The sequence below is a fragment of the Triticum aestivum genome, chromosome 4B (genome assembly GCF_018294505.1).
Source record: "Triticum aestivum cultivar Chinese Spring chromosome 4B, IWGSC CS RefSeq v2.1, whole genome shotgun sequence".
Classification (NCBI taxonomy): domain Eukaryota; kingdom Viridiplantae; phylum Streptophyta; class Magnoliopsida; order Poales; family Poaceae; genus Triticum; species Triticum aestivum.
In genome coordinates, this window is record NC_057804.1 from 348,884,114 (window position 1) to 348,951,349 (window position 67,236).

A 67,236-nucleotide genomic window follows, 5' to 3' on the forward strand; every position below is an offset into this window, starting at 1 on the left:
CGGTGGGACCGATGTGCAAGGGTTAGGGTAAAACCTCAACTCAGTCTGACCGGTTACACAAACTCAGTGAGACCGATTTTGATAAAGAGAAAACAAAGGATTGGTCAAGTAAACTCGGTTGGGCCGATTGCACAAACTCGGTGGGACCGAAATTGTTGCAACAGGCAACAGGGAATTTGCAAGACCATCTCGGTGAGACCGAGATACCATCGGTGAGACCGAACTAATTAGGGTTTGGCAATGGCTATGTCAAATGAACTCGGTGGCGCCGGATAGATCAAATCGGTGGGGCCGAATTTGACTTTTAGGTTTAGGACATATGTGGATATGAGAAAGTGGTTGAGGGATTTGGAGCATATCACTAAGCACTTTGAGCAAGCACGCCATTAAGCAACACCTCATCCCCTTTTAATAGTATTGGCTTTCCTATGGACTCAATGTGATCTTGGATCACTAAAATGAAAAATGTAGAGTCTTGAGCTTTTGCCAATGTTTGTCCTTAGCATCTTGAAGGGGTTCCACATCCTCTTGTCCATGTCCATGCCACTCCAATGTTGAACTCATCTGAAATACACTAGGTAGAGATATTAGTCCAGCAAGAGATATGTTGACATTAATTACCAAAATCACCCCGGGAACACTTGTGCTTTCAATCTCCCCCTTTTTTGTAATTGATGACAACATACACCAAAGTTTTAGATAAAGATATGAAGAAAGTAGCAAGTAAAGCTTTGGAAGGACATGCAACATGCATTAGCTCCCCCTACATGTATGCAATCATGTGATGATAGATCATAAGAGTATGAGAATGCATAAGCATGATAGAGCAAGCAATGAGTTACATGTGTCTTGACTATATGCATCAGAGTAAATGGTGTAGATACTGGAAATATACCTTTATGTTCATGAATCTCTCTTGCAAACAATATATACCACAGCAAGAGATCTTCATGCACATGAGTGTGATGCATATACTTACCTTGTGGTCTTGAACTAGCTTTGGAAGAGATGTACCTAGGTAAACAAGGTTAGATAACACACGAACATCTACTAGACAGAGCAAGAACAGGAGATCACAAGAATGCCAAGATTGGGATGACGTGTAGAGAGTGAATACTAGGTACTCTAGTTGGTGATAGACATGTCCCCAAAAATATGCAATGAAGTCGAAAGATTTTCTTCCCTTAGGACTGAGCTCTCTCCCCCTGAATCTGACATTGGATAGTGGGAGAAGATAGGGAAAGAAAATCAGAGAAAACAAGAGAATCAGAGCAAAATAAAATCATAACATATACTATCATGTCTTTCCCCTCTTGAAGACATGAGACATCTCTCCTCTTAAGAATAAGAAGCATCAGGAGAAGCTAGGTGTGCATTCTTTCTTATGTGATAAGCTTTGATGTGCTCTCTCTTCCCCTTTGACATCAATTTTCAAGAAGGGACTTCTAGAGCATGAGTGAAGTAGGTTTGGTCCTTGAGTCACATTTACAAATCAACATGTACTAGGATGCTGGTAGAGGACAAGTATCATTGAGTGGAGCTGGGACAGATATGCAGGATGCAAATGACACAGTTTTTTATCCCAGTATTGAAATCGGTGACACCGAGTTGTTATTTTCAGTGGCACTGAGATGGTTCGATTTGGCCGAAGTAAACGAACCGATGAGGCCGAGTTAAATCCAGAGAGAAAAACACCTGTCACCTCAGCTCACTTAGCAAATAAGATCTCACAAGGATATGCAAGGAATTAGCTAAAGGATTTGCAATGAATTGGATGCAGGGAAATGCAGAAAATAATAGAGAAAAGAAAAGAAAGAAATCTAGATGATGTTTTTTTGAAAGGGGAACAAGCATGCAAGAGACAAATGCAAGAGCACAAAGAAACAACAGAGAACTTCATCTAGAATTGGTCGGCGACAAAGTCACCTATGTTAGAGTATATTGACTTAGGAGTCAAGTGAAGACACTTGATCATAGTTCATACACATTGTTTAAGCTCAAAAATGGGGTTGTCATTTTTTGTTTAAGCATTTTGATGTATTCTCATCTTGTTGAGTTGCTTTGACCCATGTCTTGGGGTAAAGCTTCTCTAACATGGAATGACATACCTTGGTTGGTGGTGTTGATTTTGGTCATGTAGTTGAACTTGTGTAGGGTGCTCACAGTTGATGTAGTTCATCAAGAGTTGGGAGCACCACTTGTAGTTGAAGTTCATCTTCCTACATGGGTTAGTCTTGCAAGGAAGAGCACTTGTGTATCCAAAATGACAATCATGAAATTTGATATAAATAAATTGTCAAGGGATATATTTGTCTTCATCCACCATTTTGTAGAGACTTGGAGATGTAGAGATTGCTTAGAATGTGATTGAGTTGCAATCTCATAGAGTTGGGCTTATCCAAGTACCTACAAGAGTTAGATAGCATGCAAGTGTACAAGTATATCCAAGACATATGATCATCATCATAACAGAAATATCAAGGATTAGTCATAGTAAGGCTCATGCCTTGCATGCATCCACATGGAGATTCTGCTCCAAGTTTGAGCCATCAATGATGCTCAATTCACCTCTCAAACGGCAAAACACTTTCTCATCGAGTGGTTTGGTGAATATATCCGCCAATTGCTTATCGGTACGAACATGCTTAAGTTTGATATCTCCCTTTGCAACATGATCTTGAATGAAATGATGACGAACTTCAATATGCTTAGCTCGAGAATGTTGCATGGGATTATGAGCAATCTTAATAGCACTCTCATTGTCACAAAGCAATGGAACATCTTTCACATATATCCCATAATCTTTAAGAGTTTGGGTCATCCAAAGTAATTGAGCACAACATAAAATGGCGGCAATGTATTCCGCTTCGGCGGTGGATAGGGATACCGAGTTTTGTTTCTTAGAGGGCCAAGACACAAGGGATCTACTAAGAAATTGACAAGTACCCTAAGTGGACTTTCTATCAACCTTGTGAGCGGCATAGTCCGAGTCGGAGTAGCCAACAAGATTAAAAGAAGACCTCTTAGGATACGAAATGCCAAAATTTGGTGTATGAATTAAGTATCTCACTATCCTTTTCACAGCCTTAAGATGACATTCTTTGGGGGGCGCTTGATATCGTGCACACATGCACACACTTAGCATGATATCGGGATGGGGGGCGCATAGACATAACAATAAACCAATCATAGAGTTGTAAACCTTTTGGTCAACCAGTTCGACATCCTTTCTCAAGTCAAGATGTCCACTAGTAGGCATGGGGGTATTCATACCTTTGCATTCTTGCATGTTGAACTTCTTTAATAAGTCCTTGGTGCACTTTGTTTGAGAGATAAAGGTTCCCTCCTTAGTTTGCTTGAGTTGCAAACCAAGAAAGAACTTGAGTTCACTCATCATAGACATCTCAAACTTCTCTGACATAAGCTTTCCAAACCTTTCACTAAGATGAGGGTTAGTTGATCAAAATATGATATCACCAACATAAATTTGGCACACAAATAATTCTCCATTAACCCTTTTAGTAAAGAGTGTAGAATCAATTTTACCAATTTCAAACCCTTTTTCAAGAAGAAACTTAGTCAAGCATTTATACCAAGCTCGAGGAGCTTGCTTAAGACCATAAAGAGCTTTGTGGAGTTTGTAAACATGGTCGGGTTCCTTAAGATTAACAAAGCCGGGAGGGTGTTTAACATAAACTTCCTCCTCAATTTCACCATTTAGAAAAGCACTTTTTATGTCCATTTGATATAAGGTAATGCCATGATGTTTGGCATAAGCAAGTAAGATGCGAATGGACTCAAGTCTAGAAACGGGGGCATATGTCTCACCATAGTCCATACCTTCGACTTGAGTGTAGCCTTGAGCAACGAGATGAGCCTTGTTGCATACAACTTGTCCATCTTCATCTTGCTTGTTACGAAACACCCATTTGGTTCCAATGACATTGTGCTTCTAATCGGGCTTTTCAACCAACGTCCACACTTGGTTCCTCTCAAAGTTGTGTAGCTCTTCGTGCATGGCATTTATCCAATCCGGATCTTCCATTGCTTCTTCAACCTTCATAGGTTCAATGATAGAAATGAATGAGTAATGTTCACAAAAATTAGCCAAACGAGTTTTAGAGCGAGTAATTCTCCCGGTTTGAATGTCATCAAAGATTTGTTCGACGGGGTAATCTTTTGAGACTCTTGCTCGAACTCGTGAGAGCTTTTGTTTGGGTCGGGGTGGAACATCCTATTCATTGTCTTGTTCTTCCTCTTGTCTTTCTTCGTTGTTGTTGGCGTTTTTGTTCTCCCGTGGAGGTGGGGAAGGAGGTCGTCGAGGTTCATCTTGTTGTACATCCTCATTCTCATCGTCTTGATGTGTCCCACTCGTGGATGCCTCCAAGTCAACTTATGGTTCACCTTGGCGTGAAGTTGAGGCTTCCACTTGAACGGACGAGGTACTCTCCTTCACCTCCGTTGGGCAAATCTTGCCAATAGACAAGTCTTGGATTGCTTTTGAAGGATCTTTGTCACCTACATCAATTGGAAACTGCTCTACTTGCGAGTTGTTAGATTCATCAAACTTCACATCTACCGTCTCTTCAACCTTTTGGGTGAAATTGTTGTAGAAACGGTAAGTGTGAGAGTCTGAGCCATAACCGATTAGGAAACCTTCATGAGATTTAGAAGCAAATTTCGAATGACGATGCTTATCAAGAATGTAGAACTTTGAGCCGAATACCTGAAAGTATCCAACTTGGGGTTTGTTACCGGTGAGAAGCTCGTATGCCGTCTTGCCGAGTAGCTTGTGAAGATATAGACGATTCATTGCATGACAAGCTGTCTCAACCGCTTCCACCCAAAAGTGTTTTGGCATCTTGTACTCATCAAGCATCGTTCTCGCCATTTTGATGAGTGTCCGGTTCTTCCTCTCAACAACTCCATTTTGTTAAGGTGTGTACGTAGCCGAGAACTCATGTGAAATCCCTTCTTCGTCAAGAAAGGTGTCCACATTGGCATTCTTGAACTCCATTCCATTGTCGCTGTGAACCTTCTTGATCTTCGCTTCAAATTGGTTTTGGGCCTTCCTAGTGAAGTTTTGAAGATCTTTTGGACCTGCGATTTATCACCAAGAAAAAACACTCATGTAAATCTTGAAAAATCATCAACAATGACTAATCCAAACGATTTACCACCAAGACTCTTGTAGGCATTGGGACCGAAAAGATCCATGTGAAGTAGCTTGAGCGATCTCCTCGTGGTCATGATGTTCTTCATGGGGTGGCTTCCTCCAACCTGTTTTCCCACTTGGAAAGCACTACAAAGTCTATCGTTGTCAAATATGACATCTTTAACTCCAAGGATATGATCACCTTTAATAAGCTTGTCAAGGTTTCGCATGCCCACATGACCTAACCGTCTATGCCATAACCAGCCTTTAGAGGATTTAGCGATTAAGCAAGTTCTAGGTTGAGCCTTTTTAGTGAAATCAACAATATATAGATCACCTCTACGTATGTCGGTAAAGACCATTTTATGATTATCTCTTTGAAACACTTGGCAATCTACTTCAGTAAATAGGACATTGAATCCAAAGTCAGCTAGTCTAGATACAGAAAGTAGATTATAGCCAAGAGATTCAACGAGCATAACATTTTGTATGGAGCTGTCATGTGAGATGGCCACCTTATCGAGGCCAACCACCTTACCCTTTGAGTTATCACCAAAAGTGACATACTTTCGAGGGCCGTCGTTTTCAGCAAGCTCACGAAACATATCCTTGTCTCCGGTCATGTGATCGGTACATCCACTATCAATGACCCATTCCTTTCCTCTAGCCATGTAGCCGCGAAGGTTAGCCATAAGACCAAAGTGTCTCATAGACTCTTCAAGATCAAGATCACTATCATCATCCTCATCATAGTATCCATGTTCAACATCGTCTTGCAAATGATCATTTCCTCTAGAGAGTGATTCATTAGATATATGATTTTTACAATGTTCATCTCTATGAATTCTAATAGCTTCGGAAATGATATTGCTAATAATTCCAACATCTCCTTTGGCACGCATAAGGTCATGAAGCTCAAATAAACAATCTCCAAACTTAGGATCATTGGGATTCATCTTATTCAAAGAAATATACTTATTAATAATCTCATCTAAGTTTTTCAAGAAATGGTCCAAAAATCGTTCCTCAAGAAATCTCCATATAGTATAAGCACAACCAAGAGTTGGCAAGTGACCAATCAAATTTCTAGGCAAACCTCTAGTGATAAGATTGATAGTTCTAAGATTGCAAATCATGTCAAGAGACTCATCATGGGTAGGATGCAAGGGGTCAACAAGGGGTTCACAAGCAGTAGTAATGTACTTGTTCAAGCGATATTCATGAAAAATTCCAAGTATCTCATTTTCCCACTCATTAAAGAACTCTCCACCAAGCATAGGCACTCTACGTCTAAGACTCCCCAACATAGACTCATCCATCTTCCTCCAATAGTGATTAAATTAAAGCAATGGAGACCAAAGCTCTAATACCAATTGAAAGGATCGAGAAGAGGTGTCTAGAGGGGGGGGTGATTAGACCCTCAACAAGTAAAGATAGCAGTTTTTAAGTTTTTCAAGTTGAGGTTGGAAATTAGCACAATTTCAAGCATTCACAATAAAATTCAAACAAGCATGCAAGGAGTATATGATTAGTGGAAAGTAAAGCATGCAACTTGCAAGAAAGTAAAGGGATGGGATTGGAGTGTGCAAACACAATTGGAGACACTGAGATTTTTGGCGTGGTTCCGGTAGGTGGCGCTATCGTACATCCACGTTGGTGGAGACTTCAACCCATGAAGGGTAACGGTTGCGCAAGTACACAGAGGGCTCCACCCACGAAGGGTCCATGAAGAAGCAACCTTGTCTATCCCACCATGGCCATCGCCCATGAAGGACTTGCCTCACTTGGGTAGATCTTCATGAAGTAGGCGATCTCCTTGCCCTTACAAACTCCTTGGTTCAACTCCACAATCTTGACAGAGGCTCCCAAGTGACACCTAACCAATCTAGGAGACACCACTCTCCAAAAGGTAATAGATGGTGTGTTGATGATGAACTCCTTGCTCTTGTGCTTCACATGATAGTCTCCGCAACACTCAACTCTCTCTCACAGATTTGGCTATGGTGGAAAGACGATTTGAGTGGAAAGCAACTTGGGAAAGGCTAGAGAAGATTCTTGTGGTTGGAATGGAATGTCTTGGTCTCAACACATGAGTAGATAGTTCTCTCTTAGAAAATGAATGCTGGAAGTGTAGGCACGTTCTGATGGCTCTCTTCACGAATGAAGAATGGGTGGAGGGGTATATATAGCCTCCACACAAAATCTAGCCGTTACACACAAATCCCCAAACTCGATGAGACCGAATGGTAAAGCTCGGTCAGACGGATTCAGGTCAAAATGCGAACGTTAGAATTTTCGATGGGACCGACAAGGTCAACTCGGTGGGACCGATGTGCAAGGGTTATGGTAAAACCTCAACTCGGTTTGACCGATTACACAAACTCGGTGAGACCGATTTTGGTTATGAGTAAATAGAGGATTAGTCAAGCAAACTCGGTGGGGCCAATTGCACAAACTCGGTGGGACTGAAATTGTTGCAACAGGCAATAGGGAATTTTCAAGCCCATCTCGGTAAGACTGAACTGATTAGGGTTTGGCAGTGGCTATGTCAAATGAACTCGGTGGCGCCGGATAGATCAAATCGGTGGGACCGAGTTTGACTTTTAGGTTTAGGACATATGTGGATATGAGAAAGTGGTTGAGGGATTTGAGCATATCACTAAGCACTTTGAGCAAGCAAGCCATTAAGCAACACCTCATCCCCTTTTAATAGTATTGGCTTTCCTATGGACTCAATGTGATCTTGGATTACTAAAAAGAAAAATGTATCGTCTTGAGCTTTTGCCAATGTTTGTCCTTAGCATCTTGAAGGGGTTCCACATCCTCTTGTCCATGTACATGCCACTCAAATGTTGAACTCATCTAAAATATACTAGCTAGAGATATTAGTCCAACAAGAGATATGTTGACATTAATTAACAAAATCATCCAGGGAGCACTTGTGCTTTCATCCGTAGTTGCCTCAAGGGCGAGCAACCATATATATGCATATAGCAGTTGAACACACAAGGAAAAGATGTCCACAAGCCGAGAGCGTCACGGTGCCTAACGGCGAGCACAGCGTGCTGCGGCGCCTAACGGCAAGCAGAGCTTGCCGAGGGATGCGAGCAGAGGCTGGCACAGTGATAGATGGAAAATAAGACAAACTATGCGAGCGATGTCGAAGACATGAAGCATGAATCAGATTAGAGTTACGTGTGCGATACGTGGCATATAGTTGATCCATCTGAGTTGTTTGTGATGGAATAAGCCGTGTGTGTTGTGGGCAAACGCTTGCTGGTATATAACCTTAAATTTAACCAACAAAAGGTTAATGCATGTTACAAAAATTATATAACTGGAAACTATGTCCAAATACGAATCTAGTGATATAATCTTTGGCGACATGCATTCGTATTTTATTAGTTAAATCCTACTTTTAAACCAGGACAGGGGTATAGTAGGTAATTAAATCGCAAACATTTTTTATTAACCGTGTACGTGTCTTTTCATCCTCCTCTCGCACGTCTTGTCACCCCACTGTCGCAGACGGCTTTGAGTGCAAGCTTGTGCAGCGCGCGGGGGCATTCTTTTGGCCAAACGGTGGTGAGCCCGTTCCCATGAAGCCGTGCAGGTTCCCGCGCAAGCTTCCCTCCCGACTCGGTGAAACCACCCAAAATACCAATGCTTACCAACCTACTATATAAACCCTCACGGTCGGCGAGTCCTGCTCACATTTCCCCTCCCTCCCTGTAGCTTATCTCGTTTGTTTCTCCCACAATCGCCAATGGCACTGGTCCGTCATCATCGCTCAGCCAGTCCGCCATCATCAGAGGGAAGCTCCAGGTGGGAGGCTACACCGCGTCGGTGGTGCAGTCCCCGGCGTACTGTAGTGCGCGTGGCGTCCCTATTGGGTGTGCGCGGAACACCCACCACACGCTCTGCCGCCGCTGCCGTTTGGCAGATGTTGCCGGCCGCCGTTACCGCCACACAACCGTCAAAAGAAAGGGCCATCACCCGCTCCGCCACCGCGACCCAAAGGCGGGAGGTGGCCATCGTGGCAGACACCCTACTACCGGCCACCATGGCCATCACCCGCTCCGCCACCACGGCCCGAAGGCGGGAGGTGGTGGTTGTGGCCGCCACCCCATCGTCGACCGCCGGGATCATCACCCGCTCCGCCACCGCTGCCCGAAGGAGGGAAGCGGAGGTGGAGTCCCGTACATGCATCAGCGACCTTGAGCGCTACATTGAGTTCATGCGGAAGGAGGAGGAGCGCCTTGTCGAGCATGCAAAGAGCCTTACTACAGCCATGGCCGCAGCACACATCGGCGCAGTGGCAAGGAATCATTAGATCTACGAGCAGTCCGGCCGCTTCGAGAGGGGTCATCTGGAATGGCAGAGGGCGTTCGCGGTGAGCATCGTTGAAGGTGCAGCAGCGGCAGGCACCGTAATGCAGTTTTCCAGCTCGTCGGTAGGCTCCTCCTCCTCTTCCTATTATTGAGCACGCTCGGCAGAGGAGAGGCTGTCGGAAGTAGTACAAAGCCCCTCTGTAGTAGTAGTAGTATTTAGGGGCTATTTTGTTCAGTTCATCTGACTATAGATGTGGTGGAACTGTACAACATACTTAAAATTAGCTAGTATATATAGTTGAACTAGTTATTTTAGTACGTGGTTGGCAACAATTGGGGAACATTTTGGCCGGTTCAGCTGTCGAGTTGAACTGTTTGTATAAATTAAGAACGACTGCTTAATGTATGAATGAAATCTATGCTTAATTATTGAATTTTAGTTGCAAAAATTAGATAGTGCTAGTGATTTTTAGCTGCATATTTTGACAAATCGCAGTGTTACAAGGATTAACAAATGACAATGTTACTAGATCAACAAATGTCAATCTTTCTAGTTTGACAAATGGCAATATACCAAATATGACATATGCAAATCTTACCAAATTGTATGTACGTGGTTGCACATGGGTCATCCGAAAAAACCGTCTGCGTTGAAGGGAGGTACAAATCCTGCTTGCCAAATTTTCTCTTGCTTAGCACCGAAGTCTCGTTTTGCATACCTTATTCAATCTGAACCGTTTGCATTGAAGAGATGCACAAATCCTATGCGACGAATTTTTCCTTGGCTTACTGCGGAAGACCATAGCTCACTTTGCATACAGGTGTTCTCTCTAAAACGTTTGCGATGAAGAGCTGCACAAATCCTGCTCGGCACATTTTCCCTTGGCTTACTGGGGAAGTTGTCGGTTTAGATACGGGTGTTCTATCTAAAATGTTTGCGATGTTACAGTGGCAGCTATTTGTTTCAAATGCCTTTGTTGGCTATTATTCGAGTGCGTCTTCTCTCAAAATGGACAAGAAAAATACCATAGCATGTCGGGTGCCATTCCATGATAGCATGCCAAGTTTCATGAATTTCAGATGACTTTTGGATTTACTAGAATTTAAAAACAAGGTATCTCAATGTTTTGTCATCAATCAACAGTGCCCTGGTGTTTGGAATTCATTCCCATTTCTTGCATGGGACCTAAGCATGCACCCAAGGACACAGATTTGATTTTTCAACCAATTTATATGCACTAGAGCATTTGCATGTAGTTCAAATTTGAATTATGCACATAAAATGCCTAAAAACCCAGTTAATGTATAAAAAATGTTCAAACGAACCTCAAAAAACTCCAAAATTTAACACAGCACTCCTGTTGTTCTATGTTGACACTAGAAAAAATTTGAAAGCAATAAGAGGCAACAGATATTGTTTCGTCCTCAAAGGTGGCACGTTCCCTACCGAAACCATCAGACTTGTTGTGAGAAGCTCTGGTTTGTGAGAAGCTTATACCCAAACCTGCCCCAAAATGAGACAAAAAATTTATCATGGCATGTTGATGCCGCTCCATGATAGCATGCCAAGTTTCATGAATTCCAGACGATTTTTAGATTTACTAGAATTTAAAAACCAGGTATCTGAATGTTTGCGGTCGAGTGACGGTGGCAGGGTGTTTGACATTAATTCCCATTTCTTGCATGTGACCTAAGCATGCAACCAAGGACACATATTTGAATTTTCAACCAATTTATATGCATTAGAGCATGTGCATATACTTCAAATTTGAATTATGCACATAAGTGCATTGAAAACTCAATTAATGTATAAAAAGGTCCAAATGAACCCCGAAAAATTCCAAAATTTAACACAACACTCTTGTTGTTCTATGTTGACACTATAGGAAAAATTGTAATCAAGAAGAGGCAACAGATATTGTTTCGTCCAGAAAGGTGAAATGTTACCTATCGTAACCATGAGGCTTGTTGCGAGAAGCTCTGGTTTGTGAGAAGCTTATACCTCAACCTGCCCCAAATGGGACAATATTTTTACCACCGCATGTTGATGTCATTCCATGATAGCATGTCAAGTTTCATGAATTTTAGACGAGTTTTCAATTTACTAGAATTTCAAAACCATGTATCTCAATGTTAGCAGGCGAGTGACGGTGGCAAAGGTGTTTGTCAGTCATTCCCATTTCTTGCATGCGACCTAAGGTTGCAACCAAGGACACACATTTGATTTTTCAACCCGTTTATATGCAATGGAGCATGTACATGTAGTTCAAATTTGAATTATGCACGTGAATGCATAGAAAACTCAGCTAATGTATAAAAATGTCCAAGTGAACCCCGAAAAATCCCAAAAATTGACACAATACTCCTATTATTCTATGTTGACACGAGAAAAAAATTTGAAAATAAGAAGAGGCAACAAATATCATTTGGTCCCCCAAGGTGGCACATTCCCTACCGAAACCATCAGGCTTGTTGTGAGAGAAGCTCTGTTGGGCGAGAAGCTTATACGCAAACCTGCCACAAATGGGGCAATATTTTTACCACGGCATGTCGATGCCGTTCCATGATATCATGTCAAGTTTCATGAATTTCAGATGAGTTTTTGATTTACTAGAATTTTAAAACCATGTATCTCAATGTTAGCGGTCGAGCGACGGTGTCAAGGTGTTTGACATTAATTCTCATTTCTTGCATGTGACCTAAGCTTGCAACCAAGGACAAACATTTGATTTTGCAACCCGTTTTTATGGACCGGAGCATGTGCATGTAGTTCAATTTTGAATTATGCACATAAATGCCTAGAAAACTCAGTTAACGTATAAAAATGTCCAAACAATCCCCAAAAAATCCAAATTTAACATCACACTTTGTTGTTCTATGTTGACACCAGAAAAAAATTTAAAAGGAAGAAGAGGCGACGAATATCATTTTGTCCACAAAGGTGACTCGTTTCCCTAACGGAACCATGAGGCTTCTTGTGAGAAGCTCTGGTTTGTGAGAAGCTTATACCATAACCTGCCCCAAATGGGACAACATTTTTACCCTAGCATGTTGATGCCATTCCATGATAGCATGCCAGGGTTCATGAATTTCAGACGAGTTTTGTATTTACTATATTTACAAAAGCAAGCACCTCAATGCTTGCCGGAGAGCCACGGTGTTGTAGTGTTTGAAATTCATCCCCATCTATTGAATAGGACATAAGCATCAACCCATGGATACATATAACATTTTACAACCCATTTTGGTGCACCGGAGCATGCATGTAGTTTAATTTTTATTGTGCACCTGAAATGCCTAGACAACCAAGTTAATGTATAAAAATGTCCAAACGAACCCTGAATAATTCCAATTTTTTGACGACACGCCAATAGTTGCATGTTCACTGTAGATAAAAGTTCTAGCAATTCAAACACCATCCTTTGCAGCTGTGACCCCATTATGTAATTCAAATCAAGACGAAAAATCAAGTAGATCGCACACAGTTTATTATTACCAACCGTCTGAGATGTAGTACAAAATATCCTGGAGCACCGTCGTTGTATAGTACGCATATGGCTTACGCAAGAAGGTGTGTCTGCTACAGTCCATAGTCAGCGTGTCAAGCATACTAACTCGCTCCCCAAATATTATTTCACTGTTCAATCATCACCGTTGAAAGATGAGGATGTGGGCCCGCTTCGTGAGGGCAACTTTAGCGGCCCACTCCGGCAAGAGCGCGGCCACAGCTGCCACGCGCGTGCTAACAAGCTTCGTGAGTGCGGCCGCAATCAGCGATCGGGCGGCCAAGGCATCCCAAACGATCGGTGTTGCTTCTCAGGTGGCGGCAGCAACATCTGCCTCGGGGATAGCAACCGGCGAGAGCGGCACAACAACTGTCTGTTCCGCAGCGGCGGCCTTAGCCCTGTTGGAGGCCGCCCACGACCATGTCAAGGCCACCCACGCCTAGCTCATGGCGGTCACCACACAAATCAAACAAAGCTTCTCCGACAACGGTCGGCAACCCACGGCCGAAGACTTAGCAATCGCCGAGAGCGTTCGAGCAACCGTCCGTTCCTGCGCAGCATATCTTGCCACGACGGAGCCCGCCCAAGCCAAGATTGCGGCCGCCCATGCCAAGCTCATGGCGGCCTATTCCAAAGATATGGCGGATGCGGATGGCGAGATGCTTGTCGAGTATGGTGCGATGGATGCCATGGAGCCCCATCCCCAAGAGATCGTCGGGCGCGAGCTGGATATGGAGGTGGCGGCGGAGATCGACGAGCACCAGCCATAGTAGTACTCTTTGTTTTGTTTAATTAAGATCTTCGGTCTTTAATTTGTTAGAGTAATGTTTAGGTTAGCTAGCTCTATTTAATTGCTAAAATAGATCGATTAAGAAGTGTGGGTGTGCTGTAGTCTCCTTTGTGTACGCAAATTATGCAATGACATGGATGACCACTGTAACCAGGGAAATTCAAACCAAAAAATTTCATGTTCAAACTCATCACACACGGGTTAAGCTATATGAATCGTTTGTGATGTTCACATATCATACACAATGCTGAATAAGGGACCATGTCTGATGGCACTTTGCGCACCAGTTTTTTTGCTGAATCGATTTAAAAAATTTGTCTTCCGCGGAAATATCTACCTCCCCGCCCCCTCCCCTTACGAAAAGCCACATTTGCCCTATTTCCGCCTTCCTTTTCAAGTTGAAACCTTCACTCCTTGCTTGCAGTGTCACCTCCTCACCGGCGACCCTCCTTCATGTTGCTCGACCTCGTCTATCCAGGCAGGTAATCCACACCCAACCCCCATCCTCCTCCTCCTTCCACATCCCACATGCCCCTACCGCCAGCGCGATACCTTCCACCCAAATCACCGACCCTCAACCAAATAAGCGCCACCCTAAGCCATGATGCACGCAGTATAGCCAGGAGCTCAAGGAGCATTAGGCAGCGGAGAAGCAAATTGCGGCCGCACGCGCAGATGAGGTTGCGATGGCTGCCATTCGTGCCGACCCCCAGATCTTGTAGGAGCACCTCACCATCGAGGCCACTATCGACGCCTCGCGTGCCGGCGCCACGATGCGGTTGGCTACTTTAAACGACAGTTCATGGCGATTTCTCGAGGCCACCTACTACCTCTTGAGCTTGCGTTGGTTTTCCCTTGACGAGGAAAGGGTGGTGCAACAAGTAGCATAAGTATTTCCCCTCAGTTTTGAGAACCAAGGTATCAATCCAGTAGGAGACGACGCACAAGTCACGGAATACCTGCACAAACAATCAAGAACTTGCAACCAACATGATAAAGGGGTTGTCAATCCCTTCACGATCACTCACAAAAGTGAGATCTGATAGAGATAATAAAGTAAATATTTTTGGTATTTTTGATGTATAGATTGGAAAGTAAAGATTGCAAAATAATAGATCAGAAACTAGCAAGATGTAAACAAGATTCAATAATATGGAAAAGAGACCGGGGACCATAGGTTTGACTAGTGGCTTCTCTCGAGATAGCATGTATTATGGTGGGTGAACAAATTACTGCCGAGCAATTGATAGAAAAGCGCATAATTATGATGACATCTAAGGCAATGATCATGAACATAGGCATCACGTCCGTGTCAAGTAAACCGACTCCTGCCTGCATCTACTACTATTACTCCACACATCGACCGCTATCCAGCATGCATCTAGAGTATTAAGTTCATAAGAACGGAGTAACGCATTAAGCAAGATGACATGATGTAGAGGAATTAACTCAAGCAATATGATGAAAACCCCATCTTGTTATCCTCGATGGAAACAATACAATATGTGCCTTGCTGCCCCTACTATCACTGGGAAAGGACACCACAAGATTGAACCCAAAGCTAAGCACTTCTCTCATGGCAAGAAAGATCAATCTAGTAGGACAAACTAAATCGATAATTCTAAGAGACTTGCAAAGAAATCAAATCATGCATATAAGAATTCAAAGAAGAACCAAATAATATTCATAGATAATCTTGATCATAAATCCACAATTCATCGGATCTCGGCAAACACACCGCAGAAGAATATTACATCGAATAGATCTCCAAGAACATCAAGGAGAACTTTGTATTGAGAATCAAAGAGAGAGAAGAAGCCATCTAGCTAATAACTATGGACCTGAAGATCTATGGTAAACTACTCATGCTTCATTGGAGAGGTAATGGTGTTGATGTAGGATCCCTCCGTGATCGAATCCCCCTCCGGCAGATCACCGAAAAAGGCCCAAGATGGGATCTCACGGGTACATATGGTTGCGGCGGTAGAAAAGTGGTTCTGTGACTCCCCTGATGTTTTTAGGGTATAAGAGTATATATAGGCGAAAGAACTAGGTTGATGGAGTTACAAGGGGCCCACGAGGGTGGGGGCGATCCTACCCCCCTGGGCGCGCCCTCCTGCCTCGTGGCCTCCTTGTTATGTCTCCGACTTCATCTCCAAGTCTTCTGGTTTCCTTTTGGTCCAAGAAAGATCATCGTGAAGGTTTCATTCGTTTGGACTCCGTTTGGTATTCCTTTTATGCAAAAGTCTAAAATAGGCAAAAAAACAGAAACTGGCACTGGGCCCTCGGTTGATAGGTTAGTCCCAAAAATGATATAAAAGAGCATATTAAATCCCATTAAACATCCAAAACAGATAATATAATAGCATGGAACAATCAAAAATTATAGATACGTTGGAGACGTATCAAGCATTCCCAAGCTTAATTCCTGCTCATCCTCGAGTAGGTAAATGATAAAAACAGAATTGTTTATGTGGAATGCTACCTAACATATTTATCAATGTAATTTTCTTTATTGTGGCATGAATGTTCAGATCGGAAAGATGCAAGACAAAAGTTTAATATTGACATAAAAACGATAATACTTCAAGCATACTAACAAAGCAATCATGTCTCCTCAAAATAATATGGCCAAAGAAAGCTATCCCTAAAAATTCATATAGTCTGGTTATGCTCTATCTTCGTCACACAAAGTATTTAATCATGCACAACCCTGATGACAAGCTAAGCAATTGCTTCATACTTTTTAAGTGGGTGTGCATCCAACTTGCTTTCTCACGAAGACCTAGGGCACTTTTGAGGAAGCCCATCATTGGAATATACAAGCCAAGTTCTATAATGAAAAATTCCCACTAGTATATGAAAGTGACAACATAGGAGACTCTCTATCATGAAGATCATGGTGCTACTTTGAAGCACAAGCGTGGAAAAAGGATAGTAGCATTGCCCCTTCTCTCTTTTTCTCTCATTTTTTATTTGGGCCTTTTCTCTCTTTTTTATGGCCTCTTTTTTCGTCCGGAGTCTCATCCCGACTTGTGGGGGAATCATAGTCTCCATCATCCTTTCCTCACTGGGACAATGCTCTAATAATGAAGATCATCACACCTTTATTTACTTACAACTCAAGAATTACAACTCGATACTTGGAACAAAATATGACTCTATGTGAATGCCTTCGGCGGTGTACCGGGATGTGCAATGATTCAAGAGTGACATGTATGAAAAATTATGAACGTTGGCTTTGCCACAAATACGATGTCACTACATGATCATGCAAAGCAATATGACAATGATGGAGCATGTCATAATAAACGGAACGGTGGAAAGTTGCATGGCAATATATCTCGGAATGGCTATGGAAATGCCATAATAGGTAGGTATGGTGGCTGCTTTGAGGAAGGTATATGGTTGGTGTATGGTACCAGCGAAAGTTGTGCCATACTAGAGAGGCTAGCAATGGTGGAAGGGTGAGAGTGCGTATAATCCATGGACTCAACATTAGTCATAAAGAACTCATATACTTATTGCAAAAATCTATTAGTTATCAAAACGAAGTACTACGCGCATGCTCCTAGGGGGTAGATTGGTAGGAAAATACCATCACTCGTCTCCGACCACCACTCATAAGGAAAACAATCAATAAATAAATCATGCTCCAACTTCATCACATAACGATTCACCATATGTGCATACTACGGGAATCACAAACTTTAACACAAGTATCTCTCAAATTCACAACTACTCTAGTAGCATCACTCTAATATCACCATCTTCATATCTCAAAACAATCATAAAGAATCAAACTTCTCATAGTATTCAATGCACTTTATATGAAAGTTTTTATTATACCCATCTTGAATGCCCATCATATTAGGACTAATTTTATAACCAAAGCAAATTACCATGCTGTTCTAAAAGTCTCTCAAAAAAATATAAGTTAAGCATGAGAGATCAACAATTTCTATAAAATAAAGCCACCGCCGTGCTCTAAAAAGATATAAGTGAAGCACTAGAGCAATATTGTCTAGCTCAAAAGATATAAGTGAAGCACATAGAGTATTCTAATAAATCACGATTCATGCGTGTCTCTCCCAAAAGGTGTGTTCAGCAAGGATGATTGTGGTAAACTAAAAATCAAAGACTCAAATCATACAAGACGCTCCAAGCAAAACACATATCACGTGGTGAATAAAAATATAGCCTCAAGTAAAGTTACTGATAGACGAAGACAAAAGAGGGGATGCCTTCCGGGGCATCCCCAAGCTTAGTCTTTTGGTTGTCCTTGAATTTTACCTTGTGGTGCCTTGGGCATCCCCAAGCTTAATCTCTTGCCACTCCTTATTCCAAAGTCCATCAAATCCTTACCCAAAACTTGAAAACTTCACAACACAAAACTTCAACAGAAAATCTCATGAGCTCCGTTAGTATAAGAAAATAAACCAACACTTTAAGGTACTGTAATGAAATCATTCTTTATTTATATTGGTGTTAAACCTACTATATTCCAACTTCACTATGGTTCATAACCCCCGATACTACTCATAGATTCATCAAAATAAGCAAACAACACACGAAAAACAGAATCTGTAACTTTCGAATACTTCTGTAACTCGAAAAATTCTGAAATAAATTGGTGGACGTGAGGAATTTGTCTATTAATCTTCTACAAAAATAATCGACCTAAAAGCACTCTTCTGTAAAAAAATGACATCTATTCTCGTGAGCGCAAATGTTTCTGTTTTTTAGCAAGATCGCAAAGACTTCACCCAAGTCTTCCCAAAGGTTCTACTTGGCACAAACACTAATTAAAACATAAAACCACATCTAAACATAATCTAGATGAACTATTTATTACTAAACAGGAGCAAAAAGCAAAGAACAAAAATAAAATTGGGTTGCCTCCCAACAAGCGCTATCGTTCAACGCCCCTAGCTAGGCATAAAAACAAGAATAGATCTAGATATTGCCATCTTTGGTATGCAATCCATAAGTGGCTCTCATAATAGATTCATAAGGCAATTTTATTTTCTTCCTAGGAAAGTGTTCCATGCCCTTCCTTAACGGAAATTGGAATCTAATGTTTCCTTATTTCATATCAATAATTGCACCAATCGTTCTAAGGAAAGGTCTACCAAGAATAATAGGACATGTAGGATTGCAATCCATATCAAGAACAATGAAATCTATGGGGACATAATTCCGATTTGCAACAATAATAACATCATTAATTATTCCCATAGATTTCTTAATGGTGGAATCCACAAGATGCAAATTTAACGAACAGTCATCAAATTCACGGAAACCTAGCACATCACACAAAGTTTTTGGAATCGTGGAAACACTAGCACCCAAATCACACAAAGCATAACATTCATAATCTTTAATCTTAATCTTAATAGTAGGTTCCCACTCATCATAAAGTTTTCTAGGGATAGAAACTTCTAGTTCAAGCTTTTCTTCAAAAGATTGCATCAAAGCATCAATGATATGTTTAGTAAAAGCTTTATTTTGATTATAAGCATGAGGAGAATTTAACACGGATTGCAACAAGGAAATACAAACTATCAAAGAGCAATTATCATAATTAAATTCCTTGAAATCCAAGATAGTGGGTTCATTGCTATTTAAAGTTTTGACCTCTTCAATCCCACTTTTATCAATTTTTGCATCTAGGTCTAAAAACTCCAAATCATTGGGACGCCTTTTAACTAAAGTTGACTTATCTCTAGTCCCATCTTTATCAAGATTCATATTGGAAAACAAAGATTTAATATGAGTCACATCAATCACTTTTAGATCTTCATCATTATTATCATGAAAACTAGAAGAACATGCTTTCACAAAGCATTTTTTAGCACGCATCCTAGCGGTTCTTTCTTTGCACTCATCAATGGAAATTCTCATGGCTTTGAGAGACTCATTGATATCATGCTCAGGTGTAATAGATCTAAGTTTCAAAGAATCAACATCAAGAGAAATTCTATCCATGTTCCTAGCCAAGTCATCAATCTTAAGCAATTTTTCTTCAATCAAAGCATTGAAATTCTTTTGCGAACTCATAAATACTGTAATACTATTCTCAAAATCATAGGGCAACTTATTAAATTTCCATAAGAGTTGTTGTAGGAATTACCATAATTATTAGACGAATTACTAGGAAACGGCCTAGGATTAAAATTTCATCTATATGCGGTGTTACCAAAATTGTTCCTACCAACAAAATTCGCATACATAGATTCATTATTATTCTCAATCAAAGTGGACAAAGGCATATCATTAGGATCAGAAAAAACACTTTTATTAGCAAACAATTTCATAAGTTCATCCATCTTTCCACCCAAAACATTAATCTCTTCAATCACATGAACTTTTTTACTAGCGGATCTTTCAGTGTGCCATTGAGAATAAATAACCATAATATTATCTAAGAGTTTAGTAGCTTATCCTAAAGTGATTTCCATAAAAGTGCCTCTCGCGGCCGAATCTAAAAGATTTCTAGAAGAAAAATTCAATCCGGCATAAAATTTTTGTATAATCATCCACAAATTCAAACCATGTGTAGGGCAATTACGTATCATTAATTTCATCCTCTCCTAAGCTTGTGCAACATGCTCATGATCATGTTGCTTAAAATTCATAATATCGTTCCTAAGGGAGATGATCTTACCGGGAGGAAAATACTTAGAGATAAAAGCATCTTTGCACTTATTCCATGAATCAATACTATTTTTAGGCAAATATGAGAACCAAGTTTTAGCACGATCCCTAAGTGAAAACGGAAATAAATTCAATTTAACAATATCATTATCCACATCTTTCTTCTTTTGCATATTACACAAATCAACGAAGTTGTTTAGATGGGATGCGGCATCTTCACTAGGAAGGCCGGAGAATTGATCTTTCATAACAAGATTCAACAAAGCGGCATTAATTTCACAAGATTCAGCATTGGTAGTAGGAGCAATCGGAGTGCTAATAAAATCATTGTTGTTGGTATTGGAAAAGTCACACAATTTAGTATTATCCCGAGCCATCGTGACAAGCGATCAATCCAACACACAAGCAAACAAGAAGCAAGCGAAAAGAGACGAATAGAAGAGGGGTGAACAAAAGGCAAAGTGGGGAAAGAAAAACGAGAGGCGAATGGCGAATAATGTAATACAAGGGAGAAGAGTTTATGACGGGTACTTGGTATGGCTTGACTTGACGAAGATCTATCTAGCAACGGCGCCAGAAAACCTTCTTGCTACCTCTTGAGCTTGTGTTGGTTTTCCCTTGAAGAGGAAAGGGTGATGCAGCAAAGTAGCATAAGTATTTCCCTCAGTTTTGAGAATCAAGGTATCAATCCAGTAGGAGACGACGCACAAGTCACCGAATACCTGCACAAACAATCAAGAACTTGCAACCAACGCGATAAAGGGGTTTTCAATCCCTTCACGGTCACTCGCGATATCTAATAGAGATAATAAAGTAAATATTTTTGGTATTTTTTATGTATAGATTGGAAAGTAAAGATTGCAAAATAATAGATCGAAAACTAGCAAGATGTAAATGAGATTCAATAATATGGAAAAGAGACATGGGGACCATATGTTTCATTAGAACGGTGGGTGAACAAATTGCTGCCGAGTAATTGATAGAAAAGCGCATAATTATGATGGCATCTAAGGAAATGATCATGAACATAGGCATCACGTCCGTGTCAAGTAGATTGACTCCTGCCTGCATCTACTACTATTACTCCACACATCGACCACTATCCAGCATGCATCTAGAGTATTAAGTTCATAAAAACGGAGTAACGCATTAAGCAAGATGACATGATGTAGAGGAATTAACTCAAGCAATATGATGAAAACACCATCTTGTTATCCTCGATGGCAACAATACAATATGTGCCTTGCTGCCCCTACTGTCACTGGGAAAGGACACCGCAAGATTGAACCCAAAGCTAAGCATTTCTCTCATGGCAAGAAAGATCAATCTAGTAGGCCAAACTAAACCGATAATTCGAAGAGACTTGCAAAGATATCAAATCATGCATATAAGAATTCAGAGAAGAACCAAATAATATTCATAGATAATCTTGATCATAAATCCACAATTCATCGGATCTCGGCAAACACACCGCAGAAGAATATTACATCGAATAGATCTCCAAGAACATCAAGGAGAACTTTGTATTGAGAATCAAAGAGAGAGAAGAAGCCATCTAGCTAATAACTATGGACCTGAAGGTCTGTGGTGAACTACTCACGCTTCATCGGAGAGGTAATGGTGTTGATGTAGAAGCCCTTCATGATCGAATCCCCCTCCGGCAGATCATCGGAAAAGGCCCCAAGATGGGATCTCACGGGTACATAAGGCTGCGGCGGTGGAAAAGTAGTTCCATGGCTCCCACTGATGTTTTTACGGTATAAGAGTATATATAGGCGAAAGAACTAGGTCGGTGGAGCTACAAGGGGCCCACTAGGGTGAGGGGCGCGCCTACCCCCCTGGGCGCGCCCTCCTGCCTCGTGGCCTCCTCGTTACGTCTCCGACTTCATCTCCAAGTCTTCTGGTTTGCTTTCGGTCCAAGAAAGATCGTCATGAAGGTTTCATTCCGTTTAGACTCCATTTGGTATTCCTTTTCTTCAAAACTCTAAAATAGGCAAAAAAACAGAAACTAGCACTGGGCCCTCAGTTAATAGGTTAGTCCTAAAAATAATATAAAAGAGCGTATTAAAGCCCATTAAACATCTAAAATAGATAATATAATAGCATGAAACAATCAAAAATTATAGATACATTGGAGACATATCACCACCCTCGGTGCCTTCGTCGAAGACTACGAGGTGTTTTCTCAACTGCACGTGCTTACCTCAACTCGAGAGCCAACAGGTTGGTGCCCGGAGCGGCTCAGGCAACTTACCACTACGATGAGGGAACCCACTATGCGGAGGCCTCGCCCTCTTCCATGTCCAAGGAGTCAATCGTCATCGATATCTTCGATAATGAGAAGTAGCTTGTCTTATAGCTCACTATAAGGACCCATGTTCAGTTTGCTAGCTACTGCCTTTCCTTAACAAATTCTAGTGAGTTGTGCTATCTACTTTAACCATGCAATCTGTTGCTCTAGTATATATGTTCTATATGTCGTGCAATGTGGTGCTCACTTGTTAACTGTTTGGTTAATTAGTCGTGTTCAGTTAACTGTTTGGTTCAGTTCTGCAAATTTGATGTTCAATTCTTCAGGGTGCAATTTTATATTGTCTTCCATGTGAGAAATAAATCAAAATTTTCTTTATAAAATAAATGAGAAACAAATACAATTGCTATATTTCCAAGTTGTCAAGCATGCTTGGTTTGGTTAACTGTTTGATCTTCTAGTATGTTATACATTGTGCAATGTGGTGCTCAGTTAATGTTTGGTTCATTTGTTGTGGTGTTTAATTAACTGTTTGGTTCAATTCTGCAATGCGATATTCAATTGTTGTGGGTGCATTCTGTTATTGTATACCATGTGACAAATAAATCGAATTTGGTTGTACTAAATACATGAGATACAAATATAATTGCTATATTTCCAAGTTGTTAAGCATGCTTGATTTGGTTAACTGTCTAATCTTCTATTAGGAGTATGTTATATTGTGCAATGTGGTGCTCGGTTAATGTTTGGTACATTTGTTGTGGTGTTTAGTTAACTGTTTGGTTTAATTCTGCAATGCGATGTCCAATTATCGTGAGTAGAATTTTGTATTGTTGTGCATGTGAGGAATAAATCGAATTTGGTTGCACTTAATACATGAGAAACATATACAATTGCTATATTTCCTAGTTCTTAATCATGCTTTGTTTGAATAAATGGGTTTTCCATGTGGCTTGAATTAATCTGATGAATCTGCAATGTGCTTCTTTTTCATCAACATATTTTACTAATAGCATGCAAACCCTCACTTAACCTGGTCACTAACTACCTTATATGTGTTGCCGGGAGACAATGGGAAACCCTGAGGTTTACAATCATGGTTTGCACATGCATGGTCCTTTGTCTAATAGCACATTATTGTGCAATTGCAGGAACCATTCTAATATTTAGGTTATTAACAATTTGGTCTTGCACATGTACGTCCTACTGTTAGAGGTTTTTACCCACTGTTCGACCATTTTTGCATATGGGGAAATGAGTTGTCCATGAATATCAGTCAAGTTAAGAAACTCAGAAAGATTGTTATGATAAAGAAATTAGCGACAAAAAATAACAAGATCTTTGTCTACACAATGAAGAAGACATCAGTTCACTACAGGATGGTACTAACTATTAGACCTTGCCTTTTTTATTCCTTTGCCCCATTTCCAATATAGAGAAGATATTTATGCACATCCTTGTTTTCAGGCCTTTCCAAATCAGTTCACTGATGATTACCTCTTAAACCACCTGTATAGTCAGGAGGCGAGGAAGGTATTCATACAACACCCACGGTTCAATATTGAAGTGTTCCTGAAGAGGACGAAGGATGGACGGTCAATCATCCACAGGCACTGGCCTAAAGTTCCAAAGACCTTCAACATCAATGAAGGCTCATTATTCACCTTTTGCTTCAGCAGTTTTCCAGATGAGATACATCTGTCTATGTACCGTCTATGATGCTGATTTCGAAAGGTTATAGATGTTGCACGTGAAACTTGGTGCTGATGCAGTTGTGTAATGGGGTAGCTGAGTGCTGAAACTATATGATGTTCTACTCTGATGTATTTCAATTATGAAAATGAAATATACTGTGTGCCTAATATGAAATGTCAATAGATTAATAAATGGATTATTAATAATAGGATAATTAGCCTGCTAATTGGGTTTTCTATTGCAAATGATTATTGAGAAAACATCATGGGCGATGACCTCAGGCAACGCACACAGTTTCTAGAAATAAACCGTGTTGGATTAATGAACAATCACACACGACATCCTCTTGAAACTGTTTGCGTTAGGCCACCTGACGCAAACGTTTACCACATAAAAACTGTGTGTGATGGACAGCCTTTGCCACACAGCTTCTTCTACGCACCGTGTGTGATGCATTTAATAATGCAAACGATAAAATTGTTAGTACCGTGTGCAATGGAAACGTTATCACAAACGATTTAACGGAGAAAATTGTGTGTGATGTACCTGCAAATAGAAACGTTTCCCTTGGAGCGACTGTGTGGGATGTATAAACAAACGGAAACGTTTAGCGGGGACTGACTGTGTGGGATGAACTTACGAACGGAAATGATTTCGCCTGTATAATTGAATTTTTTTAGCACTACTATACGTATAACCGTATTTGATCGCTCGCCAGTCGCACACGACCTCATTTTGCCGAGCATGTGTGCCAGGAGGGCATATCCCCGACGATTTCTGGGTCGTGTGGGAAGGACCCCCTATCACAGTCACTCACTAGGCGGCGGTTCCAAATGTCGTCACGGAAAGGGGTTAAAAACCGTTTGTATAGCACCTCATTGTACTAGTGCGGTGACAAGATTGAACTAGGTATGAAGATACCAATGATCGAATCTCGGGCAAGTAACATACCGATGGACAAAGGGAATTACGTATGTTGTCATAACGGTTCGACCAATAAAGATCTTCGTAGAATATGTAGGAGCCAATATGGGCATACAGGTTCCGCTATTCGTTATTGACCGAAGAGGTGTCTCGATCATGTCTACATACTTCTCGAACTCGTAGGGTCCGCACGCTTAACATTCATTGACGATATAGTATTATATGAGTTATATGATTTGGTGACCGTATGTTATTCGGAGTACTGGATGAGATCACAGACATGACGAGGAGTCTCTAAATGGTCGAGATGTAATGATTGATATATAGAACGATGATATTCAGACACCGGAAGGGTTTTGGGATGCACCGGGTAGCCATCGGGTCACCGGAAGGGGTTCCGGACAACCTCGGCAGGTGTTATGGGCTTAATGGGCCAAGGGAGGGACAGGCCAGCCCATTGGGGCTGGTGCGCCCCTCTCCCTGGTCGGCCAGCCCTAGGGAAGGAAAGGGGGAGGGATAGCCCCTCCTGCCTTTCCCTCTCATGGGAGAAAGGAAAGGGGGTGGCGCCACCCTCCCCTACCTTTCCCCCGCACCTATACAAGGCAAGGGGGGCGCGGCTTGGGAGAGACCCCAAGTAGGATTCCTCCTACTTGGGCGCCCCCTTTGGCTGCTCCCCCCTCCCTCCCACCTATATATATGTGGGAGGGGGCGCCTAGCACACACCACAGACAATTGCCTAGCCGTGTGCGGTGCCCCCCTCCACAGTTTACACCCTCGGTCATATTTTCATAGTGTTTAGGCGAAGCCCTGCGGAGATAACTTCACCATCACCGTCAGCACGCCGTCGTGCTGTCAGAACTCATCCACTACCTCGTCGTCTTGCTGGATCAAGAAGGCGCGGACGTCACTAAGCTGAACGTGTGCTGAACGCGGTGGTGCCATACGTTCGGTACTCGATCGGTTGGATCGCGAAGAAAGTTGGACTACATCAACTGTGTTGTGAAACGCTTCCGCTTACAGTCTACGAGGGTACGTAGACACACTCCCCCTCTCGTTGCTATGCATCTCCATGGATAGATCATTGCGTGTGCGTAGAATTTTTTTGTTTTCCATGCAACGTTTCCCAACATGACCCGCGCCGACGCCCGTGCCCTGCCCAGCGCCATGAGCCGCGCAGTCAGCAAGGCTTGATTTGCATGCCCTCCAGCGGTACCTCTACACCGGATCGTTGCTCTCCGCCTCCACCATCACCCAGTAGAGGTACTCCACCAGAAGAGAACGGTTCGGGCGCATGCGGGCCTTCTCATCGTCAATGAGACAATCGGCGATGTCGACCGTGTCCTTGTAAAGCATCACAAGGTCAGGGAACCATGAGCATATCTCGTGCAGACGGGGAAGCTTCTCCGCATCACCAGCAGCCACCTGAATGAGGAGTTGCACCAGCGAAGGAGTGATCGCCATTGCCGACTAGAGATTGTAAGGCGACAGCTGTAGATCGATTGGCGAGGGTAAGGAGAAGGGTTAAGGATTTGCGCGAGGGTGGGAGAGATGAGGAAGAGACGAAGCGAGAGGAGTGGTGGTGTTGAGGCGGCTGGCTCGGAGTGGTAGACTGGAGGCCGATGGTTTACTCAATAAGCATGCCGATTTGACTACCCGGCGTGGGTGGATGACAAATCGGTCCGCGTGGAAGGGAGCGTGGACCGAGGGAGCGCGGATTGTTTCCACAAAATGCGAGGGGGTTATACGCAAAAAGCAGCGCCACGCGGCGGCAGCAGAGCGAGTGTTACGTAAAAGGACCGTAAACTGTTACGTATTCGCATGTGTAGGGACCATACTGCAGTGTTTCTCAAGTAGCGAGACTAAATCGTAGTGCGCCAGAGACTTAGGGGATGAAACGTGTAACTTTCTCCGAAATGAGCTCGCTCGTGGGAGGAGACAGCTCAAACCCGTGTGCTCTTCTGTCACTTGGGGGGTGGCATTCCATCATAATTTTAGTCAACTTCATCTCCTGCAGAAGCTGGCAGCCCGGAATGAGCAGCTTCCCTACTCCAAGAAATTTGCACTACGGGCACTACCAACTCTCCTCAGCTCGGAGGTGATCAATGCGTGTTCGAACCCGGAAAGAATACTGGAGCGAAGGTACTGCAGTTTATGTTTGTTTTATCTTGCAGGTATGATCGCAAGTCTTACACTGCCTGAGGGAAAGCAATAGAGCTGCCCATAATATTGCTAAATTTGCATATGATAATGAGAGTACCTAGAACTCATCTAGATGAGATATAATTTGGTCTCATTCACTTTAAAAACAAGAACATTTACAACACACGTCAGCATACACACATCTTATAGCATCATCCAATGGCTATAAAATATGAATGAGACCAAATTATATCTCATCTAGGTGAGTTCTAGCAAAACTGTATGATAATGATGTTTCCTATAATTGAGTTGATGAACCCCCTGATTTTCTTGTAAATGTCCTGGTGAACGATGTAATGACATTGCCAAATCAATAAAATTAGACATGATGGCATTCTCCCGAAAGAAAAGAAAAACTCCCCTTCTCAACTCCGCAGAGTTGAGACGTCGAACCCGGCTCCGACTACCGAGTTGGAGAAGCTGGCAGCTTGACATTCATTTGGAATTTCTCGGTACATCATTACAGACAGCAGAGGAGAGAGTTACAGAACAAGAAAGGTTGGGAAAGATTTCACCACAACTGGATTTTGGCGCAAGATTTTCGCAAATTTTATTGTAAAGTTTTAGATAATAACAGTCTACACCTATTGCATTTACAGGTACATATCTAGTAAAACAAGAAAATTATTGAGCTATCTACAAATACTATCCTTTTGTCGTGGAGATTCAGAACACATCAAGGGAGGGCCGGGAGATCCTATCGTCTTCCAGTAGCTCATATGGATCAATGTATGGTGGTGGCGCGACTGGTTTCTTGCTCCCGTCGTGTACGAAGCTTTGCCCAAAATACTGCAATGAGAAATCCAGGACAAGCAGAGTGTCAGCTTTCTTACATCATGTAAAACTTAAAAGATGCACACTTTGGGTCAACTCAAAATGTTGTCAAAATCATAGACAGAAATCTCCCTTCGTGTATTATTAGATAATGAAGCACAAGAGACAAGAGAGCACTGAAAAGAACAGAAATTATATATTGTTTATGCTTTCTGCTATTATTTCGTTTCTTGTATAGTTCCAGTATCTAGGGAAGAAAATGTTCCCAACAAGCTTGTGCATCGTCCCATGACTGCTCTGCGATCACTCAGTTTATGATTCGGTTTAAGGAGTTTAACTTGCATTGGTTGTACCCCTCCTTTTTCTCTCTGTGATGATGACAATGTGTGGCCACCACTCCAAATTTATCATGTTGAGCACAAGCTCATATGTCATATCAAACCTTAAGATGTTCAATTGGTTATGTAAACAATATGTAAATAACCAGATCATATCCAACTCTCCTATTCAAGCTGTACAATATAAACATTCAGTGTCAAGAGCCAGAAGCGCTGCACTGGGGAGATTACGAGCAAAGCACATATTGGAGATAATAAGGTGTGTATTCTGTATTCCAATTGTACCATGCTGAACAAAAATCATATAATGGTCTCAATGTGTTCAATTGATTTAGATTAACTTATAATCAGATACTAACTGAATTGATTTAGATTAACTTATAATCAGATACTAACTGAAACTGCACAGCGTATACGCACGCCATGTCATAATAGGGTCGACAAATTGCTACAATACTACACACAAGTAAATCAGGGGCCAAATACATAATGACTACATGAGCAAGTATGAGCAAACAAAGAGATTAGACAGCTTACTAGATAAAGACCAGCAAATAGAGAAACCGTGACAATAATCAGAGGACCAAATGCCAGGAAAAAAGTACCACCAACTGATAATAACAGCTTTGCCCGTGGTACTAGACCCTGAAAATAGATAAATAGATGATAACAGGTAAGGCTTCCTGGTGATTGTATCATTATCATATCAGTGTAAACTGATAAGCAATCAGTGGCAACGAAATAGCGAAACATGAATGTTTACTATACAAACTTTCAGACGATTATTTGTATCAAACATTTTGAATCACATATGACAATGAAAGGCTTCAGAATATTCATGCAAAATTACTTTAGCTAAGCCTATGCTGATGCCCGTCGACATTCGTTGGGGAACAAGTAATGTGCATAACAAGGAAAAACCTTGGGAGGAGCTGTTGGATCGAGCGCCTCCATCCCCAGACTTGTTCCCATGCCGACCTCGCCACTTCCCGTCTGTCTGGGCGCACGCATGACCCTGCCGGCATTCGCCGCGCCGCCGTTCTGGAGGTCGTCGAGCAAACCCCCCCGCGCGCCTTAGCACCGACGCGCAACGCTCACCTTCCCCATCTCCATTGCCATCGTCCGCACCGAGATGATCAGAACTGCACATCCTAGCGTGCCGACAGGTCCAGGCCCGGACCAGGACAGAGGAGCCGGCAACGGCAACGACGACGGGCCAGGCCATGGCCATGGCCATGGACGCACGCGCCGCTACGCTGATGCTAAGGCGCAGCCCGCCGGCCGCGGCGATGGCATTGCGGTGGACAGCCTCGGCTGGCGTGCCGGGGAGACCAAACCTCCCACGCGAATGGTGTGCCATGGCGGCGGGGTGGCTGCTCCGCCCGGCACGATGACGCGTACGGCCGTCCAACCACGGAACGGTATGCTACCATGGCCGGCCAGCATGGAGCCCACCGCCGTCGCCAGAAAAGGAAAGGGTAAAAGGAAAGATAAGCCTACTTTACCCGTGGGACAGACATGCAGTGATGACGCCACCCCCTGATGGCGCGCAGCCAGGCTTGACAGGGACAGCTGGTGGCGTGCCAGTGGCTACGGCAGCATTGGATCCGTTCAGAATTTTGAATTTGCCGGCCACCCACGAGCTCGAGGACGATCGGGGCCGCCAACTACCTCACCTGATCCTTCGGCCTGTCGGGACCTGGCCGTGCTCAGCGAGGTTCCAGACTCGCGGCAGGTCATGCCAGAGCTGACACCCACCTTGTCGGGACAAAGTGGTGTTTCCCCCACAACTGATCCCGAGGTGGAGCCAACCCCGTGTGCTGACCAGTCCTCGCCCCCATCCGCGCGCGCTGGGATCGACCGCACGGTGCACGAGCTTCGCGCCACTTCTCCCGCCCACGCATTGGTGACCCCACCCTTGGACAGATTGCTACCGCCATCTCCGGACCAACGGGACCCGCAGACGCCCATGCAGAATCCCATCGCCCCGGTCTCACCCGGGCCCACTGCGGCTCTCTCCACCAACCCCGAGCAGACACGTCAGAGCATGCATGGGTCTGGGCCAGGCCGCTTCGCTTCCCCACCAATAATCATGCGTCGTCCCGTGGACGTGCACCTATCGCTCGCTCATGGACGCTAGGGGACTTTCTAGCCGCTGCCACCAAGGAGCTCAACGCTGCTCTGTCGGCGCCAGGGAAGAGGTCCCGTCATCCTCTTGATTTCACCCCCCGCCGTGGCCGCTCAGTTGTCGCTACGCCCAAGACCGTTGCTCCTCCCACCGCCGCAAGACGCGCGCAAGTGCAGGTCCTTCGCATGCTTGGAATTGTCGGGACCAATCAGAAGATCTCGGACGCGGAGATGAAGGCATACGACGATCTGTTTGCGGCGCCCATCCCGCTATCGGTGCTTACGGCCATCGCTGCGATGGTCGATCGTGAGATCCCAGCTTGCCTTGTGGTGCAGCCGACTACCCCGGCGCGTGTCGACATTGCGTGCGAGACTTAGGCCCCCCTAGACGTCCGCTCCTGTCGATCCAATCTTTATGGATCACGGCCTCAAGATCGTGGTATGGAATGTGCGCGGTCTCAATGCATGCGCGTGGTGCCACGCTATTCGCATGCTGCTTGACACAAGTGACGCCTCCATTGTGTGCCTGCAAGAAACGAAGATGGAGTTGATCTGCTCGTCCGTTGTTCTTGACACGCTTGGTTTGGAGTTTGACGATTACACATACCTCCCGGCCCAAGGACGCGCGGTGGTATTCTCCTTGCGTGGAAAAGCGGGGCCGTGACTATCACAGCCCCTTTGTTCACCACCAACGCGATCTCTGCCTGTGTCGCCACGGCCGCCAGCACGCCGTGGTGGATCACGGTTGTATACGAACCCCGGGATGATGCGGCCGAGGTCACCTTCCTGGAGGAGCTGCGCGAGATCAGAGCGGACTGCCCGGACCGTGGATGCTTTGCGGTGACTTCAACCTCATCCTCCGCTCCGAGGACAAGAATACGGGCAACCTCAATAAATGCATGATGGGCAAATTCCGCCGCCTAGTCAACGATCTCGCACTCAAGGAGGTATACCTCAACGGGCGAAGGTACACGTGGTCAAACGAGCAATCACCACCGACCTTGGTGCAACTCAATCGTGTGTTGTGCACCTCGGACTGGGAGGACGGGCACGGCGAATGCCACCTGAGGTGCCTCGCGTCTGTCGTGCCAGATCATTGCGCCTTGCTGTTGGATTGCGCCCCCGCGCCCGTGATGCACCGCAGGTTCCACTTCGAGGACCATTGGTTGTGTTTGGATGGATTCCACGATATGGTGGCCGCGGCATGGGGCTCCATTCACGACATCGACCCCTTCCGCCGCCTGATGATGCGTCTCCATGCCACAGTGCACAGCTTGACGAGTTGGAGCGTCAAAGCGATTGGCCATGTAAAGAACAAGCTGGCCATTGCTAGAGAGCTCATTGCGCGTTTCAACAAGGCCCAAGAGGACCGCATCCTCACGCCCTCGAAGGACTGGCTGCGCAAACAACTGAAGGTTTCGTACCTCGGGTTCACCAACTTCTGGGAGATAAGATACTTGCAACTGCAACTATCAATCACTAATTTGCATACCTTGCCATTCACCGTGCATTTGCTCTCAAATATTTTCTTTCGTTGTGTGTCGACAGGTTGTGGTGTGGAACATAGGAGACGCTGAATCACACATACCACCTCTTCACCTTCTTGACAAAACTCTTGCCCCTCTACATCTTCAGATTCATATTCTTCATCATCGTCTTCACCATCATGGATAGTTGTGTTAATAAATTTCCTTAGTGGGCAACCGCTGGACATGTGTCCCTCTTCACCACATTTATAGCACTTTGGGCCTTCATTAGACTTACCCTTGCCTCTAGTTTGCTTCTGGATGGGTCGTTTTGCCTTTGGTGGAGCGGTCTTTTCTTCCACTCTATTAGGCTGACTCCTAGACGAGCCTTCGGTATGAGGATATGGAGGGTATGGAGCCTTAGTTCCCTTTCTTGTCCTCACAAACCTCTCGGCCTTTAAGGCTAGAGCCTGTGCTTGATCAATGGACCAGATTTGTTGCATCATCAATCGATCTTGAATAGCATCATTGAGACAATTGATGTACCTTGCAACTGGTTGATCTTCAGTTTCAGCAAGGTTGCACCTCACTTATAGCCTTAGAAACTCCCCCGTGTAATCTGAAACAGTCCTATTTCCTTGAGCGCAATTTTGAAATTGGATAAATAGGATCTGCTCATAATCAGCGGGCAAAAATCTCCCTTTCAAGAGACCTTTCATTTGCCGCCAAGTTCTCACATGAGGTTCTCCTCTCAGCCTGCGCTCTTCTTGAACGTGATGCCACCATGCACCGGCTCCTCCTTTCAACTTGTATGCGACCAAAGGAACTCTACGATCTTCCGGAACCTCCATGACCTCAAAGAAAGTCTCCACTTCATATAACCAATCTAGGCACCCTTCAATATCAACATTTTCATTAAAAGTTGGGATCTCAGCTTTCACCTTGTATGTATCTCTTGCATATGTAGGGTTGGGTACTCTCCAATATGCGTAGAGATTGGTTCTTCAAGGGCATCATCATATTCTTCACCTTCAGAAGCTTCAACATAAATTGGCCTTCTTGAAGCACGTTGAACAACATGTTGTTGTGGCGGTCTTGCTCCAAGATTACCTCTCCTTCTTTGATGAACATCTTCTTCTTTAGATGAATCTCCTTCATTGGTAGCAGGGAGGACACCCTTTCTTATCATCTCAACTATCTGGTCAAATCTCTGATTAAGATCTTCACGCAGCTCTTTGATTTGTTGTTCTCAACATCCATCCTCTTCTCCAATTGCTCCATTGCTTGCTGCAGCTTGCTCCCGAAGAGGACAGCAAGAACGATTATGGGTCAACGAGGCTCTGATACCACCTAAAGCAGCACAAAGGTTGTGGAGGAGCAACTCCACCTTGCTGCTATGATGTGTACAGCACAAGTTTTGAAGGAACAACTTCAACGTGTTGCGGTAGATATCGCTCTAGAGGCGAATGTAGGCCGATATGGCAACAAGAGTTCAATCTAGAACTCCTAGTGCACAAGATCTACTCCAAGATCTTAGATAAGAACAACAAGTTCTATCATAGGTAGTGGGTACATAGTCTGGGTTACAAAGTAGAGATGAGGACCTCTACTTATGCGGCTTTGGGAAGCCTTCACATACTTCTACTTATAGGTGGAACACTCTAGAAAACATTATTTAGGATTCACCATTCTACTCACAGTTACTTATAACTAGAACTCTAGAAACAGCAGGTAGGGTAATGAAAAAAAAAGAAATACTACACTAGAGTGGAAGCATCTAGAAGTAGGCAAACAAATCTGACATATGATTGTTTTTCTCATCTAGTGTTCCTCATCAATTATTATGTAAATGCAACTGTCAGGGTACACAAACAGGGGTGTATGTTTTCCCCTGACTTGTGCACGGACAGCAAACCTCCGACCCGGCAACTCTCAATATCCAAAACGAGATCAAGTTGAAGAGATAGCTCTTTGAGAAATCAAAGGGCGGATCAAGAAGACCAGGTCAAGCCAAGGGAAGCAAGACACCACTAAGGGAAAGCCTCCCTTGCCGGGCAGGCGAGCCTGCCGAGGTCGAGGTTACTCCGAAGACAAGTCTCAAGACTGCCTCGGCAAGCTTGCTGGGGACACCAAGGGCGGACCACCCCGCCAAGGCTCCACCGCTCCACCTCCCAGCGACGGAAGTCATCGATCGATGCGGTGTCAAGCCCCCAAGTGACTAGGTGGCTGTTTCTTAACACATGGCAGCCACTTCCAAAGGAAATCACCTCCAAATGACACGCGTCCAGAGACGTGTCGAATAGACAGACAAGATGGCCAAACAACGCGGCAAGGCTTGCCGGGCACACCATGATGTGACACTAAGCGGCGCATTTAATGCGCTCTGCCTTATCTGCAGAGTTAGGTATGATAGCACTGTTTGCTATCTAATCAGTACACAATGACTGGTTTGCCATTGTGGTGACCCCTTGATCTATAAAAGGAGGGCCATGGCAACCATAAAAAGGATTTGGACCCTTGTACACTCGTACGCGCGTAGCGGCCCTCGCCCCGAAGCAACCCTGTCGGGCTAGAGCGATGCGTCTCCACCATGGTCCTCTCATCAATCCACCAAAGCAGGAGTAGAGTTTTACGCCTCGAGGCGGCCCGAACCTAGGTAAAACTGCCCGTGTGATCTCTGTCGTGTTGTGCTACGTTCTCCGCTCTTTGTGCAATGTGCTCATCCCCCCTGCCGAACCACAAGGGGCTGATGGCCCCATAGGTGGTCGTGGTTTCCCACGACATCTTTGGCGCACATAGGGGGAGCGCTTGCACAAACCCGAGAAGCGTACGCAGTGCGTCATCTTCATCATCATCTTCATCGACGGCTTCATCACCCATGACGCCCAAGAAAAGGGCAGGGGACGTAAGCACGGGGAAGAGCGATATCGCTCCCCCGCCTACCTTATCCAGACCCCGTCGTCTCTCCCCGCAGCAGCTGCTGCGGCGGCAGGAACTAGGAGTGGTAACGGCATGGCTGCCCCGAACGGTTTAGGCAGCATGGTTGCCATGCAAGCCCCGTTCAGGAAAAGAGCAAGATGCAACGACACAAGGTTTCTCTCTCCGCCACTCTCGCTTATCAATAATCGACCTACATTGGGTCTAGTGTCGTCGATGTCGATGAGCCCGCGCAATACTCGGTCTAGCATTTACCCTCCATAGGGAAATCCTGAGTGGAGCGCCGGTGCGAATCCATTGATCCACGCCCCGGTAAGTACGCTCCGGCAAGGCCGTCCGCATTGGCGTGACTTTTGCGCCAGCTGCCGCCAGATTGTTTGAAAAAGCATGAGGAGAGAGAAACCGGTCGTGCCCTGTATCACGCCCTGCCGCCCGCAAGAAGCATATGGTTCCAGACGGTACTTGCCGGGAGCCGAGAAACAGTACCACGACCCCATCCTCCCGAGGACGTGCGAATGCGACAAGTGGCCACGGCCGGAGGGAGTGGGAGGGAGCAAGGACAAAAGATAAGTCCATGCCGTTGCTCCCTTATAGATTTAAGGATTTGCATTTGTTTATCCCTTGGGTACAGAAGTGTTCGTATGAAGAAATCCTTCACGAGATGGCACCTTTGCTAGATTTCTATCTACACCCTCATTCCGTTCCAAGCCTGCTCGCGGAACGGGCGGCTGCGTCGGAAACTACCAAGGAAAAACCTGTCGGGACGCATCCATGCCAAGATGAATGTTAAGGGCCCGACCCTTACGACAATCGCGGCAATATGATACCGGCAGGCAACCAGAACTTACACAGAGATTAAGCATACGGACACCGATGGGTAAACTCAAAAGGGATAAACACGTAATCAAAGATTAAGCAAAAGCATCAGTTTCACACAAGCATAAATGATACGATGTCTAAACACAGGACATGCATCATGTCTTGTTGCAGGACAGCGCAGTGGCAAGGATAGTTCAGGGCCGAGCCTGCCGACCTCGTGAAGCCGTTGGGACGAAAAGGACCTTGTCGGCGAGGGGGGCAGTCTTCTCCTCGGCAGCAGAAACGTCTGCGCCCTCTGGCGGCTTCCTGAAGCCATCTGCAAGATCGAGGTCCCGATGACGGCAGGCGATATTGCTCAAAACCATGAGGGCATTGCGGGCAAGCTTCCAAGATTCAGTCGCGAAGCGGCCGGCCCTTCTGTCCTCATGCACCTTCAGCTTTTCGATCAGCTCGTTGAAGAAGAACCCTATCTTGACGCTAGGGACCTCCTGCTTGCTGGCCGAGAAAGATTGGCCCTTCCATGCCCATCACTGCAGTTTGGGCAGTGAGACGCTCGGCAATGTCAATCAAGCTCTTGATCCAGAGGTCGACCTGCTCGGAATGATTCGCCAGCTTGTCCTCTGCATCCTTCCGAAGACGCCTTCCAAAGACGACCCATTGAAGCTACAGCCACCGGACGACCGGTCGGGACCGAACGTCCGGCACCTGAAGCCCAGCCTGCCCAAGTTCTAGCCATCGCAAGCTACAGCGAGCGGACGTCCGGCCCGGACTGGACGACCGGCCACACCTCCCAGTGAGCGGACGTCCGGCCTACACCGGACGACCGGCACCATCACCACCGAAGGGAAATTAGCGGAAGTCCGAAGTGACCGGACGTCCGGCACCACCATCACAGAACGGAAACAGCGGAAGTCCGACGGCAACCGGATGTCCGGACCCCCATGAGCCACCGGACGACCGGTCCCCGGCGGACGTCCGCTGCCTGTGTGCACGCAGCTTCGGGCTAAAACCCATGTACCCCTTCACTTCGGCCCCCTTTTATACTACGACTATAAATAGACCTCTCCCACCTCCTAGCTAGGGTTAGCATTGTGATAGCTCATACTTTGAGATAGAGCTTTGCTCATCCATCGGATCTACTCCATCGCGAGGGACCGACACCTCTTCGGAGAAGATCCACTTGGATTCAAGACCTCTCGGAGAAGACCCTCTTCAAGACCTCCTCACGGAGAAGAACTGGTTACCCTATGTATCGTTCCTTGTTGGATTCGGATCTTGTACGCTTTTGTGTTTCGAGGATCTAGCGCATGTGAGACAATATTCTTGTTGGTTGAGTGTTTTCTCTTGTGTTTCCCTCGTTTCCCCTCTCGTGTTCTTCATGTTCTTGGTAGGATTCCCTTCAAACGTGAAAAATCGGGCGTCTAGGGTTCTACCCTACATCATCTTGGTATCATGAGCCACGTTGATCACGTTTTTGGAGCCCCTACCCTTTGTTTTCTAGCTTGATTTTGTTGATTTCGTCCTAAATCCGAAGATCCCCACCAAAAATAGCCCCAAATTTTTTTTTGTGATTTGTTGGTGTGATGAAGTTTAGTTGGATTTGATCCATGGATTTGCTTTGCCACATGTGGATCTAGCTTTCCCCCATCCTCTCCACCATTTCCATCCACAAAATCACTTGGATTTGACCCCCTCCACCTTCCTCCACCACGAACCCGAGTGTTCATCCCGTGCCCGAGTTCACCTAGGCACCGGATGTCCGACGACCGGACAACCGCTCTCCACCGGACGTCCGCTGAACCCTGACGAAACTGAAAATTTTCAGTTCAGCCACCACTACCTCTCCACCTTCCACCACCTTTTGCGAACGCTGATACCACCACCGTTTTCCGCAAGTAACACCATTGCTCACCACTACCACCTACGACGATTTTGACACGTTTTGGTCTTTGAGAATTTGAGTTGTGGCTCCCGTGTCCTATTGTGTTTCGGCTATATAGGTACGGTTCGACATCAACATCACCACCGCTCACCTTCGCCAAGGATTCGTCATCGCCAACAACCGTCTGTGCTTGCAAACAACTACCGCGGCGGTAACCTCGACGACATCTTTGTCTTTCCATGCCATTTGCATAGATAACCACATAGCCTTACTTTTGCGTTGCTTCCCATCGAGACTAGCCTTTGAGTATTGCCGGCAACGTGACTTATGCACATTAGTGATCATACTCCCCATAGCATCCATACCATATCATAGTGGTGCATATCTTGGTATCATCTTTTGTGTCACAAAGTTGTCATCGCATACACAATTGCTATCTTGGTTCGTGAAGTTTTGCATGAGAAAAGAGCTCAAAAGTGAAAGAGTCAAACAAGCTTTTAAGCAAGAAGGAAAGATAAGCAAAGAGCTTATAAGCAAGAACCATAGCATCATACTACATTAAGATTGTCATATCCGATCATCTTGGATCATACCATCGGAATATCATACATATAGCATACTTGGGATAGAAGTCGTTGCATTTTTGCCTAGTAGGTTGTGCACAAGTTCCGTATCCGCCTATTGTGCAATCGTGCTAGCGTCTCTCTAGTGTTGTGCAACAAGAGCATTTTCGTGGTCTCCACATTTTGGCTCATCCCTTGGTTGCACAACCCCACTTATCTATTTGTGTGTGTGTTTCCGTGTACCACACCTTGCTATTGGTCTACTTGTTGCATTTGCAAATTTGTGAATCTTTTCCAACATTATTGAAGCTCACTAACAATTGCATCAAATTTTATGCCACCATCCTAACCGAGCTCCACCATAAGCTTTTATTTGTGTAGGTGTGAAAACCGACAAGAATTGGTACCAATTGTGCTATTTCCTTGTCCACATTTGAATGATCATTGATCCATCTTCAACATCGGTCAAGGTACATTTGGTATAAGTTCTTCTCTTTCTCCCACTCACATATTTGTTTGGAATGATGGATAGGCTAAGTTCTTCCACCAACCCACTCTTCATCGAACAAGACGACGACATGTCATCCTACGTCACCAAGAGCCACCTCTTTGGTGCACAACGAGCTTTGCATCAAGAACAACAAGCAATGAGCGACCGCATCGACAATCTCGCCACTGACTTGCGACTCTCCGAACAACGAACAAGAGACTACTTCGACAACAAGCTCGAAGCTCACAAACAAGAGAAGATGCAAGAATGGACGAGATCCGTGCCTTGTTGTTGAACCGCCATTCTTCCACTTCTTCATACTCAAGACGGAGCCGTTCAAGTCGACACACCGACGACACCCTCTCCGGCTCAAGTACACCGACATCAAACACTCTACGTCGAGCCGCGCGTCAAGACCGCCAAGCAACTCGCAATCCTCTACACGGCAATCATCCACAAGAGCACGTCGACGAGCAAGCACATCGACATCGTCTACACCAAGTCCCTCTTGTACAAGCTCAAGTACAACAACATCAACGTCATCAAGAGGAAGAGCGAGCGCGACAACATCAAGACGAACGAGACGCCGAGGCTCAACGTCTTCAACAACAACAACGTGAAGCACAAGCTCTTGAGGCGCAACGTGCCCTTCAAAAATCAAGTCGAGCCATTGCCAACCGCAACCGAGATAGGCGCAATCAAGAGGAAGCATTTCGCGAAGAAATTCAAGAGCGAAACTACCAACCAAGAGTGCATCGTCAAGTTCCTCAAGCTCCTCCACAAGCTCGACAAGCTCCTCCACAACCTCAAGTTCAACAAGAGCAAGATGACTATGGAAATCCCCCACGCCAAGAGCAACATGAGGTTGATAATCCTCCACGTCAAGGGCATCATCATCACCCTCGACCCCAACACAATGAAGAGCAACGCTATGGCAAGCTCAAGTTCACCATGCCCAAGTTCAATGGAAGCAATGATCCCGAAGAGTACCTATCATGGGCATTGAAGGTCCACAAAATCTTTCGCTTGCACAACTATGAGGAAGAGGAGAAGATCGCTATGGCAACCCTTGAGTTCCAAGACTATGTGCTCATATGGTGGGAACACGTCCTTGAGCGACGAGAAGCAAGAGGTGAACCACCAATCACCACATGGGAGGAAATGAAAGATGTCATGCGTGCACGCTTTGTGCCAACCTACTACAACCGCGACCTCTTCAAGAAGCTCCAACTACTCAAGCAAGGAACAAAGAGCGTTGAAGAATACTACAAGGAAATGGAGATTGCCATGATAAGAGCCAATGTCACGGAAGATGATGAGCAAACTATGGCCCGTTTCTTGAATGGCCTCAATCATCCCATCAAGAAGATTGCCGACTTCCAACCCTACTCCAACCTCATTGAGCTCGTGCATCAAGCTACCAAAGCGGAACGTCAAGTGCAAGATGACTTCAAGTACGCCAAGTACTCGTCCAAGAGCTACGGCTTCTCCAACACCCAAGCTTCAACGACTCCAACAACTTCTACCTCAACCAAGCCATCTACAACCAACGGCGACAAGTCGAGTTACAAGAAAACTTCGACAACCTCAAGTCGTCCTCCTCCTCCTACAAACAACTTCAAGCCGCGCGCTTCATCATCTACTCCAACCCATGAGACCGTCAAGACAAGTTCCATCAAGTGTTTCACTTGCGGCGGCTGAGGCCACAAATCCTTTGAGTGTACCAACAAGCGCACCATGATCCTCAACGACGACGGCACTTATGACTCCATGAGTGAAGAGGAGATGGAAGCCCTTGAGCAAGTGGCCATGCACCGGCACGTGAACAAAGATGAAGATGATCAAGTCTTTTGTGATGAGGATTCGAGCCCCGCTCTCGTTGTCTCCAAAGTCTTGACTCTTCAACATCAACAAGACGAAGACCAAAGATGCCACATCTTCCACACTAAGGCCGGCATCAATGGAAGGTTCGTCAAGGTCATCATCGACGGAGGTAGTTGTCACAAGTTGGCAAGTGAAGAACTATGCTCCAAGCTCCAATTGGTCAAGATGAAGCACCCGCACCCCTACAAGGTCCGATGGCTAAGCGATTCCGGCACTATACAAGTTGAGCATACGGTCAAAGTCTCCTTCAAAATTGGAGCATATGAAGACACTTTGGAGTGTGATGTCGTCCCGATGTCCGTTTGCCACCTCCTTCTTGGTCGACCATGGCGATTTGACCGCGGCGTCATCCACAACGGGCGTACCAATCATTATAGCTTCAAGATGAAAGGAAAGGAATATGTGTTACGACCTATGTCTCCTAGTCAAGTGATCACCGACAAGCAAGCCACCCATCGTGGAGAAAAAAGTGAGAGAGTGATCCACTCAAAAGAGAGTGAGCGCCACAAGCCAAAATCGAGTGCCTCCACGATGAGCGACAAGAAAAACTTAGTCCTATTTGCCACCAAAAGTGATATGAGAGAAGTGTGTGAGAACCCATCACGTGTTATGCACTATGTCCTTGTGTGCAAGGATGAGGCACCAAAAACTAACACCTCTCACGATCTACCTTTAGTGTTGTCTTCTCTTTTGCAGGAATGCCAAGATGTTTTCCCCGATGAGCTACCTCCGGGTCTACCTCCACTACGAGGCATTGAGCACCGAATCGACCTCATCCCCGGAGCACCTCTACCTAACAAGGCTCCCTACCGCGTCAACCCCGAGGAAACTAAGGAGATCCAACGGCAAGTACAAGAACTCATCGACAACGGTCAAGTACGTGAAAGCTTGAGCCCTTGTGCCGTTCCGGTCATACTTGTTCCAAAGAAAGACGATACTTATCGCATGGTTTCCGATTGCCGTCCCATCAATGCTATCACCGTTAGATATCGTTATCCTATTCCACGCTTAGATGATATGCTTGATGAGCTTAGTGGAGCCACCATTTTCTCTAAGATTGATCTTAAGAGTGGCTACTATCAAATACGCATCCAAGAAGGTGATGAATGGAAAACCACATTTAAGACCAAATTTGGCTTATATGAAGCACCCGGTACTTTCATGCGAGTCATGCACTTTGTTCTTCGTCCCTATATTGGTGTATTTGTTGTGGTCTATTTTGATGATATTCTTGTCTTTAGCAAATCCCTCAAAGATCATGTCACTCATCTTAGAACCGTGTTGCAAACCCTTAGGAAAGAGCACCTTTATGCTAATGTGGAAAAATGCCTTTTTGGCGTTGATAAGCTTGTTTTCTTGGGTTTTGTTGTGTCCTCTAAGGGTGTTCATGTAGATGAATCTAAGATCAATGCTATTAAAACTTGGCCCCAACCAACCAATTTGCAACAAGTGTGTAGTTTTCTTGGTTTAGCCGGTTTCTATCGTCGCTCTGTGAAGGATTTTAGCACCATTGCTTCACCTTTACATTCTTTGAGTAAGAAAAATGCGCCTTTTGTTTGGGGACCATCCCAAGATACCGCATTTAATGAGCTTAAGAATTTGCTTACTCATGCTCCCGTGCTTGCATTACCCAACTTTGACAAACCTTTTGAGATCCATTGTGATGCTAGTGGTCATGGCATAGGAGGTGTGTTAACGCAAGAGAAGCGCCCCATAGCATACTTTAGTGAGAAACTTTCCGGAGCGCAACTCAATTATCCCATCTATGACAAAGAGCTATATGCTTTAGTGCGAGTTTTGCGTGAATGGGAACATTATCTTCGCCCTCATGAATTTATCATTCATACCAATCATTAAACGCTTAAGTACTTCAAAGGACAAACTAAGTTGAACAAGCGTCATGCAAAATGGAGTGAATTTAGAGTCTTTTCCTTATGTCATCAAGTACATCAAAGGTAAGGAAAACGTAGTGGCGGATGCCCTTTCCCGCATATGCACGCTTGTCACTAAACTTGAATTGAATGTCATTGGTTTTGAGCACATAAAAGACTTGTATGCACATGATCCTACCTTTGCTATTCCTTATGCTAAGTGTTTGACGCATACATCTTGGAAACGATATTACATCAAGGATGATTATCTTATGAGAGCTAACAAACTTTGCATTCCCGAGTCTTCTCTTCGTTTGCTCCTTTTGCAAGAGGCTCATGGAGGCAGACTCATGGGACACTTTGGACGCGACAAGACATTTGCCACGCTCTCCAAGAACTACTTTTGGCCCAAGATGTTCCGCGACGTCTCACGCTTCACCAACCGATGCTCTACATGTCGCAAAGCTACGTCAAAAGCTCAATCCCATGGTCTTTACATGCCTTTTCCTATTCCTTATCAACCTTGGGAAGACATTAGCATGGATTTTGTACTTAGTTTGCCTAGAACTCAAAATGGAAAGGATTCCGTGTTTGTTGTTGTGGACCGATTCTCTAAGATCGCTCATTTTATTCCATGCAACAAGATAGACGATGCTTAACATATTGCAAATCTTTTTTGTAGGGAAATCTTGCGCCTCCATGGAGTGCCAAAAACGATTGTCTCGGACCGCGACGTCAAGTTCTTGAGTTGCTTTTGGAAGGCTATGCGCCAAGCTCGGAATCAAGCTCTTGTTCTCTTCGGCATACCATCCTCAAACCGACTGCCAAACGGAGGTGACGAACCGTACACTCTCCACTCTACTTCGCGTGTTGATCAAGAGGAACATCAAGGAGTGGGAGGAGTGCCTACCCATCGCCGAGTACGTCTACAACCGCGCAAGACATAAGACTACCGGCAAGTCCCCCTTCGAGGCCGTCTACGGCTTCAACCCGTTGTCCCCATTGGACATTCTACCTCTTCCACTACAAGAGCGCACCAACATGGATGCGAGTGCACGAGCAAGCTACCTCAAGAAGTTGCATGAAGATACAAGGCGCACCATCGAGCGTCCAGTACAACGACTCGCGACCAAGCTCAACATCAACAAGCAACCCATGACATTCAACATTGGAGATCTAGTGTGGCTACACCTTCGCAAGGACCGTTTCCCCAACGAACGCAAGTCCGAACTTCTACCATGAGCCGATGGACCCTTCAAGGTGCTAGCACGCTACAACAACAACGCTTACAAGATCGACCTCCCAAGCGACAAGTACAACGTGAGCGACATCTTCAATGTCAAAGACCTCTCGCCATACCATGGTGATGAAGCTTTCGATCCGAGGTCGGATCTTTCCCAAGGGGGGGAAGATAATGCGGAGCATCCCACGATCATCCCCATGGACGTATCTACATCTCCCACGACACCACTTGGACCTATGACAAGAGCTCGAGCAAAGGCTATCGAACATAAGGTGAACTCGCTCCTCTCCGAACTACCCCTTTCTACACATGAGACATGGCTACTACCTCAAGCGGAAACACTATGTGTGATCAGGTACTTAGAAGGAGGCCACGGAACTGCTACATCCAATGGCCAAGACGGCGAGGACACCAAGTACGAGGGACAAGAAGAAGAGCTGCCATTGAAGCTACAACCACCGGACGTCCGGCGCCTGAAGCCCAGCCCGCCCAAGTTCCAGCCATCGCAAGCTACAACGAGCGAACGCCCGGCCTACACCGGACGACTGGCACCATCACCTCCGAAGGGAAATTAGCGGAAGTCTGAAGTGACCAGACGTCCGGCACCACCATCACAGAACGGAAACAGCGGAAGTCCGGCGGCTACCGGACGTCCGGACCCCCATGAGCCACCGGACGACCGGTCCCCGGCGGACGTCCGCTGCCTGTGTGCATGCAGTTTCGGGCTAAAGCCCATGTACCCCTTCACTTCGGCCCCCTTTTGTACTACAACTATAAATAGACCTCTCCCACCTCCTAGCTAGGGTTAGCATTGTGATAGCTCATACTTTGAGATAGAGCTTTGCTCATCCATCCGGATCTACTCCATCGCGAGGGACCGACACCTCTTCGGACAAGATCCACTTGGATTCAAGACCTCCTCTCGGAGAAGACCCTCTTCAAGACCTCCTCACAGAGAAGAACCGGTTACCCTATGTATCGTCCCTTGTTGGATTCGGATCTTGTACCCTTTTGTGTTTCGAGGATCTAGCGCATGTGTGACAATATTCTTGTTGGTTGAGTGTTTTCTCTTGTGTTTCCCTCGTTTCCCCTCTCGTGTTCTTCATGTTCTTGGTAGGATTCCCTCCAAACGTGAGAGATCGGGCGTCTAGGGTTCTACCCTACATCAGGAGAGCTGCGATTGTATATCCTCAGAAGGATCTCTGCTTTCTGTGCCTCCTCCTTGAGGGTCATGACCTCCTTGGCGCTCCCGGCAAGCTCTTCATTCAGCTTGGTCACCTGTTGATCGAGGTCGGTCTTGGCAATGGATGCAGCGGCAAGGTCATCAGCAAGCTTCTTCAGTTGGGTAGCAAAATCAGCAGTGAGGGCACCCAGGGCGGCCTTGTGCTTGTCCTCTAGCTCTTTGGTGCGTTGTTCACGAGGGCTTCCAGATCGTCGTCCTTGGCGCGGAGGGTGGCCCCGAGCTTCTCCTCCCGAGAAGAGATATTCTGCCCCTTGGCGTCCAGAAGCGCCTTGCGCTCCGCCAGGCGGGCCTCCCGGGCAGTAACATCCTCCCTCGCCATCGAGATTGTCTCATGTTGCCTCGTCAGGACCTGGAACTGCTTGTCATGCCAGCCGCACAGCTCGTTACCTTTGTCCCTCAGCTGTTGGTCCACCTTGTTGGCGGACTCGCGCTGCTTCTTGAGCACCTGCCATTTCTGGTTGTGCCGGCCCTGCATCTCCTTAATGCCTGCCTCCATGGACTCCAGGAAAGATAAGTCCATCGCGACAGTGACAAAATCGTCTGCCTCGTCGACCCCTTGGTACAGCGCCGCCAGAATACGTTGGAGCTCTTCATCAAGTTCCGTGCTCGTCACCACTGACGAACCGGGGGCTTCGAGCCCAGGCTGCGCAAGCACCAGCGCCAGCTAACTCGAAGATGGTTGCGAGGCTCCCGCCACGGTACCAAATGAGGGGAGGGGGTCCATGGTTTGGAGGGGGATTTTCTCCTTGACCGGCGCCCCGCCCCTGGCACGCTGTCAGGGATTCGCTCCGTTTCCGCCAGGGACTCCTGAGCATTCCCGGCAGCATGTCCCTGCCCCTCCGCGACAGCGATCTTGGCAGCTTCGTCCGCGGCGTTTCTCCCTATGCTGGCCACTTCTTCCAGCAGTTCAGGCTCTTCGGCCCTATGCAAGCGAAGACAACAAGCAATAATAAAGAAGCAGAAGTATTAGAGAGCCAGAAGCATGGGGCGAGATGGTAAAAAAAAGGGGGAAGAGCAAATGAATTACCCGGAGAGGTCTGTCGGGCGGAAGCCTCAGTTTCCCCGGCAACATCAGTTACCGGGTCATGATTTCCGTCCCCTTCCGTGACAACCACGGCGTCGTCCTGGGCAAGTTCTCCCGTGGAAGCCATCGTCAGGGGTTCCTCGACTTGATCGGCGGGCGGGGTAAGCCCCTCTTGAAGGGGCTCGCCCTGAGTCATCTCTTCCCCTCCAACCGAGGAGGTTGGGAGCTCTCCTGCATCACTCCCCACGCGAGGGGCCAATCCTGTGCTCTCGGGTCGGGGGCTGAGCAGGGGGCTTGGCAACGGGTCATTCGTGCTGCTCCCCGCCAGGCCCGTACCCTCCAGTCTTCGGTGGCCCCGCACGCCTGAGCCGTTTGGACTAGTGAATGAGAGTCTATGTCTCCTCCTTCCTAACAGGGGCAGCAAGTAAAAGATCAATCAACAAGAGCAAGCAGGCATACTGAAACTACTGCAAGGAAAGGAGATTGTTCTCTCTTACTCTTCATCGATGAGCATGAAGCTCAACTCGAACTCGATGGGCGGTGAGGACGCCCGACCTCTCTTCTGGGGCGGGGGAACGGAACTTCCGGCAGCTTTGAGCCTTGCTGAGGCGCAGGGGGCTCCGATGAGGACGAGTTCTGCGAGGAGCTCGAGCCGGACTGGGAGCTGGAGTCAACTCCCGCAGCCACCGATTGCTTGGCGGGAGAGGTTTTAGCCCCGGCGAGGCGGGAGGACTGCCGGCGCATCGCATCCGGCTTGCTGCCCTTGGAGGTAATCTTCTTCACCTTGTTAGCGGCAGGCGCAGGGTCGGGAACCACTGCTCCCTGGTTGGCAACCCGCCTGCGAGGGCGCTGGTCCAAGACTGGCACGGGGGCTTGAGGGCCTGTCGCGAGCCACTCCTCCTCGGGCTCCTCCGCCTCCTCAACCCCCTCTTCCTCCTGGGTCTCTGCTGCCGCGGTATACAGAGCCTCAATCCCAGAAGGCTCGTCCCGGAAGACTCGTCCCTGGCAAGATCATCCCCGGTAGCCTCCTCTGAGGCTTGCGCCTCGTTTCTGCCGTGGGAGGAGCCTTCGTCCTCAACCTCCTCCTCCTCCGCTGCCTTCCCGGCCTTTGCCTTTGCGGCGGCTAGAAATGCCTTGTCTTCCTCGAGCCGCCTCCTGATGTACGCTTCCTCCATCTTGGAGGTGCGCTTGTACATATTGGTCTCCACCCTGGTAGCCTTTTCCACCAGGCTGGAGGACCAGGCGAGCTCTTCGTCGAGCGCGGGTAACTGCCAGTCACCCGAAACTCCAAGAGCATTGCAATCTGGCATCCATTTCAAGATCTGATCCCGGGCAGAGTTGATGTTCAGTGGGATGACATTTGCCGGCAACTTGAACGGCCCAACAATTGATCTCACAACCAAGCATGGCCATAGACCGACAAATTTTTGGTCAGGCCAGAGAGCAACCTCATCCTATCTGCAGCATCTCCATACTGCCAGGCGAACCTGTCCCTCTTCTGTAGAGGCACAATGCGGCGTCAAAGGAAGTCGACCCCCACATGCCCAATGGTCAGCCCGGCAACCTTTAGGCGGGTGATCCTATTTATTGTCGGGCGTAGCCTGTCATCGGTGAGGCCAAATTCTTTCCACACATTGTCCCGCATACGCACCCAGTTCTCCCTTGCCACCCGAGGCATCCAACTTATGTTTCCGGAACGGTGGGCTTTATTCTCCACCCTCGGGGCGAAGTAGTGCCTGAACAAATTGACATTGGGGGCAACCCAGACAAAGTTCTCGCACGAATGGGCAAAAATCGCCATGCACGCCATTGCATTTGGCGTGAAGTCCAAGAGATGAAATCCATAGATCATCATCATGGCTTCGAAGAAATCCAAGAAGGGAGGGCAGAGGCCACAGATGAAATACGCACAGAAGAATCGGTATGAATCTGGCGGGTCCTCTTTCCCCTCCGCCAGAACTTTGGGTGCGCCATGCCCCTTTGGAACCTCCCTCCCCCACAGATATTCGTACCTTGCCTTCAAAACATCGCCGTCCGGACTCGACGGGAAGAAGAGCACGTCTCCCCGTCGCTTCTTGTCCGGCTCCGCCGCTCTCTTCTTGCTCCCTCCGGCGGCCGCCTCATGCGCGGCAGTCGCCCGCTTCCCTTTGGGGGCGGCAGCCTTCTTCCCCATCTCTTCGTCCTGCGGTCGGGGGAGGGGGGGAGGAAGCTGGAAATTGAACCAGCGGCGAATGCGGACGAGGAAGAAGGGCAGTTGTTTGGCTTGCGGAAGAAGATGGTGGAGAGCGAAGCGGACGATGAATGAGCAATGCCCTTCGCGTTTTTCTCTCTTAAGAGAAAAAGATGCGGCGGAAGGCGCGACTCTTCAGAAGTTACCATTTTACATTAACTGCTGCAATCCCACGGCCCCACGACCCGTGGTAATTACGCGAAGTGGATGTTGGATTGATTGGTCATCATGGCAAACCGCTGCACGCGCAGTATTCTCCTGCCACGTGTCTGTGCATTGTTTGGGGCCTAACCCAACGTGCCCAGAGATATGTATGGCTCAGGCCCAGAGGCTTCTATCGGGGTACACAAACAGGGGTGTATGTTTTCCCCTGACTTGTGCACGGACAGCAAACCTCCGACCCGGCAACTCTGAACATCCAAAACGAGATCAAGTTGAAGAGATGGCTCTTTGAGAAATCAGAGGGTGGATCAAGAAGACCAAGTCAAGCCAAGGAAAGCAAGACACCACTAAGGGAAAGCCTCCCTTGCCGGGCAGGCGAGCCTGGCGAGGTCGAGGTTACTCCGAAGACAAGTCTCAAGACTGCCCCGACAGGCTTGCCAGGGTCGCCAAGGGTGGACCACCCCGCCAAGGCTCCACCGCTCCACCTCACAGCGACGCAAATCATCGATCGGTGCGGTGTCAAGCCCCCAAGTGACTAGGTGGCTGTTTCTTGACACATGGCAGCAACTTCCGAAGGAAATCACCTCCAAATGACACCCGTCCAGAGACGTGTCGAACAGACAGATAAGAAGGTGGCCAAACAGCCGGGCAAGGCTTGCCGGGCACACCATGATGTGACACTAAGCGGCGCATTTAATGCACTCTGCCTTGTCTGCAGAGTTAGGTATGATAGCACCGTTTGCTATCTAATCAATACACAATGACTGATTTACCATTGTGGTGACCCCTTGACCTATAAAAGGAGGGTCATGACAACCATAAAAAGGATTCGGACCCTTGTACACTCATATGCGCGTAGCGGCCCTCACCCCGAGGCAACCCTGCCGAGCTAGAGCATTGCGTCTCCACCACAGTCCTCTCATCAATCCACCAAAGCAGGAGTAGGATTTTATGCCTCGCGGCGGCCCGAACCTGGGTAAAACTGCCCGTGTGATCTCTACGCTCTCCGCTCTTTGTGCAATGTGCTCATCCCCCTGCCGAACCACAAGGGGCTGATGGCCCCATAGGTGGCCGTGGTTTCCCACGACAGCAACCGTGTTTCAAAATCGTGTTTTTTATCAACTTGTCTTGGCCCACCATATTGAAGTCCCGGCTTCGCCTTTGGATCTAGACCCCCTATGCTCAAATCCTGGCTCTGTCCCTGGACGTGTCGTTCGCCGATGCACTCATGTCACAAAACTAAGTCCAAAGCTCAACCTCATGGTCTTTACATGTCATTACCAATTCCATATGCACCTTGGGAGGACATAAACATGGATTTTGTACTTGGCTTGCCTAGAACTAGAAATGGGAAGGACTCAATTTTTGTGGTTGTTGATAGATTCTCAAAGATGGCACATTTTATCTATGTAACAAGAGCAACGATGCTTCACACATTATGTAGGGAAATATTGCGTTTAGATGAGTGCCCAGGACAATTGTCTCAGACCGTGATATCAAATTCTTGAGCTACTTTTGGAAGACAGTATGCGCCAAGCTAGGAATCAAGCTATTGTTCTCCTCAGCATATCATCTCAAACCGATGGCCAAACGGAGGTGGTCAACCGCACACTCTCCACCCTCCTTCACGTACTCATCAAGAACCTCAAGGAGTGGAAAGGCTGTGTGCCCATCACTGAGTTCACCTACAACCGTGCAAGACATACAACAACGTTGAAGTCGCCATTGGAGGTTGTCTATGGCTTCAACCTCTTGTCGTCATGGGAATACTTTCGCTTCCTCTACAAGAGCGTGCCAGTATGGAGGTAAGCGACCGAGTCGAGTTCATGAAAAGGTGCATGAAGATATAAGGACCACCATTGAGCATCAAGTCCACAAGCATGCTAAAGATCAACATCACCAAGAAGCCAATGGTGTTCCAACCCGGAGATCTTATTTGGCTACATCTTCGCAAAGACCGCTTTCCGAACGAGCACAAATCCAAGCTTCTACCTCGAGCCGACGGTCCCTTCAAAGTCCTAGAAAGGATACAACAACGCTTACAAGATAGGCATCCCACTCGACAAGTACTCGGTGAGCAACACCTTCGGTGCCGCCGACTTGGCTCCATTCCATGGCGATGAGGTTTTCGATCCGAGGATGAATCTTCCCCAAGGAGGTGGGGGGGATATGGTGCAGAGTAGCACATGGATCCTACACCAATCCCACAAGTGCCAATTGGACCAAAGACTAGAGCCCGTGCAAGTGCCAAACCAAGGTGAATTCACTCACTTCAAACTTTCTATGCATTCATTTGAGACAACCTCAATCTGACACCCTATGCATACTCAGGTACTAAGGATTCATCCATGAAGAAGTGAGGGTAGAAGGCCAAGCAAAGAGAAGGGACAAGGAGAAAAGTTGTTGAGCTACACCAGCCGGATAGTCCAGCCAGGAAGTCAGACTGTCCAACATGAGTCCCGGAGACATTAGAAGCTAAATACATGTAGTCTCACGTTTCATTCGACCACTTGCCTGACTATCCTACCCCTGAAGATTGATTGGTGCTTCTAAAGCCTGTGCCAGCCCGGAGCCGCACCTACATAAGCAAACGGATTGCCCGGCTTGCTTCCCGAACTGTCCGGTCTGAAACCAGACTATTCGGCTCAGTTCCCGGACTGTCTGACCCTTGCATGCGTGCAGATCTAGCCAATAGGCCATGTATCCCCTCTCTTACCTACCCCCTTTCGTCCCTTAGCTATATAAAGATACCTTGGACTCGAATTACGGTGAGCAAAGCATTCAGATAAAACTTGAGAGGGCATTGCTCATCTATCCTCTCTTTTGGAGATCAAGGCCTCCACAAGGAGAAGAACCCTTGTGGTTAATCAAGACCTCCATATCATTTGGATTGGAGAAGATCTACCTCTCAAGTCCCCTCTTCTCTTAGAGATTTGGGAAGAACTTTACCTTGTTTCCTTGTTCCTATTGTTGGTTGTGGATCTTGAATTGTCTCATACTTTGGATGCTTTGAGAGGTCATGTGTGATGTGAACCTTGTTCATTAGTATTATTCTTCTTGAGTTTCTTGTGTTCTTTGTGTTTTGCTCCTTGCCACCTTCAAATTGTGAGGATTGGGACAAACCTAGGCCTTTGTCCTACATCACAGTTTTACCATCTGCAGATAACAAAGCATCTAGAGGACAAAAAATTCTACAAGTCAAAGATACCACTAAAAGTTAAAAAGATAATACAGGGTATCTTCGCCAAGGTACGGTTCTAACAAATGATAATCTGCTCGCCACAATTTGCAGGGAAGTAAGAAGTGTTATTTTTTCATCATGACGAGACAATTAAGCATGTTTTCTTTCAATGCACTTTTGCGCGCTCTACATGGTCAATCATGCGTCCAACTTGTATCCTCCTCGCAAGGTTGCTAACATGTATAGTCACTGGCTCGATGGTATAACTTACAAGGGTGGGAGTGTCTGTTTTATTATGGTCAAAGTTCAAAAAGGTGTGCCTTTTGTGAGCTCCTAATCATGTCCACGCGCAAAGCGATGGGAGAACGCATCGCGCCTGTTTATGTGGTGAGCCCAACCAGGCAAAGCGCTTTTCCAATCTATGCTCGATTAAGCGTGTGTCAGCAGCGCTACGCACACGTAACCGTTGTTGGGCGAAGCGCGAATAGACCAAAATCATAAACGGAAAAGAGAGGTTCGTTGGCCATAATCACGGCAGCAAAGATATAGGAAAGGGTGGCGCGGGCTAGATTTTGATGAGTAAAACGCGCACACATCTCTCATGGGCTCCTCACTGCTGGAATTTAGTCTATTTGGGCAGCCCAATAACTATTTCAGAAATTCCTAATAAATCCTAGAGGCCCACTTAGCCCATTTGTGCAAGGCAAGGGATACTACTAAAGTTTAGTCCCACATTGCTAGTTTAGAGGGGGTTGGACCTCTTTATAAGGGAGGCTCCTTCCCCACTTGTATGAGCATGAGAACAAGAGGGACATCCACGCGCGCTCCTCCTCCGCCGCCCGCCACGCCTCGTCACGACGCGCCGCGCCGCGCCGCGCCGCGCCGCGGGTTGCGGGAATGAGCCGAGCCGATGTCTAAATTTTTGCCATGCACTACGGGTATACGAAAGGTCACTCGGGAGCTGAAAAGTTTTTGCTGTAGTGGACATTGAATACGAACGCTGCACCCTCCGGCTGCTGTCTGTTCGTTTCGTCTCCCTCGTTCCCTTCAGCTCCCGGCGCTGCCCTCTCGCCTCCTTCTCTTGCGCCTATAAAAGGGAGGTCGCTCCTCTCAGCAAGACGCACCAGAACTACTCCTTCCCTCGCCATCGGTTCCATCTCTGAGCTGCTTTTGTCTTCCTCATCCCGGCTTGCGGCGTGCACCGCACATCCGGACAGTAGGCCTCCGAGACCGCACCTTTTGAGTCCTGTACGGGAGAAGGGTGATAAGGTTTTTGGGGAGCGCTCAGCGCGACTACTGGCTGCTTCATCACGGACGATCCGGTCGCCGACGACTACTTCCCCGACGACTTCTTCCCCGACGTCCACGACCTCCTCGACGACATGGCAGGCGAGGACACCGACCCCAAGTCCAGCGCTTCTGCTGCTGTTGTGCCGTACATGTTCTTCTCCTTTCTGTTAGAAGTCCTGCTACAGTTCTTGGCTCTAGTTTCTGTCCTACGTATGTTAGGTTCTATGTCGTATAAGCAACTTCATCTAGTGTCTGTTCTAGATGTGTTTACCTCAAGTTCATATATGCAGACGATGTTTACCTTCTCTCTGTCAGAATGCATGACTTGCTTTATATTTGCTATTTTAGTTATGCTTTATCTAGTATTTCCGTTAGCAAAATTATTTGGTAATTGCTCACATTTCCAACAATCCAAAAACCTTATCATAGGCAATTTACCCCAAGTGGTTTTGCTGCTTCCATGAGACCTCCTATGTTTGAGGGTATCCACTATAAGAGGTGGCGCGTGAGAGCAGTCTTATGGTTTCAAACCATGAGTTGCTATGACGCCACTCTTGGCAAACCTGAAAGAGAGCAAGATGCCCAACAGGCACAAGCTTCTCAGAAAATGGATACCTTGTTTAAGGCTGCTCTCTTGAGTGTTCTTGGTGAGAACATAGTTGATGCTTATGCGTCAATTGATAATGGAAAAGATATGTGGGACGCACTCGAGGCCAAGTTTGGGGTCTCGGATGCCGGCACCGAGTTGTACATCATGGAGCAATTCTATGATTACAGGATGACTGAAGAGCGCTCCGTGGTTGAGCAGGCTCATGAGATACAGTCATTTGCTAGAGAACTTGAGCACTTCAATTGCATGCTACCGGACAAGTTTGTTGCCGGGGGTATCATCACTAAGCTTCCTCCTTCATGGAGGAACTTTGCTATCTTACTGAAGCATAAGAGACAGGAGTTTTCCGTTCCGGATCTCATTGGTACTCTTGATGTGGAAGAAAAGGCGAGAGCAAAGGACACACGTGCTCGAGGTATTGAGGGAGGATCTAGTGCCAATCTGGTACAGAAGAAAAACTTCCAGTCCCACAAGTTCAAGAACAAGGGCAAGCTTGATGGCAAAGTAAAGTTTGATGGGAAGAACAAGGCTGTACAACACACGAACTTCAAGAAGAAGAGTGACAAGAAGAAAGGTGCTTGTCATGTGTGTGGAGATCCTGATCATTGGGCTCCTAGTTGCCCCAATCGGTATGACAAGCGTCATCCTGGGAAAGGCGGCAAGACCGCTAATGTTGTCATTGGAGACACTGACATGAAGGATGTTGGGTATGGTATATTTTCCACTATTCTTTCAGTATGTCATTCTCCTGATTGGTTGATTGACACGGGTGCTAATGTGCATGTATGCGATGATATTTCCATGTTTTCGTCTTATCAGACCGCAGGGACTTCAACCGTGTTGATGGGCAACGGTTCAAGTGCTTCTGTTCGTGGTGTTGGCACGGTCGATCTGAAGTTTACTTCGGGGAAGATCGTGCGGCTGAAGAACGTGCATTATGTCCCCTCCGTCAATAAAAATCTTGTTAGCAGATCTCTTCTGTGTAGAGATGGCTAAAAGCTTGTCTTTGAGTCAAATAAATTCGTAATCTCCAAATACGGAACCTTTGTTGGTAAAGGCTATGAGTCAGGAGGCCTGTTTCATTTATCCTTATCAGACGTTTGCAATGAAGTTGTTAATCATATTTGCAACAATAGTGAATCAAATGTGTGGCATTCACGTCTTTGTCATGTTAACTTTGGTTGCATGTCGCGACTAGTGAAGTTGAACTTAATCCCTAGTTTCACCACTGTTAAGGGATCTAAGTGTCAAGTGTGTGTGCAAGCTAAGCAACCTCGTACGTCTCACGTGACTGCGGAGACGAGAAATCTTGCACCACTAGAACTTATACATTCAGATCTATGTGAAATGAATGGTGTTTTGACAAAAGGTGGAAAGAAATATTTCATGACGTTAATTGACAACTCCACTAGATACTGCCGTGTGTATCTTCTGAAATCTAAGGATGAGGCTTTGAACTTTTTCAAGATCTATAAAGCTGAAGTGGAAAACCAACTTGATCAAAAAATCAAGAGGCTTAGGTCCGACCGTGGTGGAGAGTATTTTTCCAATGAATTTGATGCTTTTTGTGCGGAACATGGTATAATCCATGAGAGGACGCCTCCCTACTCACCTCAGTCAAATGGGGTGGCCGAAAGAAAGAACCGTACTCTAACTGATTTGGTTAACGCCATGTTAGACACATCGGGTCTCTCCAAGTCATGGTGGGGGGAGGCCATATTGACAGCATGTCATGTCCTAAATCGAGTTCCCACAAAGAACAAAGAGATAACTCCATTCGAGGAATGGGAGAAGAAAAGGTTAAAACTCTCTTATCTGCGAACATGGGGTTGTTTGGCGAAAGTCAATGTTCCAATTCCAAAGAAGCGAAAGCTTGGACCAAAGACTGTGGATTGTATTTTCCTGGGATATGCTTTTCATAGCATTGGATATAGATTCTTGGTTGTAAAATCTGAGGTACCTGACATGCATGTCGGTACGATCATGGAGTCGAATGATGCGACTTTCTTTGAAGATATCTTTCCCATGAAGGATATGGTACCTCATCTAATCAGGAGATGCCTAGTTCATCGAATCAGGAACCAATTACAATTACCGAACCTGCCATTTCGATGGAACACTTTGAAAGTCCTGTGGAGGAGAACAATGAAGTTCCTACTAGGAGCAAGAGACAGAGGACAGCAAAGTCCTTTGGTGATGATTTTCTTGTGTATCTCATAGATGATACTCCCAGTTCTATTTCGGAGGCCTATGCATTGGAAGATGCTGACTACTGGAAGGAAGCGGTTCGTAGCGAGATGGATTCCATCTTTGCAAATGAAACTTGGGAGATAACTGATCGTCCTTATGGGTGCAAACCTATAGGATGCAAATGGGTATTCAAGAAGAAGCTTAGGCCTGATGGTACTATCGAAAAGTACAAGGCTCGGCTCGTGGCTAAGGGTTATATCCAAAAGAAAGGTGAAGACTTCTTTGATACTTACTCACCTGTGGCTCGACTGACCACTATACAAGTTCTACTTTCACTAGCTGCCTCACATGGTTTTCTCGTTCATCAAATGGATGTTAAGACTGCTTTCCTAAATGGAGAGTTGGATGAGGAAATTTATATGGAACAACCAGATGGGTTTGTAATAGATGGTCAGGAAGAGAAAGTGTGCAAGTTGCTGAAGTCTTTGTATGGACTCAAGCAAGCACCCAAACAGTGGCATGAGAAGTTCGAAAGAACTTTAACAGCTGCAGGCTTTGTTGTGAACTAAGCTGACAAATGTGTGTACTATCGCCATGGTGGGGGCGAGGGAGTTATGCTTTGCTTGTATGTTGATAACATACTGATTTTCGGAACAAATCTGAATGTTATTAAGGAGCTCAAGGATTTCCTATCTCGCTGTTTTCAGATGAAGGATTTAGGAGTGGCTGATGTCATTCTGAATATCAAGTTGTTGAGAGATGATGATAGTGGGATTACATTGCTTCAATCTCACTATGTGGAAAAGATCTTGAGTCGCTTTGCCTATAATGACTGCAAGCCCTCTCCAACACCATATGATGCTAGTGTGCTGCTTCGAAAGAATCGAAGAATTGCTAGAGATCAATTGAAGTATTCTCAGATTATTGGCTCGCTTATGTACTTAGCCAGTGCTACAAGACCTGACATCTCTTTTGCTGTTAGCAAACTGAGTCGGTTTGTCTCAAAACCAGAAGATGTGCATTGGAAAGCTCTAGAGAGAGTTTTGCGTTATTTGAAAGGCACTGCGAATTATGGAATTCACTACACCGGGCATCCAAAGGTGCTTGAAGGGTATAGTGACTCAAACTGGATCTCAGATGCTGATGAGATAAAGGCCACGAGCGGATATGTATTCACTCATGAAGGTGGCGCTGTTTCTTAGAAGTCTTGCAAGCAGACCATCTTAACGAGGTCAACAATGGAAGCAGAACTCACAGCACTAGATACAGCTACGGTCGAAGCAGATTGGCTTCGTCGGCTCTTGAATGACTTGCCGGTAGTTGAGAAACCTGTACCGGGTATCCTTATGAACTGTGACAATCAAACTGTGATCACTAAAGTGAGCAGCTCAAAGGATAACATGAAGTCATCAAGACACGTTTAGAGAAGGTTAAAGTCTGTCAGGAAAATGAGAAACTCCGGAGTTATTGCATTGGATTATATCCAAACGTCTAAAAATCTGGCAGATCCTTTTACTAAGGGTCTATCACGTAATATGATAGATAGTGCATCGAGGGAGATGGGAATGAGACCCACAATATGAGTTGTTCACGGTGGTAACCTATTCTTTGTGATCGGAGATCCCGTGAATTAGATGTGGAAGACAAGCTGTTGGTCAACTGAGAGGAGAGTATCCTTACTATTCACAATACCACTCCATGAAGATGCAATACTCTCCGAATCTGCATGGCAGGTTGATGTATATCTTAATGTGTTCTAAGTGGCTCATTTAAGCAGAGATGTTATCCTGCAGAACATCTTTTGAAGAACACACCTATATGAGTCTGATTGTCAAACGTCGCAATCTATGAGAGTAGGGTTCTCTCTAGTAAACTCATGAAAGGTCACGGAGTATGACGCATAAGCTCCACCCGCGAGGAAGACCCACGGTAGCCACGTATCGGTCAAGGCTTTATGTGAAGCTAGATTCGCAGAAAACTTGCAGTTCAAGGCCCAGTCCACTGTTCAAGTTGCTTACTAGTGTAGCATAGAGTTCTAGGTGGAAGTTCAAATTAACAGTCTCCACTGCAGTACCGGTATATAAAACAGTGTTTTGGAACCAAAGGCAAATTTCTGTGTGCCTCTGGGATCTGGTGGGGGATTGCTGGAATTTAGTCTATTTGGGCAGCCCAATAACTATTTCAGAAATTCCTAATAAATCCTAGAGGCCCACTTAGCCCATTTGTGCAAGGCAAGGGATACTACTAAAGTTTAGTCCCACATTGCTAGTTTAGAGGGGGTTGGACCTCTTTATAAGGGAGGCTCCTTCCCCACTTGTATGAGCATGAGAACAAGAGGGACATCCACGCGCGCTCCTCCTCCGCCGCCCGCCTCGCCACGCCACGCCTCGTCACGACGCGCCGCGGGTTGCGGGAATGAGCCGAGCCGATGTCTAAATTTTTGCCACACACTACGGGTATACGAAAGGTCACTCGGGAGCTGAAAAGTTTTTGCTGTAGTGGACATTGAATACGAACGCTGCACCCTTCGGCTGTTGTTTGTTCGTTTCGTCTCCCTCGTTGCCTTCAGCTCCCGGCGCTGCCCTCTCGCCTCCTTCTCTTGCGCCTATAAAAGGGAGGTCGCTCCTCTCAGCAAGACGCACCAGAACTACTCCTTCCCTCGCCATCGGTTCCATCTCTGAGCTGCTGCTGTCTTCCTCATCCCGGCTTGCGGCGTGCACCGCAAGTCGGGACAGTAGGCCTTCGAGACTGCACCTTTTGAGTCCTGTACGGGAGAAGGGTGATAAGGTTTTTGGGGAGCGCTCAGCGCGACTACTGGCTGCTTCATCACGGACGATCCGGTCGCCGACGACTACTTCCCCGACGACGACTTCTTCCCCGACGTCCACGACCTCCTCGACGACATGGCAGGCAAGGATACCGACCCAAGTCCAACGCTTCTGCTGCTGCTGTGCCGTACGTGTTCTACTCCTTTCTGTTAGAAGTCCTGCTACAGTTCTTGGCTCTAGTTTCTGTCCTACTATGTTAGGTTCTATGTCGTATAAGCAACTTCATCTAGTGTCTGTTCTGGATGTGTTTACCTCAAATTCATATATGCAGACGATGTTTACCTTCTCTCCGTCAGATTGCATGACTTGCTTTATATTTGCTATTTTAGTCATGCTTTATCTAGTATTTCCGTTAGCAAAATTATTTGGTAAATTGCTCACATTTCCAACACTCACATGATAGGATGTCGAGGCGGCGACTCTGAAGCTCGTCTCGCACCGTTGACCCTGACCTTGCGCCCCCCCGACCTCCTCCTCTCGTTGCACCCCGGCAACACAAGCTACTCCTCGACTCGCCACATGCCGCCGACCTCCTCGTCTCGCCTCTTCCGACGCGCCCTGCTGGTCAGCTCCAACTCCCCTTTTTCTCTCCTCCCTATTAGGTGATTGATCCCTTCCCTCTGGTCTAGTCCGTTCCAGTGCTATTGTTGTGAGCCTGTGATGTTGATTTTGTGATATGATCTATTGTATTACCTATTAATTTGCTCGATCTCCCTTCTTCTCCTCTTTTGTGCTTCTGCTCTGCCATGGCACATGGCTACTATCTATTGCTCCCTAGCCTCCCAGATTTGTCCCATTGGCCTTTCCGTATGAAACGCCTAGGCAGCGCAATAAGCAAGTTGGGTGCAAGTAGGTCCCAACACCTATAATTAAGCCTAATGCCTTTTTGAACTTTGATTATGGTCGATGAGGCTACGTAGAAATGATATGGTTTTCAATGATAAAATTTCCTGTATTATGCAGGTTATCTACCAAAGCGTGCACTGGCTCTGTTCGTGGTGTACTCTACAACACATGGAACATCAACGGTGAAATGATATGGTTTTTGATGACAAAATTTCCTCTATTATGCAGGTTATCTATCAGTGCACGCACTGGCTCTGTTCATGGTGTACTCTGTCCGTGGCTCTGCTCGTGGTGTATTCTACAACCCAATCATTTCTACGTTGGCAGATTTTTTTTTTTGACAGCTCTGTACGTTGGTTGATATTATTAAGCAAATACAGTACTACGAATGTACTATTAATCACCAAATTCGGGAATGAAAGCTAAGATTTAACCAGGGAGGGACAAGGTCAGAGACCTCAAGGCCTTCGCTGTTGAGCGCCATGGACCGCTCTCTCTGCCCGTCCGCCCCGGTCGCAGCCCTCTCGAACTCCGCCGCCGCCGCACCGACCCCGCGCTTCCTCCCCGCCTCTGCCCCTGGGCCGCCTTCCTCCGCCTCTGCGGCTGCCCCCGACTTCTCACCGGAAGGGACGGACCCCGCCGCCATACCCCGCCGCCTCAGCTCCTTTGCAAACAGCGACTCGGGCTCGTCCTCCTCGCTCCCCCAGGCTCCACCCCCCTCATCCCCGTCGATGCGGCACCTCACGCGTAGGCGCAGCATGCGCCGTCCACGCGGCCGCAGCGAAGGCGACGGCGTGAGGGCTGGGCGCGCGAGGTGGATCACGGCCAGTTCCATGGACATGGTTTGCTAGCTTCAGTTGGTTGCGTGGCTGCGTGACCCCTGCTGCGTCGAGGTCACGGAAGCACAAGTCCGACTAGACTTGGCGACAGGGTGACCCCTCGGCGAGGGTTATGACCGTCGGTTCGGTGCTGAGATACGCGATTAGGCGGATGGACAATGCGGATCTAGCGGAGGGTTCATGCGGCTGGTGATGAAAGCCGAGGACGCAAGGAAGCGGGACTAATGTATGGTTGTCATGGTACGTCGGAGCTCGAAGATGTGCGGGTCATCTCCAACGATGAGTTGTGTTTTTTACCGCGAAACAACAATTGTTCTACGATCAGGGTCCGCCCCACGTGGTGACAGTTGGCATTTGGTCCGGCGATTGCGGAGACGATCACGGTCGGGGGTCCGGGCGCCTAGGGTTCCTCGGTTCTTCGTCGTGGAGTCCAGATCTTCTCATGCGCGGATACATCGTTCCTATCCCATCTACCAAAAGCCTTCCGCGTGCTCCCTAGGGCGCGCGGTTCATCATTCCTGTCCCTTCTACCCAAAGCCTTCCGCGTGCTTCCTAGGGCGCGCGGTCGTACAACACCCTAAACCCTAGGAGGTGTCAGGGGAGGACAGGAGGGAGGCAAGGCGGGTCGAGGATGATGGAAGGGGTCGCAGGTCTCTTAAAGGGTCTGAAGCTTTCCTAGGAGGAGAAGAGAGTTAGAATCAGGTTCTCGTCCAAGGAGAAGGAGAAGGAATCGGCATCGCAGATGGTAGGCAAGGTTATGTCGGAGAAATTGGCACACCCAGATGCGATCTGTCTCACCCTAGGCAAAGTCTGGTGTCCAATCAAAGGCATCGACTGTAAGGAAATATGAGTGATGAAAGTGGGTTGTATCGACTAGAGGGGGGGTGAATAGGCGATTTTTATGAATTCTTTACTGAGGAATTTGCCGGTGAGGAAATTCCTTAGCGAAGAACTACTTGCAGCGGAATAAGTACTCAGAAGTAAGCATGACAGAATACACACATGGTCATCATGATGAAATGAAGACAAACACAGAGTACAGAAAGCGTAAACACGGGATAACACAAGATGAAGACAAACAGACTGAAAAAATTGAACTGAGGAAATTGAGAAAGTCTTCAGTCAAAGTCTTCAAACACAGATATGAACAAACACTCAACACAGTAATGAGGAAATGAAAGAGTTGAGGAAATAGAACCAGTAAGGTTGGTGAAGACAATGATTTGGTAGACCAGTTCCAACTGTTGTCTCAGTTGTACATCTGGTTGGAGCGGCTGAGTATTTAAACTCGAGGACACACAGTTCCGGACACTCAGTCACTGAGCACGCAGCTCAGGACACCAAGTCCTCACCGTATTCTCCTTAAACTAAGGTCACACAGACCTCGTCCAATCACTCGTGGTAAGTCTTCAGGCGACTTCCAAACCTTCACAGACTTCGGTCACTCGGCGATCCACAATTCCTCTCGGATGCTCTAGACCATGACGCCTAACCGTCTGGAAGAAGCACAATCTTCAAAGGTAACAAGCGTCAGATCCACGCAGGATCAATCTCTTTAGTGATGCTCAATCACTTTGGGTTTGTGGGTGTTTGGGTTTGGATTTTCCCCACTCGATGATTTTCGCTCAAAGTCCTCGGAGGATGGGTTGCTCTCAAATGACAAGTGTCAGTTTCTCTCGGAGCAGCCAACACTAGTAGAAAAGGGGGCATTGGTCCAGGCCGGGTCAGCCCATTAGTTCTGGTTCAATTCAGAACCGGGACCAATGGGGGCATTGGACCCGGTTCGCTAGCCCTGGGGGCCGGCCGGGCCACGTGGGCCATTGGTCCCGGTTCGTCTGGACCTTTTGGTCCCGGTGGGTGGGACGAACCAGGACCAATGTGCCTTGCTCCTGGCCCACCACCATTGGTCCCGGTTGGTAGCCTGAACCGGGACCAAAGGCTTCCCTTTAGTCCCGGTTCTTGCCACGAACCGGGACCAATTAATTGCCTATATATACCCCTCGCCCGCGAGCAGAGCACTCTCACTGCTCTGTTTTTCATTGCCGACGAGGAGAGAGCTTTGTGGTGCTCTAGCTCACCTCCTATGCACACGAGGTGTTCGATGGAATGCCCGAACCACACTACTTAAGCTTTCTCCTCTTCAAGCTCGACACCCAAGCTCCATTTTCCTTAATATTTGTCTAGGTTTAGCGGTCCATCATGTCCCGTCCCCGTCTTCACCGCCGTCGATCGCCCGCGCCGATCTCGTCGCCGGCACCACCGTGGTGAGCCTCTTGTTCTTATCTTCTTTCTAAAAGGAAAAAAATTCTTACTTGTATGTTTATGTAGATACTTGTATAATTTTCTTACTTTTATTATTGCATCTTATATAGTGCGATGGTTTTGGTATCCGCCCCCGTCGGCCCTCGTCCTGTCTATGATTCGGATGTGGTATACATTATCTTTTCATAACTATTGGTTCATCTATTGTTTATGACAATTATGCCGACCAACGTGACATAGATTTTATTTATCTAGGAGGTTGTTGAACCAGAAATTCCAACCGATCCTATTGTCGAGAGGTTAAATTTAGTTGAAGAAGAAAACAATTTCTTGAAGGAAAAAAATAGAAAATTTGAGGAGGAGAAGATGATATTGGAGTTGCATGTTGCGGATGTCGTGGATGATCACAAGATCAAGATGGATGCAATGCACTTGAAGATTAGAAAGATTAGAAAATATGCCATTCATACCGAGGCTTGGTATCATTATGTCGTTGGATCAGTTGTTACATTGGTTGCGGTTATGATCGCATTTGTTTTTGCATTGAAATGTTTTACATAGTTTCAATGTATGGTTTAATTAATTTAGATGCTCTGCAGAGTTTTATGTTGTTAGATGAGAACTATGTATGTACTTTGGTTTTAATGTGATGATGAACTTCTATTAATTTGGTCACTTAATTATCTATTCATGATGTTCTGTAATGATTTTTGACACACTTAATTATATATAATGCACGCAGATGAACCGGCAATGGATGTACGGTTCAAGACACACCTCCGAGTACATTAAGGGCGTGCATGAATTTCTCGAAGTGGCTGAGGCAAACAAGCAGAATGGTTTTATGTGTTGTCCATGCCCTATATGTGGGAATACGAAGTCTTACTCTGAACGGAAAATCCTTCACACCCACCTGCTTTACAAGGGTTTCATGCCACACTATAATGTTTGGACGAGGCACGGAGAAATAGGGGTTATGATGGAAGATGGCGAAGAAGAAAAGTACGATAACAACTATGTGCCCCCTGAATACGGTGATGCTACTGAAGATCAAGAGGAACCAGACGATGTGCACGATGATGCTGCAACAGGCGAAGCTGCTGAAGATCAAGAGGAACCAGACGATGTGCCCGATGATGATGATCTCCGCCGGGTCATTGTTGATGCAAGGACGCAATGCGAAAGTCAAAAGGAGAAGTTGAAGTTCGATCGCATGTTAGAGGACCACAAAAAAGGGTTGTACCCCAATTGCGAAGATGGCAACACAAAGCTCGGTACCGTACTGGAATTGCTGCAGTGGAAGGCAGAGAATGTTGTGCCTGACAAAGGATTTGAGAAGCTACTGAAAATATTGAAGAAGAAGCTTCCAAAGGATAACGAATTGCCCGATAGTACATATGCAGCAAAGAAGGTAGTATGCCCTCTAGGATTGGAGGTGCAGAAGATACATGCATGCCCTAATGACTGCATCCTCTATCGCGGTGCATACAAGGATCTGAACGCATGCCTGGTATGCGGTGCATTACGGTATAAGATCAGACGAGATGACCCTGGTGATGTTGACGGCGAGCCCCCCAGGAAGAGGGTTCCTGCGAAGGTGATGTGGTATGCTCCTATAATACCACGGTTGAAATGGCTCTTCAGAAACGGAGAGCATGCCAAGTTGATGCGATGGCACAGTGAGGACCGTAAGAAAGTCGGGAAGTTGAGAGCACCCGCTGACAGGTCGTAGTGGAGAAAAATCGAGAGAAAGTACTGGGATGAGTTTGCAAGTGACCCAAGAAACGTATGGTTTGCTTTAAGTGCGGATGGCATTAATCCTTTCGGGGAGCAGAGCAGCAATCACAGCACCTGGCCCATGACTCTATGTATGTATAACCTTCCTCCTTGGATGTGCATGAAGCGGAAGTTCATTATGATGCCAGTTCTCATCCAAGGCCCTAAGCAACCCGACAACGACATTGATGTGTACCTAAGGCCATTAGTTGAAGAACTTTTACAGCTGTGGAATGGAAACGGTGTACGTACGTGGGATGAGCACAAACAAGAGGAATTTCACCTAAAGGCGTTGCTGTTCGTGACCATCAATGATTGGCCCGCTCTCAGTAACCTTTCAGGACAGACAAATAAGGGATACCACGCATGCACGCACTGTTTACTTGACACCAATAGTATATACCTGGGAAGCTGCAGGAAAAATGTGTACCTGGGCCATCGTCGATTTCTTCCAACCAACCATCAATGTCGAAAGAAAGGCAAGCATTTCAATGGCGAGGCAGATCACCGCAGGAAGCCCGCCATGTGTACCGGTGATCACGTACTTGCTATGGTCAATGATTTACACGTAATCTTTGGAAAGGGTCCCAGCGGACTAGCTGTTCCGAGTGACGCTGGGGGACACGCACCCATGTGGAAGAAGAAATCTATATTTTGGGACCTACCCTACTGGAAAGACCTAGAGGTCCGCTCTTCGATCGACGTGATGCACGTGACGAAGAACCTTTGCGTGAACCTGCTAGGCTTCTTGGGCGTGTATGGGAAGACAAAAGATACAACTGAGGCACGGGAGGACCTACAACGTTTGCACGAAAAAGATGGCATGCCTCCAAAGCAGTATGAAGGTCCTGCCAGCTATGCTCTTACCAAAGAAGAGAAGGAAATCTTCTTTGAATGCCTGCTTAGTATGAAGGTCTCGACTGGCTTCTCGTCGAATATAAAAAGAATAATAAATATGTCAGAGAAAAAGTTTCAGAACCTAAAGTCTCATGACTGCCACGTGATTATGACGCAACTGCTTCCGGTTGCATTGAGGGGGCTTCTATCGGAAAACGTTCGATTAGCCATTGTGAAGCTATGTGCATTCCTCAATGCAATCTCTCATAAGGTTATCGATCCAGAAATCATACCAAGGCTAAGGAGTGATGTGGTGCAATGTCTTGTCAGTTTCGAGCTGGTGTTCCCACCATCCTTCTTCAATATCATGACGCACGTCCTAGTTCATCTAGTTGACGAGATTGTCATTCTGGGCCCTGTATTTCTACACAATATGTATCCCTTTGAGAGGTTCATGGGAGTCTTAAAGAAATATGTCCGTAACCGTGCTAGGCCAGAAGGAAGCATCTCCATGGGCCATCAAACAGAGGATGTCATCGGGTTTTGTGTTGACTTCATTCCTGGCCTTAAGAAGATAGGTCTCCCTCAATCATGGTATGAGGGGAGACTGACTGGAAAAGGCACGCTTGGAAGGGACTCAATAATATGCAGGGACGGATATTCTTGGTCTCAAGCATGCTACACAGTTCTACAGAACTCTACCTTGGTGACCCCGTATGTCGATGAACACAAGAACAGTCTGCGCTCTAAACACCCGGAATAGTGCGACGACTGGATTACATGTGAACACATCAGGACTTTCAGCAGTTGGTTGGAAGCACGTCTCAGAGGTGACAACACTGTTTGTGATGAGTTGTACTTGTTGTCCAGGGGACCATCTTCGACTGTTACGATTTGGAAAGGATACGAGATAAATGGGAATACATTTTACACGATTGACCAAGATAAAAAGAGCACCAACCAAAACAGCGGTGTCCGCTTTGATGCAACAACCGAGAGGGGAAAGGACACATATTATGGTTACATAGTGGACATATGGGAACTTGACTACGGACATGATTTTAAAGGTCCCTTTGTTTAAGTGCAAATGGGTCAATCTGTCAGGAGGCGGGGTACAGGTAGACCCACAGTACGGAATGACAACAGTGGATCTGAAAAATCTTGGGTACACTGACGAACCGTTCGTCCTAGCCAATGATGTGGCACAGGTTATCTATGTGAAGGACATGTCTACCAGACCGAGAAAAAAGAAAAGATAAGGAAGCGAATACATCATACGATGAGCCAAAGCGCCACATAGTTCTTTCAGGAAAAAGGGACATCGTGGGAGTGGAGGGCAAGACAGACATGTCTGAAGATTATGAAAAGTTTCATGAAATTTCTCCCTTCAAAGTCAAGGCTGGCCCCAGTATCCTGATAAATGATGAAGATTATCCATGGTTACGGCGCAATAAGTAAATGACACAAGCGAAGAAAAAGTGAAGACTTTCTCCCGTAACTATTATGATGATACCATGCCAACTTTGTAACAGACGAAATCATGATACCATGCCAACTTTCAAATTTCAACTTTTTCAGAGTTCATTTGAAATGCTTTAATGTCTTATGGTTCGGCCCTCGTGATACCATGCCAACTTTCAACTTTCAACTTTTTCAGAGTTCATTTGAAATGCTTTAATGCAGAAAACAAAAGAAAATAAATAATGCAGAAAACAAAACAAAAAAAACTAGAAAAAAATAAAATAGCAACAATAAGTATTTTGTTGTAAGTAGAAACAAAATAAAATAAATAAAGCAAAAAGAAAACAAAAAAAGTGTATTCAAATTTGAAAACTAATAGCACTAACAGAAAGTTTATAATTTTTCTAAAACTAAAAGCAAAAAGAATTAAAAATAAAGCAAAAAAATTGAGGAAAATAAATAATGCAGAAAACAAAACAAAAAATATGGGGAAAAAATAAAATAGCAACAATAAGTATTTTGTTGTAAGTAGAAACACAATAAAGCAAATAAAGC

At 46.1% G+C, this 67,236-nt stretch overlaps 1 protein-coding gene across 2 annotated transcripts; it reads right to left on the minus strand.

Moving 5' to 3' along the window:
- Positions 1 to 27,919: 27,919 nt before the first annotated feature.
- LOC123092152 (uncharacterized) lies at positions 27,920 to 60,595 on the minus strand. Of its 2 annotated transcripts, XM_044513843.1 has the most exons (3): positions 59,964 to 60,581; positions 29,158 to 29,265; positions 27,920 to 28,297 (listed from the first exon to the last, which is right to left on the minus strand). In XM_044513843.1, the coding sequence occupies exons 1-3, from the start codon at positions 60,345 to 60,347 to the stop codon at positions 28,175 to 28,177; spliced, it is 615 nt and encodes a 204-aa protein (XP_044369778.1). In that variant the 5' UTR covers positions 60,348 to 60,581; the 3' UTR covers positions 27,920 to 28,174. The 2 variants fall into 2 exon arrangements, with proteins under 2 accessions (XP_044369778.1, XP_044369779.1); XM_044513844.1 differs by lacking the exon at positions 29,158 to 29,265 and having other exon boundaries at positions 59,964 to 60,595.
- Between the last annotated feature and the right edge of the window lie 6,641 nt (positions 60,596 to 67,236).

Bases quoted from the DNA above. Each gene is read 5' to 3' on its own strand.
- LOC123092152 (XM_044513843.1), bottom strand. From the start codon at position 60,347: ATGTCCATGGAACTGGCCGTGATCCACCTCGCGCGCCCAGCCCTCACG. The intron at 29,266-59,963 runs GTCTCTGACCTT...ATCTATTTTCAG, and splicing joins TCAACAGCGAAGGCCTTGAG to GGTCTAGTACCACGGGCAAA. The intron at 28,298-29,157 runs GTAAGCTGTCTA...TTCTCATTGCAG, and splicing joins TATTTGCTGGTCTTTATCTA to TATTTTGGGCAAAGCTTCGT.